We start from the raw sequence: 70,595 nt of genomic DNA, 5'->3' as shown, positions 1-70,595 counted from the left end.
TAGAGAAAAATATTTATGAATGAGGGAAGTTTGTTTCTGATTGCCTGTATACTCTCAATGAAATGGGAAGCAAGGTCATCAAGTGAGAGCGAAGGTGGTCCATGATCAGCAAGTACCCCCTCAACTTTCCCGGATCATCTTGTGATATTCTTCTTTCTTTTAAATTTTTATTTATTTATTTATTTATTTGGCTGCGCTGGGACTCTCTTGCTGCGCGCGGGCCTTCTCTAGTCGCGGTTAGCAAGACCTACTGTTCGTTGTGGTGCGCGGGCTTCTCATTGCAGTGGCTTCTCTTGTTGTGGAGCATGGGCTCTAGGCACGCAGGCTTCATCAGTTGTGGCGCGTAGGCTCTAGAGCACAGGCTCCAGTAGCTGTGCCGCACAGGCTTAGTTGCTCCGTGGCATATGGGATCTTCTGGGACCAGGGATCGAACCCGTGTCCCCTACATTGGCAGGCAGGTTCTTAACCACTGTGCAACCAGGAAAGTCCCGTGATCTTCTTGTATGGTACTTTTCACAATAAAGTGCTGTGAAAAATTATAAAGAAGTGCTTTTCTTCATTAAAAGGTACGATAAAAAGAGTGAAGGCAAGCTAAAAACTAGAAGATATTTACATAACAGGAAATCATGAGAGAATTAAAGTATAGAATACCTAAAGAAATTCCACAAATAAATATGCAAACAACCCAAGGGGAAAATGGGCAAAAGACACTAAATGAACACCTCATAGACAAGAAAATCCCCAAGGCCAAGCATATGAAAAGCTGCTCAATATTATTACTAATCAAGAAATTGCAAATTAAATCTACAATGAGACACCATTTCACTATCACAAGATTGACAACAATTTTGTACTTTGTAAATATCAAATGTTGATGAGGATGTGGAACACTTAAACACTGTTGATAGGAGTAGAAATTAGCATGACCGCATTGTAAGAAATCTGGCATGATCTAGTAATGTTGGAAATCTTCTTTCCCTATGAGATGACAAGTTCAGTCCTAAGTATGAGCACTGGAACACAGCTTCCCAGCCATTTTATTCTATGGCTCACACAGAAAATGATGATTGTATGGCATACAGGAGTCAGATGACAAAGTTTTTCAGGGCCAGAACCAAGCGGTCCAGGGGCTGCTGTCTGGCTGTCTCTGGAGATGAAGGCCTCAAAGTCCCAAGTCCAAAAGTTGGAAAGCTCTGCCCTGGAAGGCTCTTGTACGTGGGCACCAGGAAACATGTGCCAGAATGTTTATAATAGCACTATGAATAATATCTGCCCAAATGGAAACAACCCAAATTACCCATTGACAGTAGAATGGATACATAGGTTGAGATACAGTTGATTCTTCTTATTTGTAGATTCCATACTTGCAAATTCCCCTATTAGCTAAAATTCATTTTTAACCACAAATCAGTACCAGAGTGCTTTCCTCCTCATTCGAGAGAGCTGTGAGAAATTTGAGTTGGTGGAATATGTTCCCAGCTGAGGTCAAACAAGGTGACGCTCTGCCTTCTGGTTTCAGTCTCAGACTGCAAGCAAGTGTCCTTTTCATGATTTATTTGGGGCCACATAGTTTGCATTTTTGTGCTTCTTTGTTGGTGATTTCATAATTAAAGATGGCCTCCAAGCTTAGTGCTGAAGTATCGTCTAGTGTTCTTGAGTGCAAAATGACTATGACGTACACTCAAGAAAATATGTGTGTTACATAAACCTTGCTCAGGCATGATTTAGAATGCTGTTGGCTGTGAGGTCAATGTGAATGAATCAATAATATTTGTATTAAACAGAGTGCCATTAAACAGAAACACACATGAAACGATTACACAGCGATCAGTCGATGAAAATGTTGTGACCAGCAGATGGTAGGAACTTGAAATTATATTTCCCTTAGGAGCAATGTTTCAGGATTGCCTAATTCAGTGTTCATGGCAACTTTATAGACTGCAAATAACTATCATGATAATGAGAGTCTACTGTATATTCATTTGGTGGAAGAGTGTACAGCAATGAAAATGAACAATTGCCTGCCACATGTGACAAAAGGGATGAATCTCAGTTACACAGTATCACAGGGGAGAAGTCAGAAACAACACAGATGATTCCATTTACATAAAGAACAAAGGATGCAGCAAAACCAACGTTGTTAGGAATATGAACCTATGTAGAAAATAACTAAAGAAAAGGAAGGGAATGATGAAGACAAAGGATAGAGGTTACTTCTGAGGAGGGTGAAGGGAAAGGAATTGGAGCTTGCATGCAAGGAACTTCTAAGGTTATGGTGACATTTGAAAAAACACTGCTATAAAAGTTTACTGAGGGAATGAATGACTCCCAAATCTGTATCTCTCTCTAGCTTTGACCCCTCACTGGTGTTCCAGAACCAAATTTCTAAGTGCATTCCCCCTGCATGTCCTATAAGAAACACAAACTTAATGTATCCAAAATCCCATCATTTCCCTCCCAATCTTTCTTTACTTCCTGTGTCCTTATGCTCCCCACCACAAAGTCACTCAAAACGGAAATGTTAGTCATCTTGGACTTCTGCTTCCTCGTGGTAGCCATAGAAACATATCCCTCCGATCCACTGCAGGGAACATAGTAGATTGGCAAGTGCCAGCTGCCACTTCTCTGGCACCACCATTGTTTGTGCCAAGATCCCACATCTTCTGGGGAGCTCCCAGCCAGTGACTGAGCATGGCAGGGGCATACTGCTGCAGGACAGGGACTCCTCTAAATGGCAGCTGTAGGTTGGGGACTCCACATGAGCCTGAACAAACCAAACTAAACTGAACGAAAGTTTAGTGTTAGAACGAAACTGCATCAGAGATTCTTCTTATCTGACCCTCCTTTCCCCCACGTCTCTCTTACAGACGTCAGACCCGCATCGCACCCTGAAGAAGAAGACTCATTCCTGCTCCTTCTCCTTTATCCTTCACATGCCATTCTCCCATCATGTTCGTCCATGTCCAATCATGCCTCGGTGTCCGTATTTTTGGAGGACCCAAACTAACAAAAGTGGTACCAGGAGTGGTCTGAGAAGTTAGCTATAAGACGGGGTTTATGGACCAGCTCACTCACTGCCCAAATGACAAAGAGCGTACCATTTTGAGTGTTATGTGGGGCATGGATAATCTCTAGCACAAGGTTACCTCCTGATTCCTTAAGGTTTTATCCATACGTACCTTGAAAAATATCCCAGTGGAGGGTCTTACTTGTGGCCAGTGAGATGATTCAGGCCTTTGAAGGGTAGGGAGGGCACTATGTCTATAGGGAGGGCAGAGGCGGCTGTTCATCACTGTTATACTGGCGCCCTGCAAAGACATAATGAGAAACTAAGGGACATTACCAAACAGTTAAGGGCCAAGTGTAAGATTCATGGGGTTTTCTTGGTGGCTTACAAAATGCCCTTGCCTCCTGCAGAGACAGCTGAGTAGCTCACACATTATGTGATAACAATAAGTGCAGAACTCCAGAGATGTATACATCCTTGACAAACACAGGCCTGTTATGGGAAGGTCAGGGCCCTTTATGGAGAAACTTCAGACTCTGAAATGTAGGCCGGGTATATTGGCATGGATGTCTCCAAACGTTGGCTTATCAGATCCAAACGTCCTGAGGCCTCAAAGCTTGCAGGGTGGCCCTTCCTTCCCCAGCAACAGCTAACACATGCCCTGTGCTGGTAGATGCTACAGAGTTCGCTCCCCCACAAAGTGACAGACGCCTCTCCCAGGGAAACCCTCATCTCTTCTCCATAAACTCACTGGGATATGCCGAGCCTGATAAGGGGAAAAAGAAATTATACACCAAGAAATAACAAGCCGTACTGGCAGGAGCAGGGCAGTATCCCTGGGATTGGATTTTGAGGGTGCTGGATCAAGTGGACAGGAATATACGAGAGGATAAGCAAGTTTTACTGAGCGGAGGCGCTTTCTCATGCCATGGGATTTAACACACGGGCAAGGACTCCCGGAGATGGAGGAAATTCACTGCCAGACTGGCCCTTTGAAACTTTGAGAAAGTGATGGCCCATAAGCAGAGAAGTGGAAATGCCTGCCTTGGATTGGCAGATGGTAGAGGAAGGAACAAAAAGTTTGAGTGATGCTAGAACGGACAGAAAAGGTGAGGCCAGTCACATGGCCTCATGGTTATGTCCCACTGTAGGGCTGAGAGGACACATCCCACTGTAGGACACATGTCCCACTGTAGGGCTGACAGGACACCAAAGCCATCAGGAGTGTTCTGGTGAGAGGGGCCCCAGTATCACTAGAAATTTGGTGGTTAGTCCCCTCTGGAGGCCAATGCCAATGATGGAAGGAAAGTGGTCCCGACCTGGGCTCATTACCACCCATGGGAGCCAACGAATTCTGACATAATAGAGGGCAGAGGGCAGCTCTTAACCAAGAGATGCCAGCAGACCACATTTCCAGTAACGACCAGCAAGGTCAGAGGGGCAGTCAAGAGTGCCTGCTTGACTGGCAGAAAGCTGAGAAGATGGCTCAGACAGCATGGCTCCCTAGGGGCAACTACAGCCAGCAAAAGGCAAGAATGCAAGAGAAGGAGGGCCATCATCCCGCTACAAAGCCACAGTCTCCTGCTCAGTTCCCGGTCCTGAGCCAATTCAGAGACCGGCCCCACTGAAGAGGTGGATGAGTCCTGAGGAGGAAGGATCCAGAAACAAGGCAGTGGGTTATGACCGTCCCTAAAGAGAATGACTGCCATTTCTCAGGTGACTGTACCCTGAGGCTAGAAAAGGACCCAGACACTTCTACTACTACTGGACACAGGATCTGAGCTGACATTGATCCAGGAGGCCCAAAGTGTCATGATGGGGCCCCATTAGAATGGGGCTTATGAGGCCCTGATATTAAAAGGAGTTGGGAATGGAGACCAGTTCACAGTGACCTGAATGGGTCCCTGAACCAAAATAGTGGTCATTTCTCCAGTCCCCAAGCTGATAATGATAAGTGATACACTTGGCAGTTGGATCAATGACTTCCACATTGGGTCACTGCTCTGTGGGATAAGAGCTATCCCGGTGGGGAAAGCCAAGAGGAACCTCTGACACTGGCTCCCACCCCAGGCCAAGAGAGTAAGTCAAAACCAGTATTGGTTCCTGGTGAGCATAGGGGGCTAAAGCAGAGATTAGTGACATCATTGGAGACGTATGGGATGCAGGGGAAGAGGAGGTAGGAGAGCCACAGGGACGAAGAGAGTGGAGAAGGTGAGAAGTTCCGGGAGTCTCTCTCTGGGGGAGGGAGGAAGGGAATGGAAATGGTGAGAGGGAAGACGGAGGCTTCCACTGAATCCACTGGTAATGTTTCCTAGGGTGCTGGTGGATGCAGGAGATTTTGCTATATCCTTCCTTATCCATTTTAACATATTTGAAATAGCACACCATGACTTAAAATGTCACTGGGAGAAGTGGAAGAGGGCGGTATCCACAAACGGGCAAGCACCATCGCGGGCCGGCTCGAGGAGGAGGATTGCAGATTTACGGTGCACCCAATCTCCCCTGCTCTGAAACTTCTCCAGCATGGCCAGCTTCTCAGGTGCAGACCCAGAAAACTGGGCCTTTGAGTTCCGCAGGCAAGAGGGGTGCAGACACCCCAGGACTCTCCAGGGCATCAGTCAGAGCAGGATGCAGGAGAGAGAGGTGACTGAAAACAGAGGAGTATGAACAGGAAGGAGCAGAAGGAAGGTATGGGAGGAATGGAGCGGTGTCAGAGTAGGAGTTGGGTGGCAAACAAGGGAAATTCTAACACCCATGGGCGGTATAGAAACCAAGGGAGGCACCACTCCCCAGACATCAGTACTGCTCAGCTCAGGGAAGCTGAGAACTGACAGTTCCAAGAAAAATTGAGAGACACCTGGCTATCCACACCCACCGCCATCACAACTGGTAGGCCTTGGTTGTGCATCCTTCAAAACTTTAAAACATACTTGTACATATACTTAAATGAATTCTCATATATTACATAGGATTGACTGGTGTGTGTGCGTGTGCCCACGCAAGTGATTTAACTTACAAATGTGAATCCAAAGCCATCGTTCTGCAACTTGCAGTTTGAAGTCAGGCAGATGCTTTCGAAAGCTGTGAGAATGGCCTGATGCATTCCGTTGGACTGCCACGCTTTATGCTACTGGATGCTAAGCCACGTTGCATTCATCCATCCATTTCCTTACTGACGGGAATTTGGAGTGTTCCCAGTAGTTCCCATTACCAACACCCTTGTGCATGTGTTCTTGTACACTACAGGTACCAGCGTGTCTCCGGAAGAAGTACCAGGCAGCAGACTTGCAGGAGTATAGAGGAAATAGATTCTTTTTATCTTCCTTTTAAAGATCTTGGGCTAAAAGCAAGGACTCTGGAGTCAGATTGATTGGTTTCAATCCTGCCGCTGATCCCCACGAGCCGAATGACCTTGGGCCAGTGGCCGAACCTCTCACTGCCTGTTTCCTCACCGGTAAGAGGCCAGTAATAGTTGGTACTATAGGTAAAGGCGTGTCACGCGGATGCATTATTATTTATGCCCAGCGCTTAGAAGAGTGCCAGGCACAGAGTCCGGGCCGGCACTAAGTTGCTTTCGATGGATTCTCCCAAATTACCTCCCAAATGGGTCTTTTGCTCCACCGCCACAGGGGTTTGCTCCTAACGTCTCCCACCCTCGGAATGGTTAAGCTCTTTGAAGGTTGTCAACCTAGTGTGTGAAACCCGATTCGTGGTTTTAGTTCACATCTCCAGGATCAGCGGTGGGGAGCACCTTTTGGGGTGTAACTGGCCACTGCGATTTCCTCTTCTTTGAATTTGCCTCAGAGAGGGCGAAGGGCTGATGGAGCGAGGCCAACCCCAAGTCTATGCGCCAAACCCGCCTGGCAATAACGTCTGCTGAGCCACATTTGATGGAGCAGTTGAGACAGAGACCTTACAGAACGAAAATACGATCCCTTTGCTCTCTGGCCGACCCCTGATCACTGACTGCGGGACTCCTGTGCCCATTCTCCTGTTGGGTCGTAAGGCTTGCGGTGGAAGGGAGGCTGGCAAATGCTTTCGGCGCGTGCTAGGCATCCAGCGCCTCCATCTTGACGTTTCACCCTCACCACCCCTGGAGCCCGGCGCCCTCACTCCCCGACGCCCTCGACCCCCTCTACAGATGGGAAACGGAGGCACACAGCTGTGACTCTAACCGGAAAGGGGAGGCGGGACAGGAGGAGGCGGGCCCAGAAGCTTGAGAGAGGGAGGCACTCCCACCATCCTCTTCACCAGCCAACTGCCCCGACCGCCCACGGGCTTGCGAGCAAACCAGAGGCCCTCGACCCCATTGGTTAGGCCTCAAGGGGGCGGGCGAACAAGGCACCCACTGGTTGGCGGGGGCCGGACCAATGAGGAGGCTGCTGCGCGGGCGTGGGGGGCGCGCTGAAAGTGGCACGTCCTTTCTTTTGAGGCGAGCTCGTGCGGCGCGTCAGGTGGATGACGCTGCCCTCTGAGCGCCTCCCCCCTAGCCCGCCCTGACCGCGACTGCGACTCGGGCCATCGACCGTCGCCCCGGTTCCGGGGCCGCCCAGGTCGCGACATGAGCTCCCCGGATGAGGTGTCTGTGTGGAGAAGGCGTGTCCGCCCAAAGGTCAGGGAGCGGGCCAGCGTCCGCGTGGCCGGCCCCGCAATCCCTCGGGGACCCGACCCAGGCCCCGAGCCTGGGGAGGCGCGGAGCGGCGAGGGCGGAGGCAGCTTCCCGGACCCCGAGGGCTTCCAGTCGAAGCGGGAGATGCTGGAAGCGCGAGGGCCTGTGCTGTGGGGCGGCGAAGGCGGACCTGGCTCCCCAGATGACCACACGAGGGACCTCCTGGACCTGATCGAGGAGTCTGAGGAGGCCGAGGAGGCCAACCTGCAGCAGCTGACCGACCAGCACGTGCTGGGCGTCCGCAGACACCCGGACCCCGAGGGCTTCCAGTCTGAGCGGGAGATGCTGGAAGCGGGAGGGCCGGTGCTGTGGGGCCGCGAAGGCGGACCTGGCTCCCCAGATTACCACACGAGGGACCTCCTGGACCTGATCGAGGAGTCTGAGGAGGCCAACCTGCAGCAGCTGACCGACCAGGACGTGCTGGGCATCCGAAGATACCCGGACCCCGAGGGCTTCCAGTCTGAGTGGGAGATGCTGGAAGTGGGAGGGCCGGTGCTGTGGGGCCGCGAAAGCGGACCTGGCTCCCCAGATGACCACACGAGGGACCTCCTGGACCTGATCGAGGAGTCTGAGGAGGCCAACCTGCAGCAGCTGACCAACCAGGACGTGCTGGGCGTCCACAGATACCCGGATCCCGAGGGCTTCCAGTCTGAGCGGGAGATGCTGGAAGCGGGAGGGCCGGTGCTGTGTGGCCGCGAAGGCGGACCTGGCTCCCCAGATGACCACACGAGGGACCTCCTGGACCTGATCGAGGAGTCTGAGGATGCCGAGGAGGCCAACCTGCAGCAGCTGACCGACCAGGACGTGCTGGGCGCCCGCAGATACCCGTCCCCGGAGAGCTCCACTGCCTTCAAAGAGTCCACCGTGTGGATAATGCGCCTCATGGCAGGTCCCGTCAGTCGAGGAGCGCCCGGCCGGAGCTGTGGGCAGGCGCCGACGGCTCCAGCCGGCCCTCTCCACCTCGGTAGGCCTGAAGCGGGCCGGGCCTTGGGGAACCCTAAGAGAGGCACTAAGCGTAGGTTGAACGTGGCTGCGGATCGCCAGCGGCGCTCCGCAGAAGGCCTGGCCTGGCTGCTGTCCGACTCCGAGTCCTCAGATGAATTCAGTGCGACACAGCTGATGACGGTGAGCACTTACCCCAGAGGAGGAGGCCAGGCCAAGCCCAGCAGACCCGAGGATCCCGGGAACACTCCCAGACACTCAAAGTTCCAAGCAAGGGAGAACTTCCTTCACGTGACAGGCTCTGCCCTGTCCTCGGCTCCGCGAGGACTCTCTTCGGTTGTGGAAAGGCAGGGCGTGGGAGAGCAGGGCATCTCTTCCCCTAAGAAAACGCAGAGCGTGCTGTGGGGGAAGGGGGGCAGCAAGCCCAGCTACCCGGAAGCTGCTGCTGCTGCTGCTGCTGCTTCTGCTTCTGCTTCTGCTGCTGCTGCAGGTGGCCTGCCGCGGGTCACTCCTAGGAAGAACGGAGCCCAGGAGAAGAAATCCGTCGGGAGAGCATGCAAACTTGCCCTGGGGGGAACCTTCCGTTCCCGGGGGCAGCGAATCTCGGCAACTCCCGTGGAACCGGCCACCTTCCCCCCAATCTCTGGTATTCCGCAGCCTGGGAGACCCAAGAGTTATACCTTACTCCTTTCGGGAACCAAACAGTCCAAGCACAGCGGCGCTGGGAAGAAATCCGTGGTCAGTTGGGCAAGGGAGTCTGAGGCGGTGGCGGGAGAAGATAAGGACCCAAATAGAGACCCAGCCCCAAAGGGCCAGGTGAGTAGGCCATGCTCCTCCTCTCTCCCCACTCTTCCCCCCCCCCACACAGCTTCCAGGGCACACGTCTTCATCCATGCTGCCTCTGTCCACCCCTCAGAGGTCAGCATTGGGTGCCCCTCGGTCACTGGGTCATTACGATGCCAGATCGGGCTCCTGCGCTTTCTCAGTGTCCCACTGTTGTCCCTAGATCAGCTCTGCCTGCTGGCCTGGGGCTGACAGAGGGAGAAAGTGCTAACGAGATCAGCCTTTCAATTCCCTTCCCAATTCCCTGCCTCACCCTGGCCTGAATCACACAACTCTCTCTCTCTCTCTCCCTGCCTCTCTCTCGCTCTCTCTGTCTCTCTCTGTCTCTGCCTCTCTCTCTGTATCTCTCTGTCTCTGTCTCTCTCTCTCTCTTACACACTCACACACAAACACACACACACACACACTTCCTTAGTCCAAATCGGTAAGAAATTTTTGTTTCAGCTGCTAACTCACAGGCCAGGGATATCTTGTCTGCGCATGCATCGTAGAAAAGCCAGCAGTGGCGACGTCAACACCCGAAGCCCCCAAGATCCAGGAAACTCAGAACCCTTGGCCCTGAACCGGGGAGAAGTCATGCCCAGGGGGCCTGCCCCCTCAGGTGAGTGTCGTGGGTTTGATAGGAGGGGAGGGAAGAGGGGTTGAGGACAGAAACCTCTGCCTCTGTCTCGGCTGGGGGCACAGACTTGCACCCAGGCAGCTTCTCCCACAGGAGACGGGGTGCTGGCAGGGCTGGCCTTGAGCCACATCATCCTCTGTGTGGGGTTTGTGCGGCCGGGGTGATCGGTGGCAGTGCCCCAAACAGCTGTTCCGGGTGTAGACTTGCAGGGGAACAGCCTTTTCTGTTAAGTCCTGTTCGGCCACATTGCTCTCCCACGTGCTGGCTGTGGCTGCATCTCTGGGAGGGTCGAATCCAGAGCCGCATTGTTTGGGGACCACAATGGCGAAATGGCTGCCCCCAGGGAACAGGGGAGGCAGGCCCAGAGACAAGGTTCCAGCCGCTGGGCAGAGCAGGGGCGGCTGGTTGCCAGCAGAGGATGGTGCTGCCTCACCTCACTTTAGAGCCCGCTTGGCCCTTTCCACCTCACTGGGAGCCTGGGAAGCTGGATTGTGTGTCCTTTCCCTCTCAGGTGACCGGGAGCCACTGGACCATCCCCCAAGAACGGAAACGCAGCAGCAGCCACTGGGAATGCCCTGCTGTCCTTGGGTAATGCTTCCTCTGCATCCTGGAAATGCAGGCCCAAACTCGAGGGTGGGATCTGGGTCCAAGTTCAGCTGACATGTGTGGGCTCCCCCTCCCCTGCTCCCATCACGTACCCCACGGAGGGAGCCCACCTCCTTTCTGCTGAGACCAGTTCAACCACCCGGCTTTGGGGTGGAGGGCCCGGGGGAGAGGAGAAAGGGAGGAGAGAGGAGGCCAGCATATACTAATCATTTCTCTTCCTCCTCTGTCTCCTGGCCTAGTGTCTCGAGCTAAAGAGAGAAGTAGACGAACTTAAGGAGCAACTTGGTATGAGGAACCAGGGCCGGAGAGTGGTGTCTTAGTGCAGAAGCCGGGTGGGCACCTGGGGTGCGGGTGGGCAGCAGGGGCAGTGGGCCTGGCAAGGACCAACATCCCTGTGGGGAGGAAAACCTCTCAGGCCTGGCCCTGGAGCCGGTTCTGCATGTACAACTGGGCGTGTGTACAAATAGCAAAGTACTTTCTGGACTGCATGCACACTTTGACAACCAGACCAGTCCTAGGGAATGTCCTTCTGATAGGACTTTTAGAGATGCCTCATTGATTTTTCCCTTGAACTGCTGCTTGGTGTGGCTTCTAAGGTTCTTGTTGGATTGTTTGTTTGTGTGTGTGACAAGTTCTGAGTGGTTGTGGCACGGCCCACAGCATGAGAGCTGCTGGCACACATTGTTTCCCTTTAGGAACCGGTTCCACATTCAATTTGGGTGGTGGGGAGTGATCAGGCCCAGAGCTCTTTGCATGGGGTCTGGAGGGGTTTCAGGTTTCAGGGCTAGGCGGTTCCTCACGGGGATGGGGGACAGGCTTCTGTATCCCTCTGTCTGGAGCGCCTGCTAATGCCTGTCCCTGTTGCAGCCGCCATGCAGTACCTGGCTGACAAGTTGCAGACCCTTTGAAGTGAGTGTTACACACACCGCACCCCTTCCCACAGTCCTGGCTGTTGAGCAGGGCTGGGGCCTGGCCCTGGCTTGAGGCTCTTCCCTGATTCTGCTGTTTCACAGGTTGAGCCCAGCGTCTTCCTGCAAGAGGAGCAGCTAGTACCTTTGGGGCCCTGCAGCTGTGGCCAAGCTCGTTCCCTCCTGTTCTGCCTCAGCTAGGGCTTCCTCTACCCCTGTTTTGTCCCTGCCCTGCCCCAGTTTCACAGCAGTTTCCAATTAAAGTACCTCTCACATTCTGTGTTCTGCCTTCTCTCTGGAGGGGTCGGGGTCAGGGTCGGGGTAGGGGGCCGGGGCGGGTCGCTGCTCCCCGTCAGAGCCTTTTCCAGAACGGTATCTCTGACATCCTGTGGTGGGGACTCTGGGACAGCCTCTACTACCATCCCTGCAGACAAGCCAGCGGAGTGCCAAAGATCTGGGTCCTCTGTGTACTCTGCCTGGCCACATTGCCACGTCCTCTGTTTCCCCCGAAGGCCCTCTTCTAGTTCGCTCCAAACCCCCCTCCTCCTCTGGGGTCTGGCGGTTCCCATTCATCTCTGCCATTCACCCTCCCCATCAGCAGGAACTCATGACCCCCTTCCAGAGCTCCAATCTGGAAGCATTCACATCCTGCCTGCCGTAGCCAGCTGACCACCCTCCTCCAGCCGGGTCGTCTCTACACCCTTGAGTGGAAATTGGCCCGTCAGGTTCTATGGCAAGTGTGGTTAGTCGGTGTGTGTTGTTGCATGGTCCCCGTCAAATACTCTTCCACAAGCCCCATGACACAGATTTTCCTGGAAATGATATTTCCGTGCCCCAGATCAATCTCCCAGACTGTCTCTTTAGGACACACGAGATTGAGTCTGAACTCCATGTTCGATTTCCCCCTCACTCGAGGTTGGGGAGCACTTCCTTCAGCCAGGACCCAGGGCTGTACCAGCCTGAGACTCAGAGGGACAGATTTGTGTTTGAGTGAGGCAAGGGTGGTTCTGCCTGACACCCTTCCCGAAAGACCGGTGTTTTACTACACAAAAGGGGGTATGATGGTAGATTGGCCATTCAAGGTTGGTGACTGTGTGTCCCTGTGTGTGAATAAATGTAATCAGGGGTAATCTCCCTTGAGGGAGAAAGATGTGATTCAGGGAGTAAAGGGAGTAGAGGCTGGTCCAGGTTCTGGAAGGCATCGAATGAACAAAAGCAAGGGTCGGATCTGTTTTGTTCAAGGCTTGTTGTTAAATTCCCAAAACATGGGAGGGGGATGATGCAGAAGTCAGCAAACCCCACGACAGGGTGTCGGGATGCTCGAAATGTTGGATTCGCTGGAGGTGGCTCTCGATCCTACTCTGTGATCCTATGATGTCTGACAACTCCTGTGGGTGTGGATGGAATGAGATTGGGAAGGGTGGATCCTCAGAGTAGCTCATCTTAGAATCAGGGGACCCATATATGAGGCCACCCAACATGAGCTACCCGGGACAGGGGCAGGATGGGCGCAGTGACGATGGGAAGTAAGGAGTGACTGCACCTGGACAATGAGGAGCACTTGGGTCCACCCTTCCCCCATATTCTCACCCTGGCTCACTTCCAGAGTCCATGGCATGAGCTCAGGTGGACAGACCACAGGTGGGATGGGACAGTCACAGACCTCAGGGTCAGAAAAGAACGTTCGTGGGACTTAATCCTTCCCCTCAAACCCCTCCCTGGAGAAGGTGGGCTTGATTGCTGCCCAGGCCTCTGGCTCGATTCCTAGAATGTACCCAGTGCCCCACCCAGCCTGTAGCAGGCTTATGTTCTAGCCCCTCTTGCTCCGGCACTGCTCCCCCCTGAGCTGAGGCCATTACCAATGAGTGTGTGTGCACTTCGAGGAAACAGAGCTAGCTTAGACCTTGGACCTGCCTCTGACCAGTAGAGACAGTCATTCCAGGTCATGTGTCCCTGCAGACACTCTGGGGAGAGTGAAGCTAACTACAGGCTGGAGACAGCCACCACAGGAACTCGCTTCCCAGTGCACACTATGGATGTGAATAGAATGTTAACATGATTGTTAATAGAATGTTAATAGAAACCTTATTCAAAGTCACCCCAAACTGAAAGCAATCAAGATGTTATTCAACAGATGAACGAATAAAACCATACATCTATAAATGAAACATTTTTTAACAATACAAAGGAAGGAACTCTTCATACATGCAACAACTTGATTGAATCGTGAACGCATTAGGCTAAATGAAAGAAGCCAGTCTCAAAATGTTACATACTGTGTCATTGTGTTTGTATAATAGTTGGAAAAGGTAAAACTATAGGCATGGGAAACAGATCACCAGTTATCAGAGGTTAGGGATGGGGGAGATGGTTTGACTACAAAGCAGCAGAATGAGGGAGATTTGAGGGCTGATGGAACTCTTTTGTATCCTGATTGTGGTGATAGTTACACAACTCTGTCCATGTGTTAAAACTCATGGTACTGAAAACAAAAAAGTTTATTTTACTATGTAATAAATCAAAATATATATAACTAAAAAAATTAAATGTGTCATACATAAAGGCTTGGGAATCATAATGGCATGCAAAATAGTACCAGCATTCTCAAAAGTGACATTGAAAGTCAGAAACCTTTTCAGCCTGAAATTATATATCAGCTATCAAATAAGCATGAAATTAAAGGTAATATTAAAGGTAATATTTGTTCATGCAAAGTCTTAAAAGAAATTATCACCCATGGTACCCGGAGAATGAGTCCCATCAAAACACTGTGGTAAACCAAGAACAATGAAGACATTAATTCTAGGAAGCAGAAGATCCCACTTAGGGGTTTGGTAAAGGAGTGTTCTAGGAGCAACACTCTAGGCAACCAATAAAGATTGAACCTGTGTCCAGGAAAATGATTTCCAACAACAAAGGAATGGACATAGTTGAAGATTGAGAAAATATTGCCAATAGGCCTATGACAGAAATGTAAGCTCTTGAGGGAAGGAACGTCATCAGTTTTTCTCAGTGATGTAGCACCATGTGTTAGAACAGCACCATGTGTTAGAACAGTACCTTGTAAGCCCTCAATAGAGAATTGTTAAATGGAAAGGAGAGAAAGAGTGAATGCGAAGAGAGGAATTTGAGACAGCAAGTATACATCGACTCTTAAGGAGTTTTTATGTGAAGGTGAGCAGAGAAAAATGGTGTAGCTTGAAGGGAAATTGGAATCAAAAGAAGGTTTTCTTTAATTGGGAGAAACGACAACATACTTGTATGCTGATAGGAATGATCCAAAATAGAGAAAAATATTTATGAATGAGGGAAGTTTGTTTCTGATTGCCTGTATACTCTCAATGAAATGGGAAGCAAGGTCATCAGGTGAGAGCGAAGATGGTCCATGATCAGCAAGTACCCCCTCAACTTCCCCGGATCATCTTGTGATCTTCTTCTTTCTTTTAAAGTTTTATTTATTTATTTACTTATTTGGCTGCGCTGGGACTCTGTTGCTGTGCGCGGGCTTTCTCTAGTTGCGGTTAGCAGGGGCTACGCTTCGTTGCAGTGCGTGGGCTTCTCATTGCAGTGGCTTCTCTTGTTGTGGAGCATGGGCTCTAGGCACGCAAGCTTCAGCAGTTGTGGCACGCAGGCTCTAGAGCACAGGCTCCAGTAGCTGTGCCGCACAGGCTTAGTTGCTCCGTGGCATATGGGATCTTCTGGGACCAGGGATCGAACTCGTGTCGCCTACATTGGCAGGCAGATTCTTAACCACTGTGCCACCAGGGAAGTCCCGTGATCTTCTTGTATGGAACTTTTCATAATAAAGTGCTGTGAGAAATTAAAAAGTAGTGCTTTTGTTCATTAAAAGGTATGATAAAAAGAGTGAAGGCAAGCTAAATACTAGAAGATATTTACATAACATGAAATCATCAAAGAATTAAAGTATAGAATACCTAAATAACTTCCACAAATAAAAATGTAAACAACCCAAGGGGAAAATGGGCAAAAGACACTAAATGAACACCTCATAGACAAGAAAATCCCCAAGGCCAAGCATATGATAAGCTGCTCAATATTATTACTAATCAAGAAATTGCAAATTAAATCTACAATGAGACACCATTTCACTATCACAAGATTGACAACAATTTTGTACTTTGTTAATATCAAATGTTGATGAGGATGTGGAACACTTAAACACTGTTGATAGGAGTAGAAATTAGCATGACCGCATTGTAAAAAATCTGGCATGATCTAGTAACGTTGGAAATCTTCTTTCCCTATGAGATGACAAGTTCAGTCCTAAGTATGAGCACTGGAACACAGCTTCCCAGCCATTTTATTCTATGGCTCACACAGAAAATGATGATTGTATGGCATACAGGAGTCAGATGACAAAGTTGTTCAGGGCCAGAACCAAGCGGTCCAGGGGCTGCTGTCTGGCTGTCTCTGGAGATGAAGGCCTCAAAGTCCCAGGTCCAAAAGTTGGAAAGCTCTGCCCTGGAAGGCTCTTGTACGTGGGCACCAGGAAACATGCGCCAGAGTGTTTATACTAGCACTATGAATAGTATGTGCCCAAATGGAAACAACCCAAATTACCCATTGACAGTAGAATGGATACATAGGTTGAGATACAGTTGATTCTTGTTATTTGTAGATTCTGTACATGGAAATTCCCCTATTTGCTGAAATTCACTTTTAACCACAAATCAGTACCAGAGTGCTTTCCTCCTCCTTTGAGAGAGCTGTGAAAAATTTGAGTTGGTGGAATATGCTCCAACTGAGGTCAAACAAGGTGACGCTCTGCCTTCTGGTTTCAGTCTCAGACTGCAAGCAAGTGTCCTTTTCATGATTTATTTGGGGCCACATAGTTTGCATTTTTGTGCTTCTTTGTTGGTGATTTCATAATTAAAGATGGCCTCCAAGCTTAGTGCTGAAGTATCGTCTAGTGTTCTTGAGTGCAAAATGACTATGACGTGCACTCAAGAAAATATGTGTGTTACATAAACCTTGCTCAGGCATGATTTAGAATGCTGTTGGCTGTGAGGTCAATGTGAATGAATCAATAATATTTGTATTAAATAGAGTGCCTTTACACAGAAACACACATGAAACATGATTACACAGCGATCAGTCGATGAAAATGTTGTGACCAGCGGATGGTAGGAACTTGAAATTATATTTCCCTTAGGAGCAATGTTTCAGTATTGCCTAATTCAGTGTTCATGGCAACTTTATAGACTGCAAATAACTATCATGATAATGAGAGTCTACTGTATATTCATTTGGTGGAAGAGTGTACAGCAATGAAAATGAACAATTGCCTGCCACATGCGAGAACAGGGATGAATCTCAGTTACACAGTATCACACGGGAGAAGTCAGAAACAACACAAATGATTCCATTTACATAAAGACCATAAAGGATGCAGGAAAACCAACGTTGCTAGGAATATGAACCTATGCAGAAAATAACTAAAGAAAAGGAAGGGAATGAAGAAGACAAAGGATAGAGGTTACTTCTGAGGAGGGTGAAGGGAAAGGAATTGGAGCTTCCATGCAAGGAACTTCTAAGGTTATGGTGACGTTTGAAAAAACACTGCTATAAAAGTTTACTGAGGGAATGAATGACTCCCAAATCTGTATCTCTCTCTAGCTTTGACCCCTCACTGGTGTTCCAGAACCAAATTTCTAAGTGCATTCCACCTGCATGTCCTATAAGAAACACAACCTTAATGTATCCAAAGTCCCAACATTTGCCTCCCAATCTTTCTTTACTTCCTGTGTCCTTATGCTCCCCACCACAAAGTCACTCAAAACGGAAATGTTAGTCATCTTGGACTTCTGCTTCCTCGTGGTGGCCATAGAAACATGCCCCTCCGATCCACTGCAGGGAACATAGTAGATTGGCAAGTGCCAGATGCCACTTCTCTGGCACCACCATTGTTTGTGCCAAGATCCCACATCATCTGGGTAGCTCCCAGCCAGTGACTGAGCATGGCAGGGGCATACTGCTGCAGGACAGGGACTCCTCTAAATGGCAGCTGTAGGTTGGGGACTCCACATGAGCCTGAACAAACCAAACTAAACTGAACGAAAGTTTAGTGTTAGAACGAAACTGCATCAGAGATTCTTCTTATCTGACCCTCCTTTCCCCCACGTCTCTCTTACAGACGTCAGACCCGCATCGCACCCTGAAGAAGAAGACTCATTCCTGCTCCTTCTCCTTTATCCTTCACATGCCATTCTCCCATCATGTTCGTTCATGTCCAATCGTGCCTCGGTGTCCGTATTTTTGGAGGACCCAAACTAACAAAAGTGGTACCAGGAGTGGTCTGAGAAGTTAGCTATAAGACGGGGTTTATGGACCAGCTCACTCACTGCCCAAATGACAAAGAGTGTACCATTTTGAGTGTTATGTGGGGCATGGATAATCTCTAGCACAAGGTTACCTCCTGATTCCTTAAGGTTGTATCCATACGTACCTTGAAAAATATCCCAGTGGAGGGTCTTACTTGTGGCCAGTGAGATGATTCAGGCCTTTGAAGGGTAGGGAGGGCACTATGTCTATAGGGAGGGCAGAGGCGGCTGTTCATCACTGTTATACTGGCGCCCTGCAAAGACATAATGAGAAACTAAGGGACATTACCAAACAGTTAAGGGCCAAGTGTAAGATTCATGGGGTTTTCTTGGTGGCTTACAAAATGCCCTTGCCTCCTGCAGAGACAGCTGAGTAGCTCACACATTATGCGATAACAATAAGTGCAGAACTCCAGAGATGTATACATCCTTGACAAACACAGGCCTGTTATGGGAAGGTCAGGGCCCTTTTTGGAAAAACTTCAGACTCTGAAATGTAGGCCGGGTATATTGGCATGGATGTCTCCAAACGTTGGCTTATCAGATCCAAACGTCCTGAGGCCTCAAAGCTTGCAGGGTGGCCCTTCCTTCCCCAGCAACAGCTAACACATGCCCTGTGCTGGTAGATGCTACAGAGTCCGCTCCCCCACAAAGTGACAGACGCCTCTCCCAGGGAAACCCTCATCTCTTCTCCATATACTCACTGGGATATGCCGAGCCTGATAAGGGGAAAAAGAAATTATACACCAAGAAATAACAAGCCTGTACTGGCAGGAGCAGGGCAGTATCCCTGGGATTGGATTTTGAGGGTGCTAGATCAAGTGGACAAGAATATAAGAGAGGATAAGCAAGTTTTACAGAGCGGAGGCACTTTCTCATGCCATGGGATTTAACACACGGGCAAGGACTCCCGGAGATGGAGGAAATTCACTGCCAGACTGGCCCTTTGAAACTTTGAGAAAGTGATGGCCCATAAGCAGAGAAGTGGAAATGCCTGCCTTGGATTGGCAGATGGCAGAGGAAGGAACAAAAAGTTTGAGTGATGCAAACATGCTAGTACGGACAGAAAAGGTGAGGCCAGTCACATGGCCTCATGGTTATGTCCCACTGTAGGGCTGAGAGGACACATCCCACTGTAGGACACATGTCCCACTGTAGGGCTGAGAGGACACCAAAGCCATCAGGAGTGTTCTGGTGAGAGGGGCCCCAGTATCACTAGAAATTTGGTGGTTAGTCCCCTCTGGAGGCCAATGCCAATGATGGAAGGAAAGTGGTCCCGACCTGGGCTCATTACCACCCATGGGAGCCAACGAATTCTGACATAATAGAGGGCAGAGGGCAGCTCTTAACCAAGAGATGCCAGCAGACCACATTTCCAGTAACGACCAGCAAGGTCAGAAGGGCAGTCAAGAGTGCCTGCTTGACCGGCAGAAAGCTGAGAAGATGGCTCAGACAGCATGGCTCCCTAGGGGCAACTACAGCCAGCAAAAGGCAAGAATGCAAGAGAAGGAGGGCCATCATCCCGCTACAAAGCCACAGTCTCCTGCTCAGTTCCCGGTCCTGAGCCAATTCAGAGACTGGCCCCACTGAAGAGGTGGATGAGTCCTGAGGAGGAAGGATCCAGAAAAAAGGCAGTGGGTTATGACCGTCCCTAAAGAGAATGACTGCCATTTCTCAGGTGACTGTACCCCGAGGCTAGAAAAAGACCCAGACACTTCTACTACTACTGGACACAGGATCTGAGCTGACATTGATCCAGGAGGCCCAAAGTGTCGTGATGGGGCCTCATTAGAATGGGGCTTATGAGGCCCTGATATTAAAAGGAGTTGGGAATGGAGACCGGTTCACAGTGAGCTGAATGGGTCCCTGGACCAAAATAACGGTCATTTCTCCAGTCCCCAAGGTGTTAATGATAAGTGATACACTTCGCAGCTGGAGCAACGACTTCCACATTGGGTCACTGCTCTGTGGGATAAGAGCTATCACGGTGGGGAAAGCCAAGAGGAACCTCTGACACTGGCTCCCACCCCAGGCCAAGAAAGTAGGTCAAAACCAGTATTGGATTCTGGTGAACGTAGGGGGCTAAAGCAGAGATTAGTGACATCATTGGAGACGTATGGGATGCAGGGGAAGAGGAGGTTGGAGAGCCACAAGGACGAAGAGAGTGGAGAAGGTGAGAAGTTGTTCTGGGGGTCTCTCTCTGGGGGAGGGAGGAAGGGAATGGAAATGGTGAGAGGGGAGACGGAGGCTTCCACTGAATCCACTGGTAATGTTTCCTAGGGTGATGGTGCATGCAGGAGATTTTGCTATATCCTTCCTTATCCATTTTAACATATTTGAAATAGCACACCATGACTTAAAATGTCACTGGGAGAAGTGGAAGAGGGCGGTATCCACAAACGGGCAGGCACCATCGCGGGCCGGCTCGAGGAGGAGGATTGCAGATTTACAGTGCACCCAATCTCCCCTGCTCTGAAACTTCTCCAGCATGGCCAGCTTCTCAGGTGCAGACCCAGAAAACTGGGCCTTTGAGTTCCACAGGCAACAGGGGTTCAGACACCCCAGGACTCTCCAGGGCGTCAGCCAGAGCAGGATGCAGGAGAGAGAGGTGACTGAAGACAGAGGAATATGAATGGGAAGGAGCAGAAGGAAGGTATGGGAGGAATGGAGCGGTGTCAGAGTAGGAGTTGGGTGGCAGACAAGGGAAATTCTAACACCTATGGGCAGTATAGAAACCAAGGGAGGCACCACTCCCCAGACATCAGTACTGCTCAGCTCAGGGAAGCTGAGAACTGACAGTTCCAAGAAAAATTGAGAGTCACCTGGCTATCCACACCCACCGCCATCACAACTGGTAGGCCTTGGTTGTGCGTCCTTCAAAACTTTAAAACATACTTGTACATATACTTAAATGAATTCTCATATATTACATAGGATTGACTGGTGTGTGTGCGTGTGCCCACGCACGCAAGTGATTTAACCTACAAATGTGAATCCAAAGCCATCGTTCTGCAACTTGCAGTTTGAAGTCAGGCGGATGCTTTCGAAAGCTGTGAGAATGGCCTGATGCATTCCGTTGGACTGCCACGCTTCATGCTACTGGATGCTAAGCCACGTTGCATTCATCCATTTCCTTACTGACGGGAATTTGGAGTGTTCCCACTTTTTCCCGTCACCAACACCCTTGTGCATGTGTTCTTGTACACTACAGGTACCAGCGTGTCTCCGGAAGAAGTACCAGGCAGCGGACTTGCAGGAGCATAGCGGAAATAGATTCTTTTTATCTTCCTTTTAAAGATCTTGGGCTAAAAGCAAGGACTCTGGAGTCAGATTGATTGGTTTCAATCCTGCCGCTGATCCCCACGAGCCGAATGACCTTGGGCCAGTGGCCGAACCTCTCACTGCCTGTTTCCTCACCGGTAAGAGGCCAGTAATAGTTGGTACTATAGGTAAAGGCGTGTCACGCGGATGCATTATTATTTATGCCCAGCGCTTAGAAGAGTGCCAGGCACAGAGTCCGGGCCGGCACTAAGTTGCTTTCGATGGATTCTCCCAAATTACCTCCCAAATGGGTCTTTTGCTCCACCGCCACAGGGGTTTGCTCCTAACCTCTCCCACCCTTAGAATGGTTAAGCTCTTTGAAGGTTGTCAACCTAGTGTGTGAAACCCGATTCCTGGTTTTAGTTCACATCTCCAGGATCAGCGGTGGGGAGCATCTTTTGGGATGTAACTGGCCACTGCAATTTCCTCTTCTTTGAATTTGCCTCAGAGAGGGCGAAGGGCTGATGGAGCGAGGCCAACCGCAAGTCTATGTGCCAAACCCGCCTGCCAGTAACGTCTGCTGAGCCACATTTGATGGAGCAGCTGAGACAGAGACCTTACAGAACGAAAATACGATCCCTTTGCTCTCTGGCCGACCCCTGATCACTGACTACGGGACTCCTGTGCCCATTCTACTGTTGGGTCGTAAGGCTTGCGGTGGAAGGGAGGCTGGCAAATGCTTTCGGCGCGTGCTAGGCATCCAGCGCCTCCATCTTGACGTTTCATCCTCACCACCCCTGGAGCCCGGCGCCCTCACTCCCCGACGTCCTCGACCCCCTCTACAGATGGGAAACGGAGGCTCACAGCTGTGGCTCTAACCGGAAAGGGGAGGCGGGACAGGAGGAGACGGGGCCAGAGGCTTGAGAGAGGGAGGCACTCCCACCATCCTCTTCACCAGCCAACTGCCCGGGACGCCCACGGGCTTGCAAGCAAACCAGAGGCCCTCGACCCCATTGGTTAGGCCTCAAGGGGACGGGCGAACAAGACGCCCGCTGGTTGGCGGGGGCCGGACCAATGAGGAGGCTGCTGCGCGGGCGTGGGAGGTGCGCTGAAAGTGGCACGACCTTTCTTTTGAGGCGAGCTCGTGCGGCGCGTGAGGTGGCTGACGCTGCCTTCTGAGCGCCGCACGCCTAGCCCACCCTGACCGCGACTGCGACTCGGGCCATCGACCGTCGCCCCGGTTCCGGGGCCGCCCAGGTCGTGACATGAGCTCCCCGGATGAGGTGTCTGTGTGGAGAAGGCGTGTTCGCCCAAAGGTCAGGGAGCGGGCCAGCGTCCGCGTGGCCAGCCCCGAAATCCCGCGGGGACCCGACCCAGGGCCCGAGCCTGGGGAGCCACGGAGCGGCGAGGGCGGAGGCAGCTTCCCGGACCCCGAGGGCTTCCAGTCGAAGCAGGAGATGCTGGAAGCGCGAGGGCCTGTGCTGTGGGGCGGCGAAGGCGGACCTGGCTGCCCAGATGACCACAGGAGGGACCTCCTGGACCTGATCGAGGAGTCTGAGGAGGCCGAGGAGGCCAACCTGCAGCAGCTGACCGACCAGGACATGCCGGGCGTCCGCAGGTACCCGTTCCCGTGGAGCTCCACTGCCTTCAAAGTGTCCACCGTGTGGACACTGCACCTCGAGGAGGTTCCCGACGGTCGAGGAGTGCCCGACCAGAGCTATGGGAAGGCACCAACGGCTCTAGCCAGCACTTTTTACCTCGGTGGGCCAGAAGCGGGCCGGGACTTGGGGAACCCTAAGAGAGGCACTAAGCGTAGGTTAAACGTGGATGCGGATCGCCAGCAGCGCTCCGCAGAAGGCCTGGCCTGGCTGCTATCCGACTCCGAGTCCTCAGATGAATTCAGTGAGACACAGCTGATGACGGTGAGCACTTACCCCAGAGGAGGAGGCCAGGCGAAGCCTTGCAGACCCGAGGATCCCAGGGACACTCCCAGACACTCGAAGTTCCAAGCCAGGGAGAACTTCCTTCACGGGACAGGCTCTTCCCTGTCGTCGGCTCCGCGAGGACTCTCTTCGGTTGTGGAAAGGCAGGGCGTGGGAGAGCAGGGCATCTCTTCCCCTAAGAAAATGCAGAGCGTGCTGTGGGGGAAGGGGGGCAGCAAGCCCAGCTACCCGGGAGCTGCTGCTGCTGCTGCTTCTGCTTCTGCTTCTGCTGCTGCTGCAGGTGGCCTGCCGTGGGTCACTCCTAGGAAGAACGGAGCCCAGGAGAAGAAATCCGTCGGGGGAGCATCCAAAGTTGCCCTGGGGGGAACCTTCCGTTCCCGGGGGCAGCGAATCTGTGCAACTCCCGTGGAACCGGCCACCTTCCCCCCAATCTCTGGTATTCCGCAGCCTGGGAGACCCACGAGTTATACCTTAGTCCTTTCGGGAACCAAACAGTCCAAGCACAGCGGCGCTGGGAAGAAATCCGTGGTCAGGTGGACAAGGGAGTCTGAGGCGGTGGCGGGAGACGATAAGGACCCAAATAGAGACCCAGCCCCAAAGGGCCAGGTGAGTAGGCCATGCTCCTCCTCTCTCCCCACTCTTCCTCCCCCCACAGCACCCAGGGCAGACGTCTTCACCCATGCTGCCTCTGTCCACTCCTCAGAGGTCAGCATTGGGTGCCCCTCGGTCACTGGGTCATTACGATGCCACATCGGGCTCCTTTTCCTAGGGACAAACATTAAGGTAGCACTTCGGGTGTCCTGGGCCCGGTTCTCCACCCTTGGCCTCTTTCCAGCCTCCTCTGAGAGACTTGGGCTGGGATGGAAGGGAGGGCTGGTAGCTGAATTGGGTCGGGGGATCCCTTAAAAGCTTCCCCGGAAAGCCTCAGTATTTAGACTCACCAGCTTCCCGAATCCTACTTCCTAGCTGTTCCGCAGACCTTCCTTGCACGGGGCCTGGGCTTTCTCAGTGTCCCACTGTTGTGCCTAGATCAGCTCTGCCTGCTGGCCTGGGTCTGACAGAGGGAGAAAGTGCTAATGAGATCAGCCTTTCAATTCCCTTCCCAATTCCCTGCCTCACCCTTGCCCGAATCACACAATTCTCTGTCTCTCTCTCTCTGTCTCTCTCTGTCTGTCTCTCTCTCTCCATCTCTCTCCCTCTCTCTCTCTCTCTCTCTCTCTCTCTCTCACACACACACACACACACACACACACACACACACACTTCCTTAGTCCAAATCGGTGAGAAATTTTTGTTTCAGCTGCTAACTCACAGGCCAGGGACATCTTGTCTGCGCATTCATCGTAAAAAAGCCAGCAGTGGCGACGTCAACACCCGAAACCCCCAAGATCCAGGAAACTCAGAACCCTTGGCCCTGAACCGGGAAGAAGTCATGCCCAGGGGGCCTGCCCCCTCAGGTGACTGTCGTGGGTTTGATATGAGGGGAGGGAAGAGGGGTTGAGGACAGAAACCTCTGCCTCTGTCTCGGCTGGGGGCACAGCCTTGCTCCCAGGCAGCTTCCCCCACAGGAGACGGGGTGCTGGCAGGGCTGGCCTTGAGCCACATCATCCTCTGTGTGGGGTTTGTGTGACCAGGGTGATCGGTGGCAGTGCCCCAAACAGCTGTTCTGGTTGTAGACTTGCAGGGGAACAGCGTTTTCTGTTAAGTCCTCTTCGGCCACATTGCTCTCCCACGTGCTGGCTGTGGCTTCATCTCTGGGAGGGTCGAATCCAGAGCCACATTGTTTGGGGACCACAATGGCGAAATGGCTGCCCCAGGGGAACAGGGGAGGCAGGCCCAGAGACAAGGTTCCAGCCGCTGGGCAGAGCAGGGGCGGCTGGTTGCCAGCAGAGGGTGGTGCTGCCTCACCTCACTTTAGAGCCCGCTTGGCCCTTTCCACCTCACTGGGAGCCTGGGAAGCTGGAGTGTGTGTCCTTTCCCTCTCAGGTGACCGGGAGCCACTTGACCATCCCCCAAGAACGGAAACGCAGCAGCAGCCACTGGGAATGCCCTGCTGTCCTTGGGTAATGCTTCCTCTGCATCCTGGAAATGCAGGCCCAAACTCGAGGGTGGGATCTGGGTCCAAGTTCAGCTGACATGTGTGGGCTCCGCCTCCCCTGCCCCCATCACGTACCCCACGGAGGGAGCCCACCTCCTTTCTGCTGAGGCCAGTCTAACCACCCGGCTTTGGGGTGGAGTGCCCGGGGCAGAGGAGAAGGTGGAGGAGAGAGGAGGCCAGAGTATACTTATCATTTCTCTTCCTCCTCTGTCTGCTGGCCTAGTGTCTCGAGCTAAAGAGAGAAGTAGACGAACTTAAGGAGCAACTTGGTATGAGGAACCAGGCCCGGAGAGTGGTGTCTTAGTGCAGAAACCGGGTGGGCACCTGCTGTGGGGGTGGGCTGCAGGTGCAGTGGGCCTGGCAGGGACGATCATCCCTGTGCGGAGGAGAACCTCTCAGGCCTGGCCCTGGAGCCGGCTCTGCAGGTACAACTGGGCGTGTGTACAAGTAGCAAGGTACTCTCTGGACTGCATGCACACTTTGACAACCAGACCAGTCCTAAGAAATGTCCTTCTGATAGGACTTTTAGAGATGCCTCGTTGATATTTCCCTTGAACTGCTGCTTGGTGTGGCTTCTAAGGTTCTTGTTGGATTGTTTGTGTGTGTGACAAGTTCTCAGTGGTTGTGGCACGGCCCACAGCATGAGGGCTGCTGGCACATTTTGTTTCCCTTTAGGAACCGGTTCCACATTCAGTTTGGGTGGTGGGGAGTGATCAGGCCCAGAGCTCTTTGCATGGAGTCTGGAGGGGTTTCAGGTTTCAGGGCTAAGCAGTTCCTCAGGGGGATAGGCGGTTGGGCTTCTGTATCCCTCTGTCTGGAGCGCCTGCTAATGCCTGTCCCTGTTGCAGCCGCCATGCAGTACCTGGCTGACAAGTCGCAGACCCTTTGAAGTGAGTGTTACACACACCGTACCCCTTCCCACAGTCCTGGCTGTTCAGCAGGGCTGCGGGCTGGCCCTGGCTTGAGGCTCTTCCCTGACTCTGCTGTTTCACAGGTTGAGCCCAGCGTCTTCCTGCAAGAGGAGCAGCTGGTACCTTTGGGGCCCTGGAGCTGTGGCCAAGCTCGTTCCCTCCTGTTCTGCCTCAGCTAGGGCTTCCTCTCCGCCTTGTTTTGCCCCCTCCGCCCCCTAGTTTCACAGCTGTTTACAATTAAAGTACCTCTCACATTCTGTGTTCTCCCTTCTCTCTGGAGTGGTCGCGGTCGGGGTCGGGGTCGGGGTAGGGGTCTGGGGCGGGGCGCTGCTCCAGGTCAGATCCTTTTCCAGAGTGGTATCTCTGACATCCTGTGGTGGGGACTCTGGGCCAGCCTCTGCTACCATCCCTGCAGACAAGCCAGCGGAGTGCCACAGGTCTGGGTCCTGTGTGTGCTCTGCCTGGCCACATTGGCACGTCCTCCGTTTCCCCCGAAGGCCCTCTTCTAGTTCTCTCCAAACACCCCTCCTCCTCTGGGGTCTGGCGGTTCCCATTCATCTCTGCCATTCACCCTCCCCATCAGCAGGAACTCATGACCCCCTTCCGGAGCTCCAATCTGGAAGCATTCACATCCTGCCTGCCGTAGCCAGCTGACCACCCTCCTCCAGCCGGGTCGTCTGTACACCCTTGAGTGGAAATTGGCCCGTCAGGTTCTATGGCAAGTGTGGTTAGTCGGTGTGTGTTGTTGCATGGTCCCCGTCAAATACTCTTCCACAAGCCCCATGACACAGATTTTCCTGGGAATGATATTTCCGTGTCCCAGCTCAATCTCCCAGACCGCCTCTTTAGGACACACGAGATTGAGTCTGAACTCCATGTTCGATTTCCCCCTCACTCGAGGTTGGGGAGCACTTCCTTCCCTCAGCCAGGACCCAGGGCGGTACCAGCCTGAGACTCAGAGGGACAGATTTGTGTTTGAGTGAGGCAAGGGTGGTTCTGCCTGACACCCTTCCCGAAAGACCGGTGTTTTACTACACAAAAGGGGGTATGATGGTAGATTGGCCATTCAAGGTTGGTGACTGTGTGTCCCTGTGTGTGAATAAATGTAATCAGGGGTAATCTCCCTTGAGGGAGAAAGATGTGATTCAGGGAGTAAAGGGAGTAGAGGCTGGTCCAGGTTCTGGAAGGCATTGAATGAGCAAAAGCAAGGGTCGGATCTGTTTTGTTCAAGGCTTGTCGTTAAATTCCCAAAACATGGGAGGGGGATGATGCAGAAGTCAGCAAACCCCACGACAGGGTGTCGGGATGCTCGAAATGCTGGATTCGCTGGAGGTGGCTCTCGATCCTACTCTGTGATCCTATGATGTCTGACAACTCCTGTGGGTGTGGATGGAATGAGATTGGGAAGGGTGGCTCCTCAGAGTAGCTCATCTTAGAATCAGGGGACCCATATATGAGGCCACCCAACATGAGCTACCCGGGACAGGGGCAGGATGGGCGCAGTGACGATGGGAAGTAAGGAGTGACTGCACCTGGACAATGGGGAGCACTTGGGTCCACCCTTCCCCCATATTCTCACCCTGGCTCCCTTCCAGAGTCCATGGCATGAGCTCAGGTCGACATGTGGGATGGGACAGTCACAGACCGCAGGGTCAGAAAAGAACGTCCTGTGACTCTATCCTTCCACTCACACCCCTCCCTGGAGAAGGTGGGCTTGACTGCTTAGTTTACAGCTTTGAGCCTGAACCTGATCCAGTGGTTATTGCTTGGTGGTGTAGGACATCTCGCTGCTGTCTGAGTGACAAAGTTTGGCAGAGACATTCCAGCTGAGGTTTCTGCCCACCGAGATGTGCAGGCAACTTGTGCCCCGGGAGAAGTCCAGCACCAGCACCAGCGCCACCTGTCAGCAGAGGGTGTCACGGGGATGTGGTCACCAGGGTGAGGAAATAGAGAAGCTTGTTGAAAGGGAGGTGCCATGGGAGGGCGTGACCTCAACCCTTGGTTTTCCCTGCCTCCCTTCCCTCCACTGAGCACACAATCTCCCTGTTCCGTGTTCTGACCAACTACCGCAGAAAAATGTTGCTGGAAACATGTATATCACAGGCTGTGGCTTGGCCCTGAGCTTTCCAGTTCCAGAGGGAATAGTGGCAGGTCATACATCTGGGCCCCCGTGGGTAGGAGGAGGTCAGAACCCCGCCCTCATTTAGTTCACCCCATTTGCCTTTCCCCTTAAGCCCCTTCTCCAGCCTGGGAGACAGTGGCAGCTGACCTGGAGAGCCCTAGGCCCCATCCTGCCTGATTCTGCTCCCTGCCCAATTACTGGGAAGATGCCCCCTCCCCACCCCACCCACTCCGCACCAGCGCCATCCCAACCAGAGTCCCACTGCTCTCTCTGGACTCTTGGGGGAAACTGACACAAACAAAGAAGGTAGGTGGGGGCTTCCCTGGTGGCGCAGTGGTTGAGAGTCCACCTGCCGATGCAGGGGACACGGGTTCGTGCCCCAGTCCGGGAAGATCCCACATGCCGCGGAGCGGCTGGGCCTGTGAGCCATGGCTGCTGAGCCTGCGTGTCCGGAGCCTGTGCTCTGCAACAGGAGAGGCCACGACAGTGAGAGGCCCACGTACTGCAAGAAAAACCCAAACAAAACAACAAAAGAAACCAAAGAAGGTAGGTGTAGGTGTGCCCTGGGGAAGGAGCTGGGTGTGGTGGGCAGAGTAATCATGCCCAAAGGTGTCCAAATCCTAATTTCTGCTGTTGGCTTATATGTTACCTTGCATGGCAACAGGGGGTAAAGGCTGATACTCAGCTGAATTAAGGTGGGAAGACTCTCACCTGCATTGGCTGGGTCCGGCCAGGCACATTGGGGCTGCCTGGGTTGCCATGTGGGCTGTCCCTGCATGATTCCAGTGTGCGGCATTCAAATGACTGCAGTGTGCTTGGTGCCTCCTGTGCTTGTGCAGTGTTGAAGTCCTGGTAAGTACCGCTCAGATGCAGATGGAGGACAGACCAGTAGTTTTGGACCTCCCTTTGGTTCAAAGCCAATCACTTCCCCCTCCCTAGTCCTCTTGAGGTATCTGCCACCCTGACTTTTACGACGATCATTCACTTTCTGTTAAAGGATTTCCATTTGCTATTTAATAAAATAACCCTTCCAAAGATAAAAGACACTATACATATACACATCATAGAGAGCATAGGCTGTCAATCTGACAAGTAATTATGAACGGAACAACCCATGTAATTATACCCAGGTGATAGAAAATTACATTGCACATCCAGAAGTCCCCTATATGTCTTTTTCTGTGTAGGAATCCAAATGGATAAGTCCACATACTGCCTGATCCCATTTACTTCACATTCTTGAGAAGGCCAAACTACAGGGACAGAAAACAGATTGGTGGTTGCCTGGGTCTGGGGGTTTAGACAAGGGGTTAAACTACCAAAGAGCATGAAGCAATTCTGAGGCTGGTGAAAATGTTTTTTATTTTGGTTGTATTGGTGGTTCCATGGTTAAGTTTATTTTTAGGTATTTTATGCTTTCTGATGCGATTGTAAATGGGATTGTTTTCTTGCTTTCTCTCTCTGATAGTTCATTATTATGTATAGAAAAGCAGCAGATTTCTGTATATTAATCTTGTATCCTGTAACTTTACTGAATTCATTTATCACTTCTAATAGTTTTTTTTCCCTTTGGTGCAGACTTTAGGGTATTCCATATATAGTATTATGTCACCTGCAAATAGTGACAGTTTTACTTCTTCCCTTCAAAATTTGATGCCATTAATTTATTTTTCTTGTTGATTGCTGTGTCTAGGACAATACTATATTAAATAGAAATTTGAGAGTGGGCATCATTGTATTGTTCCTGACTTTAGAGGAAAAGCTTTCAGTTTTTCTCCATTGTATACAATGCCATTTGTGGGCTTGTCATAAATGGCCCTTATTGTGCTGAGATATGTTCCATCTATACCAACTTTGTTGAGAGTTTTTATCACGAATGGGTGTTGAATTTTGTCAAATGTTTTTTTCTGCATCTATTGAGGTGATGTGACTTTATCTTTCATTTTGTTAATGTGGTATACTACACTGATTGATTTGTGAGTATTGAACCATCCTTGCATTCCTGGAATAAATTGTACTTGATCATATAGTGTATGATCCTTTTTATATATTGTGAATTCAGTTTGCTAATATTTTGTTGAGGATTTTGGCATCTGTATTCATCATATTGGCCTAAAATTTTCTTTTCTTGTAGAGTCCTTGTCTAGTTTTCATGTCAGGGTAATCTTGGTCTTGTAGAATGAATTTGGGAGTGTTCCCTCCTTTCAGTTATTTGGAGTAGTTGGAGAAGGATAGTTATTAACTCTTTTTTTAAATAGACTTTTATTGGAGTATAACTAGTTCACAATACTGCACTAGCCTTTGTCACACAACAGAGTGAATCAGCCACATGCACACATACATCCCCATATCTGCTCCCTCTTAAGCATCCCTCCAATCATCCTTATCCCACCCCTCTAGGTGGTCACAAAGCACCAAGCTGATCTCACTGTGCTATGACACTGCTTCCCACTAGCTAAGTATCTTATATTTGGTAGTGTATATATGTTGATGCTACTCTCACTTTGCCCCAGATTCTCCCTCCCGCTGTGTCCTCAAGTCCATTCTCTATGTCTACGTCTTTATTCCTGCCCTGTCACTAGGTTCATCAGTACTATATATATATATATATATATATATATATATATATATATATATATATATATATATATATATATATATTTAGATTCCATATACATGTGTTAGCATACGGTATTTATTTTTCTCTTTCTGACTTACTTCACTCTGTATGACAGACTCTAGGTCTATCTACCTCACTACAAAAAACTCAATTTCGTTTCCTTTTATGGCTGAGTAATATTGCATTGTATATATGTGCCACATCTTCTTTATCCATTCATCTGTCAATGGACATTTAGGATGCTTCTATGTCCTGGCTATTGTAAATAGTGCTGCAATGAACATTGTGGTATGTGTCTCTTTTTGAACTATGGTTTTCTCAGGGTGTATGCCCAATAGTGGGATGGCTGGGTCATACAGTAGTTCTATTTTTAGTTTCTTAAGGAACCTCCATACTGTTCTCCATAGTGGCTGTATTAATTTACATTCCCACCAACAGTGCAGGAGGGTTCCCTTTTTGTACGCTTGGTAAAATTTCCCTGTGCAGCCGTCTGGTCCTCGAATTTTGTTTGCTGGGTGCTTTTTGATTACTGATTCAATTTCAGTAGTAGTAATCAGTTTGTTCAGATTATCTATTTTTTCCCGATTAAGTCTTGGAAGATTGTATGTTTCTAGGAATTTATCCATTTCTTCTAGGTTGTCCAATTTCGTGGCATATAAGTTTTCATACTGTTCTCTTATGATCATTTGTATTTCTCTGATGTTGGTTGCAATTTCTCCTATTTCATTTCTTATTTTCTTTATTTGGGTCCTCTCTCTTTTTTTCTTAAGGAGTCTGGCTAAAGTCCTATCAATTTTGTTTATCTTAAAAAAAGACCCCAACTCTTGGTTTCATTGATTGTTTCTTTTTTTTTTTTGGTATCTATTTTATTTATTTCTGCTCTGAAATTTATTATTTCATTCCTTCTGCTGGGCTTTGTTTGTTCTTTTTCTAATTCCTTTAGATGGAAGTTAGGTTGTTTATTTGAGATTTTTCTTGTTTCTTGAGGCATGTATGTATCTCTATAAACTTCCCTCTTAGAACTGCTTTTGCTGCATCCCGTGGATTTTGGAAAGGTGTTTTTAATTTTCATTTTTCTCAAGGTATTTTCTGATTTCCTCTTTGAGTTTTTCATTGACCAATTGGTTTTTTTTAGCAGTATGTTGTTTAGTCTCTATGTGTTTGTGTTTTTCCAATTTTTCTTCCTGTAACTGATTTCTAGTTTTATACCATTGTGATCAGAAAAAGTGCTAGATGTAATTTCTATCTTCTTAAATTTGTTGAGACTTCTTTTGTGGCCTAGTATGTGCTCTATCCTGGAGAATAATCCATGTGCACTTGAAAGGAATGTGTATTCTGCTGTTTTTGGATGCGATGTCCTATAGATATTTATTAAGTTCACTGATCAAATGTGTCATTTAAGGCCACTGTTTCTTTAATGATTTTCTATGTGGATGATCTGTCCACTGATGTTTACGTGTGTTGTTTACGTCCGCTGTTATTATTGTATTATTGTCAATTTCTCCCTTTATTTCTGTTAATATTTGCTTTATATATATGTGTATATATATATATATATATTTTTTTTTTTTTTTTTTTCCGGTACGTGGGCCTCTCACTGCTGTGGCCCCTCCCGTTGCGGAGCACAGGCTCCGGACGCGCAGGCTCAGCCGCCATGGCTCATGGACCCAGCCGCTCTGCGGCATGTGGGATCCTCCCGGACCGGGGCACAAACCCGTGTCCCCTGCATCGGCAGGTGGACTGTCAACCACTGCGCCACCAGGGAAGGCCTGCTTTATATATTTATGTGCTCTTATATTAGGTGCATATGTGTTTATGAATGTTGTAACCTCTTCTTCTATTGACACCTTTATCATTATATGATGCCTTTCTTTGTCTTTTATTATAGACATTGTTTTAAAGTCTACTTTGATATGTGTATTTCTACCACAGCTTTCTTGTTGTGGCCATTTGCATGGAATATTTTTTTCGATCCCCTCACATTTAGTCTGTGTGTGTCTCTCATTCTGAGTTGAGTCTCTTATAGGCAGCATAAAGATGGGTCTTGTTTCTATTTACTTATTTTTAAAATCCAATCCAACCTGATGTCTTTTGATTGGAGGATTTTGTCCACTGACATTTTTTTGTGGTTTTCACTGCTTCTTTATTTTTTCTTTCTTATTTTTTTATTGGGGTATAGTTGTTTTACAATGTTGTGTTAGTTTCTACTGTACAGTGAAGTGGAGTTCCCTGTGCTATACAGCAGGTTCTTGTTAGGTATCTATTTTATACATATTAGTGTATATATGTCAATCCCAATCTCCCAATTCATCCCATCCCCCACCCCCACCCCCACTTTCCCCCCTTGCTGTCCATACATTTGTTCCCTACATCTCTGTGTCTATTTCTGCCTTGTAAACTGGTTCATCTATACCATTTTTCTAGATTCCACATATATGCCTTAATATATAATATCTTTTTTCTCTTTCTGACTTACTCCACTCTGTGTGACAGTCTCTATGGCCATCTAACTCTACAAATGACCCAATTCATTCCTTTTTATGGTTGAGTAATATTCCATTGTATATATGTACCACAACTTCTTTATCCATTCATCTGTCGATGGACATTTAGGTTGTTTCCATTACCTGGCTATTGTAAATAGTGCTGCAATGAACATTGGGGTGCATGTGTCTTTTTGAATTATGGTTTTCTTTGGGTATATGCCCAGTGGTGGGATTGCTGGGTCATATGGTAATTCTATTTTTAGTTTTTTAAGGAACCTCCATACTGTTCTCCATAGTGGTTGTATCAATTTATATTCCCACCAACAGTGCAAGAGGGTTCTCTTTTCCCACACCCTCTCCAGAATTTATTGTTTGTAGATTTTCTGATGATGCCCATTCTAACCACTGTGAGGTGATATCTCATTGTAGTTTTGATTTGCATTTCCCTAATAATTAGTGATGTTGAGCAGCTTTTTTTTTTTTTTTTTTTTTGTGGTACGCGGGCCTCTCACTGTTGTGGCCTCTCCCACCATGGAGCACAGGCTCTGGATGCACAGGCCCAGTGGCCATGGCCCACAGGCCCAGCTACTCCATGGCACATGGGATCTTCCCAGACCAGGGCACGAACCCGTGTCCCCTGCATCGGCAGGCGGAGCCTCAGCCACTGCGCCACCAGGGAAGCCCCTGAGCAGCTTTTATGTGCTTCTTGGCCATCTGTATGTCTTCTTTGGAGAAATGTCTATTTGGGTCTTCTGCCCATTTTTTGACTGGATTTTATTTTTTATATTGAGCTGCATGAGCTGTTTATATTTTGGAGATTAATCGTTTGTCTGTTGATTCCTTTGCAAATATTTTCTCCCATTCTGAGGGTTGTCTTTTGGTCTTGTTTATAGTTCCTTTGCTGTGCAAAAGGCTTTACGTTTCATTAGGTCCCATTTGTTTATTTATTTATTTATTATTATTATTATTTTGTGGTACATGGGCCTCTCACTGTTGTGGCCTCTCCCATTGCAGAGCACAGGCTCTGGACACGCAGGCCCAGCAGTCATGGCTCACGGGCCCAGCCCCTCAGCAGAATGTGGGATCTTCCCGGACCGAGGCATAAACCTGTGTCCCCTGCATTGGCAGGTGGACTCTCAACCACTGCGCCACCAGGAAAGCCCCCATTTGTTTATTTTTGTTTTTCTTTCCATTACTGTAGGAAGTGGGTCAAAAAAGATCTTGCTGTGACTTATGTCAAAGAGTGTTCTTCCTATATTTTCCTCTAAGAGTTTTATAAAGCCCAGTCTTACATTTAGGTCTTTAATCCATTTTGAGTTTATTTCTGTGTATGGTGTTAAGGAGTATTCTAATTTCATTCTCTTACATGTGGCTGTCCAGTTTTCCCAGCACCACTTATTGAAGAGAATGTCTTTTCTCCATTGTATATCCTTGCCTCCTTTGTGATAGATTAGTTGACCATAGGTGCGTGGATTTATCTCTGGGCTTTCTATCCTGTTCCATTCATCTATATTTCTGTTTTTGTGCCAGTACCATATTGTCTTGATTACTGTAGCTTTGCAATATAGTCTGAAGTCAGGGAGTCCGATTCCTCCAGCTACTTTTTTGTTTTTTTCCCTGAAGATTGCTTTGGCTATTTGCGATTTTTTTTTGTCTCCATACAAACTTTAAAGTTTTTGGTTCTAGTTCTGTAAAAAATTGTCACTGGTAATTTGACAGGGATTGCATTGAATCTGTAGATTGCTTTGATTAGAATAGTCGTTTTCACAATATTGATTCTTCCAATCCAGGAACATGGTATGTCACTCCATCTGTTTGTGTCATCTGTGATTTCTTTCAACAGTGTCTTATAGTTTTCTGAGTATATGTCTTGTTTGTTTTGTTAAATAAATTTATTTATTTATTCATTTATTTAATTTTTGGCTGCATTTGGTCTTCGGTGCTGCATGTGGGTTTTCTTTAGTTGCTGAGAGCGGGGCTTCTCTTCTTGTGGATCATGGGTTGTAGGTGCGCGGGCTTCAGTAGTGTGGCATGCAGGCTCAAGAGTGCAGGCTCAGTAGTTGTGGTGCACAGGCTTAGTTGCTCCGTGACATGTGGGATCTTCCCGTATCAGGGCTCGAACCCATGTCCCCTGCATTAGCAGGTGGATTCTTAACCACTGCGCCACCAGGGATGCCCTGAGTATATGTCTTATACCTCCTAAGGTAGGTTTATTCCTCGGTATTTTGTTCTTTTTGTTGCAGTGATGAATGGGATTGTTTCATTCATTTCTCTTTCTGACCTATTATTGTTAGTGTATAGGAATGCAAAAGATTTCTGTGCATTAATTTTATATCCTGCAACTTTACCAAATTCATTGATTAGCTCTAGTAGTTTTCTGGTGGCATCTTTAGGATTTCCTATGTATAGTATTATGTCATCTGCAAACAGTGACAGTTTTACCTCTTCGTTTCCAATTTGGATTCCTTTTATTTCTTTTTCTTCTCTGATTGCTGTGGCTAAGACTTCCAAAACTATGTTGAATAATAGTGGTGAGAGTGGACATCCTTGTCTTCACCCTGATCTTAGAAGAAATGCTTTCATTTTTATTTCCCACCATTTAGATTGATGTTTGCTGTGGGTTTGTCATATATGGCCTTTATTTTGTTGAGGTAGGTTCCCTCGATGCCCACTTTCTGGAGAGTTTTTACCATAAATTGGTGTTGAAATTTGTCAAAAGCTTTTTCTGCATCTATTGAGATGATCATATGGCTTTTATTCTTCAATTTGTTAATATGGTGTATCACATTGATTTGTGTATATTGAGGAAGCCTTGCAACCCTGGGATAAATCCCACTTGATCACGGTGTATGATCCTTTTTTTTTTTTCTTTTTTTTTTTTTTTTAAACATCTTTATTGGGGTATAATTGCTTTACAATGGTGTGTTAGTTTCTGCTTTATAACAAAGTGAATCAGCTATACATATACATATGTTCCCATATGTCTTCCCTCTTGCGTCTCCCTCCCTACCACTCTCCCCATCCCACCCTTCCAGGCTGTCACAAAGCACCGAGCTAATATCCCTGTGCCTTGCGGCTGCTTCCCCCCAGCTATCTACCTTACTACGTTTGTTAGTGTGTATATGTCCATGACTCTCTCTAGCCCTGTCAAAACTCACCCTTCCCCCCCCCATATCCTCAAGTCCGTTCTCCAGTAGGTCTGCGTCTTTATTCCTATCTTACCCCTAGGTTCTTCATGACATTTTTTTCCCTTAAATTCCATATATATGTGTTAGCATACGGTATTTGTCTTTTTCTTTCTGACTTACTTCACTCTGTATGACAGACTCTAGGTCTATCCATCTCATTACAAATAGCTCAATTTCATTTCTTTTTAAGGCTGAGTAATATTCCATTGTGTATATGTGCCACATCTTCTTTATCCATTCATCCGATGATGGGCGCTTAGGTTGTTTCCATGTCCTGGCTATTGTAAATAGAGCTGCAATGAACATTTTGGTACATGACTCTTTTTGAATTTTGGTTTTCTCAGGGTATATGCCAAGTAGTGGGATTGCTGGGTCATATGGTAATTCTATTTGTAGTTTTTTAAGGAACCTCCATACTGTTCTCCACAGTGGCTGAACCAATTCACATTCCCACCAGCAGTGCAAGAGTGTCCCCTTTTCTCCACACCCTCTCCAGCATTTATTGTTTCTAGATTTTTTGATGATGGCCATTCTGACTGGTGTGAGATGATATCTCATTGTAGTTTTGATTTGCATTTCTCTAATGATTAATGATGTTGAACATTCTTTCATGTGTTTGTTGGCATTCTGTATATCTTCTTTGGAGAAATGTCTATTTAGGTCTTCTGCCCATTTTTGGATGGGGTTGTTTGTTTTTTTGTTATTGAGCTGCATGAGCTGCTTGTAAATTTTGGAGATTAATCTTTTGTCAGTTGCTTCATTTGCAAATGTTTTCTCCCATTCTGAGGGTTGTCTTTTGGTCTTGGTTATGGTTTCCTTTGCTGTGCAAAAGCTTTGAAGTTTCATTAGGTCCCATTTGTTTATTTTTGTTTTTATTTCCATTACTCTAGGAGGTGGGTCAGAAAGGATCTTGCTGTGATTTATGTCATAGAGTGTTCTTCCTATGTTTTCTTCTAAGAGTTTGATAGTTTCTGGCCTTACATTTAGGTCTTTAATCCATTTTGAGCTTATTTTTGTGTATGGTGTTAGGGAGTGATCTAATCTCATACTTTTACATGTACCTGTCCAGTTTTCCCAGCACCATTTATTGAAGAGGCTGTCCTTTCTCCACTGTACATTCCTGCCTCCTTTATCAAAGATAAGGTGTCCATATGTGCGTGGGTTTATCTCTGGGCTTTCTATCCTGTTCCACTGATCTATCTTTCTGTTTTTGTGCCAGTACCATACTGTCTTGATTACTGTTGCTTTGTAATATAGTCTAAAGTCAGGGAGCCTTATTCCTCCAGCTCCTTTTTTCGTTCTCAAGATTGCTTTGGCTATTCGGGGTCTTTTGTGTTTCCATACAAATTGCGAAATTTTTTGTTCTAGTTCTGTGAAAAATGCCAGTGGTAGTTTGATAGGGATTGCATTGAATCTGTAGATTGCTTTGGGTAGTAGAGTCATTTTCACAATGTTGATTCTTCCCATCCAAGAACATGGTATATCTCTCCATCTATTTGTATCATCTTTAATTTCTTTTATCAGTGTCTTATAATTTTCTGCATACAGGTCTTTCATATCCTTAGGTAGGTTTATTCCTAGATATTTTATTCTTTTTGTTGCAATGGTAAATGGGAGTGTTTTCTTGATTTCACTTTCAGATTTTTCATCATTAGTATATAGGAATGCCAGAGATTTCTGTGCATTAATTTTGTATCCTGCTACTTTACCAAATTCATTGATTAGCTCTAGTAGTTTTCTGGTAGCATCTTTAGGATTCTCTATGTATAGTATCATGTCATCTGCAAACAGTGACAGCTTTACTTCTTCTTTTCCGATTTGGATTCCTTTTATTTCCTTTTCTTCTCTGACTGCTGTGGCTAAAACTTCCAAAACTATGTTGAATAAGAGTGGTGAGAGTGGGCAACCTTGTCTTGTTCCTGATCTTAGTGGAAATGCTTTCAGTTTTTCACCATTGAGGATGATGTTTGCTGTGGGCTTGTCATATATGGCTTTTATTATGTTTAGGAAAGTTCCCTCTATGCCTACTTTCTGGAGGGTTTTTATCATAAATGGGTGTTGAATTTTGTCGAAAGCTTTCTCTGCATCTATTGAGATGATCATATGGTTTTTCTCCTTCAATTTGTTAATATGGTTTATCACATTGATAGATTTGCGTATATTGAAGAATCCTTGCATTCCTGGAATAAACCCCACTTGATCATGGTGTATGATCCTTTTAATGTGCTGTTGAATTCTGTTTGCTAGTGTGTTGTTGAGGATTTTTGCATCTATATTCATCAGTGATATTGGTCTGTATTTTTCTTTTTCTGTAGTATCTTTGTCTGGTTTTGGTATCAGGGTGATGGTGGCCTCATAGAATGAGTTTGGGAGTTTTCCTTCCTCTGCAATTTTTTGGAAGAGTTTGAGAAGGCTGGGTGTTAGCTCATCTTTAAATGTTTGATAGAATTTACCTGTGAAGCCATCTGGTCCTGGACTTTTGTTTGTTGGAAGATTTTTAATCACTCTTTCCATTTCATTACTTGTGATTTGTCTGTTCATATTTTCTATTTCTTCCTGATTCAGTCTTGGCAGGTTATACCTTTCTAAGAATTTGTCCATTTCTTCCAGGTTGTCCATTTTATTGGCATATAGTTGCTTGTAGTACTCTCTTATGATCCCTTGTATTTCTGCAATGTATGGTGTAACTTCTTTTTCATTTCTGATTTTATTTATGTGATTGCTCTCCCTGTTTTTCTTGATGAGTCTGGCTAAAAGTTTATCAATTTTGTTTATCTTCTCAAAGAACCAGTTTTAGTTTTATTGATCATTACTACTGTTTTCTTTGTTTCTATTTCATTTATTTCTGCTCTGATCTTTATGATTTCTTTCCTTCTACTAACTTTGGGGTTTTTTTTTTTCTTCTGTTCTTCTTCTTTCTCTAGTTCCTTTAGGTGTAAGGTTAGATTGTTTATTTGAAACTTTTCTTGTTTCTTGAGGTAGGATTGTATTGCTATAAACTTCCCCCTTAGAACTGCTTTTGCTGCATCCCATAGGTTTGGGGTCGTCGTGTTTTCATTGACATTTATCTCTAGGTATTTTCTGATTTCCTCTTTGATTTCTTCAGTGATCGCTCGGCTATTTAGTAACATATTGTTTAACCTCCATGTGTTTGTGTTTTTTACGTTTTATTCACTGTAGTTTATTTCTAATCTCACAGTGTTTTCGTCAGGGAGATGTTTGATATGATTTCAATTTTCCTAAATTTACCAAGGCTTGATTTGTGACACAAGATGTGATCTGTCCTGGAGAATATTCTGTGTGCACTTGAGAAGAAAGTGTAATCTGCTGTTTTCAGATGGAATGTCCTATAAATACCAATTAAATCTATCTGGTCTACTGTGTCATTTAAAGCTTGTCTTTCCTTATTAATTTTCTGTCTGGATGATCTGTCCATTGGTATAAGCGAGTTGTTAAAGTCCCCCACTATTATTGTGTTACTGTCGATTTCTTCTTTTATAGCTGTTAACATTTGCCTTATGTACTGAGTTACTCCTATGTGAAGTGCATATATATATATATATATATTTAACATCTTTATTGGAGTATAATTGCTTTACAATGGTGTGTTAGATTCTGCTTTATAATAAAGTGAAACAGCTATACATATACATATATCCCCATATCTCCTCCCTCTTGCGTCTCCCTCCCACCCTCCCTATCCCACCCCTCTAAGTGGTCACAAAGCACTGAGCTGATGTCCCTGTGCTATGCAGCTGCTTCCCAGTAGCTGTCTATTTTACATTTCGTAGTATATATAGGTCCATGCTACTCTCCCATTTCGTCCCAGCTTACCCTTCTCCTTCCCCCATCCTCAAGTCCATTCTCTACATCTGCATCTTTATTCCTCTCCTGCCCCTAGGGTTCTTCAGAACCTTTTTTTTTTAAGATTCCATATATATGTGTTAGCATACGGTATTTATTTTTCTCTTTCTGACTTACTTCACTCTGTATGACAGTCTCTAGGTCCATCCTCCTTACTACAAATAATTCAATTTCGTTTCTTTTTATGGCTGAGTAATATTCCATTGTATACATATGCCACATCTTCTTTATCCATTCACCTGGTGATGGACACTTAGGTTGCTTCCATGTTCTGGCTATTGTAAATAGAGCTGCAATGAACATTTTGGTACATGACTTTTTTTGAATTATGGTCTTCTCAGGGTATATGCCCAGTAGTGGGATTGCTGGGTCACACGGTAGTTCTATTTTCAGTTTTTTAAGGAGCCTCCATACTGTTCTCCATAGTGGCTGTATCAATTTGCATTCTCACCAAGAGTGCAGAGTGTACCCTTTTCTCCACACCCTTTCCAGCATTTATTGTTTCCAGATTTTTTTTTTTTTTTTTTTTTGCAGTACGTGGGCCTCTCACTGTTGTGGCCTCTCCGATTGCGGAGCACAGGCTCCGGACGCGCAGGCTCAACGGCCATGGCTCACGGGCCCAGCCGCTCTGCGGCATGTGGGATCTTCCCGGACCGGGGCACGAACCCGTGTCCCCTGCATCGGCAGGCAGACTCTCAACCACTGCGCCACCAGGGAAGCCCTGTTTCCAGATTTTTAAAACATCTTTATTGAAGTATAATTGCTTTACAATGGTCTGTTAGTTTCTCCTTTATAACAAAGTGAATCAGTTATACATATATATATATGTTCCCATATCTCTTCCCTCTAGTGTCTCTCTCCCTACCACCCTCCCTATCCCACCCCTCTACGTGGTCACAAACCACCTAGCTGATCTCCCTGTGCTATGAGGCTGCTTCCCAGTAGCTACCTATTTTATGTTTGGTAGTGTATATATGTCCATGCCACTCTCTCACTTTGTCACAGCTTACCCTTCCTCCTTTCCATATCCTCAGATCCATGCTCTAGTAGGTCTGTGTCTTTATTCCCGTTTTACCCCTAGCTACTTCATGACCTTTTTTTTTTCTTGGATTCCATATATATGTGTGAGCATACAGTATTTGTTTTTCTCTGACTTACTTCACTCTGTATGACAGACTCTAGGTCCATCCACCTCACTACAAATAACTGAATTTCGTTTCTTTTTATGGCTGAGTAATATTCCACTGTATATATGTGCCACATCTTCTTTACCCATCATCTGTTGATGGACACTTAGGTGGCTTGCATGTCCTGGCTATTGTAAATAGAGCTGCAATGAACATTTTGGTACATGACTCTTTTTGAATTATGTTTTTCTCAGGGTATATGCCCAGTATTGGGATTTCTGGGTCTTATGGTAGTTCTATTTGTAGTTTTTTAGGGAACCTCCGTACTGTTCTCCATAGTGGCAGTATCAATTTACATTTGCACCAACATTGCAAGAGTGTTCCCTTTTCTCCACACCCTCCCCAGCATTTATTGTTTCTAGATTTTTTGATGATGGCCATTCTGACCGGTGTGAGATGATATCTAATTGTAGTTTTGATTTGCATTTCTCTAATGATTAATGATGTTGAGCATTGTTTCATGTGTTTGTTGGCAATCTGTATATCTCCTTTGGAGAAATGTCTATTTAGGTCTTCTGCCCATTTTTGGATTGGGTTGTTTGTTTTTTTGTTATTGATCTGCTGTAAATTTTGGAAATTAATCCTTTGTCAGTTGCTTCATTTGCAAATATTTTCTCCCATTCTGAGGTTTGTCTTTTGGTTTATGGTTTCCTTCACTGTGCAAAAGCTTTTAAGTATCCCATTTGTTTATTTTTGTTTTTATTTCCATTTCTCTAGGAGGTGGGTCAAAAAGGATCTTGCTGTGATTTATGTCATAGAGTGCTCTGCCTAAGTTTTCCTCTAAGAGTTTGATAGGGTCTGGCCTTACATTTAGGTCTTTAATCCATTTTGACTTTATTTTTGTGTATAGTGTTAGGGAGTGTTCTAATTTCATACTTTTACATGTACCTGTCCAGTTTTCCCAACACCACTTATTGAAGCGGCTGTCTTTTCTCCACTGTATATTCTTGCCTCCTTTATCAAAGATAAGGTGACCATATGTGTGTGGGTTTATCTCTGGGCTTTCTATCCTGTTCCATTGATCTATATTTCTGTTTTTGTGCCAGTACCATACTGTCTTGATTACAGTAGCTTTGTAGTATTGTCTGAAGTCACTGAGCCTGATTCCTCCAGCTCCGTTTTTCTTTTTCCTGATTGCTTTGGGTATTCGGGGTCTTTTGTGTTTCCATACAAATTGTGAATTTTTTTTTCTATTCCTGTGAAAAATGCCAGTGGTAGTTTGATAGGGATTGCATTGAATCTGTAGATTGCTTTGGGTAGTAGAGTCATTTTCACAATGTTGATTCTTCCAATCCAAGAATATGGTATATCTCTCCATCTATTTGTATCATCTTTAATTTCTTTCATCAGTGTTGTAGAGTTTTCTGCATGCAGGTCTTTTGTCTCCTTAGGTAGGTTTATTCCTAGATATTTTATTCTTTTTGTTGTAATGGTAAATGGGAGTGTTTTCTTAATTTCACTTTCAGATTTTTCATCATTAGTGTATGGGAATGCAAGAGATTTCTGTGCATTAATTTTGTATCCTGCTACTTTACCAAATTCATTGATTAGCTCTAGTAGTTTTCTGGTAGCATCTTTAGGATTCTCTATGTATAGTATCATGTCATCTGCAAACAGTGACAGCTTTAATTCTTGTTGTTCTATTTGGATTCTTTTTATTTCTTTTTCTTCTCTGATTGCTGTGGCTAAAACTTCCAAAACTATGTTGAATAATAGTGGTGAGAGTGGGCAACGTTGTCTTGCTCCTGATCTTAGTGAAAATGATTTCAGTTTTTCACCATTGAGGATGATGTTGGCTGTGGGTTTGTCATATATGGCCTTTATTATGTTGTGAAAAGTTCCCTCTATGCCTACGTTCTGGAGGGTTTTTATCATAAAGGGGTGTTGAATTTTGTCGATAGCTTTCTCTGCATCTATTGAGATGATCATATGGTTTTTCTCCTTCAGTTTCTTAGTATGGTGTATCACGTTGATTGATTTGTGTATGTTGAAGAATCCTTGCATTCCTGGAATAAAGCCCACTTGATCATGGTGTATGATCCTTTTAACGTGCTGTTGGATTCTGTTTGCTAGCATTTTGTTGAGGATTTTTGCATCTATGTTCATCAGTGATATTGGCCTGTAGTTTTCTTTCTTTGTGACATCCTTGTCTGGTTTCGGTGTCAGGGTGATGGTGGCCTCCTAGAATGAGTTTGGGAGTGTTCCTCCGTCTGCTATAGTTTGGAAGAGTTTGAGAAGGACAGGTGTTAGCTCTTCTCTAAATGTTTGAGGGAATTCGCCTGTGAAGCCATCTGGTCCTGGGCTTTTGTTTGTTGGAAGATTTTAAATCACAGTTTCAATTTCAGTGCTTGCAATTGGTCTGTTCATATATTCTGTTTCTTCCTGGTTCAGTCTCAGCAGGTTGTGCATTTCTAAGAATTTGTCCATTTCTTCCAGGCTGTCCATTTTATTGGCATATAGTTGCTTGTGGTAATCTCTCATGATCCTTTGTATTTCTTCGTTGTTTGTTGTAACTTCTTTTTCATTTCTAATTTTATTGATTTGAGTCCTCTCCCTCTTTTTCTTGATGAGTCTGGCTAATGGTTTATCAATTTTGTTTATCTTCACCAAGAACCAGCTTTTAATTTTATTGATCTTTGCTATCATTTCCTTCATTTCTTTTTCATTTATCTCTGATCTGATGTGTATGATTTCTTTCCTTCTGCTAACTTTGGGTTTTTTTGTTCTCCTTTCTCTAATTGCTTTAGGTGCAAGGTTAGGTTGTTTATTTGAGATGTTTCCTTTTCTTAAGGTAGGATTGTATTGCTATAAACTTCCCTCTTAGAACTTCTTTTGCTGCATCCCATAGGTTTTGGGTTGTCGTAAACCCACTGTCATTTTCTCTAGGTTTTTTTTGCTTTCCTCTTTGATTTTTTCAGTGATCACTTGGTTATTCAGTAGTGTATTGTTTAGCCTCCATGTGCTTGTATTGTATACAGATCTTTTCCTGTAATTGATATCTAGTCTCATAGCGCTGTCATCGGAAAAGATACTTGATACAATTTCAATTTTCTTACATTTACCAAGGCTTGATTTGTGACCCAAGATATGATCTATCCTGGAGAATGTTCCATGAGCACTTGAGAAGAATGTGTATTCTGTTGTCTTTGGATGGAATGTCTTATAAATATTAATTAAGTTCATCTTGTTTAATGTATCATTTAAAGCTTGTTTTTCCTTATTTATTTTTATTTTGGATGATCTGTCCATTGGTGAATGTGGGGTGTTAAAGTCCCCTACTATGATTGTGTTACTGTTAATTTTCCCTTTTATGGCTGTTAGTATTTGCCTTATGTATTGAGGTGCTCCTATGTTGGGTGCATAAATATTTACAATTGTTATATCTTCTTCCTTTGTCGATCCCTTGATCATTATGTAGTGCCCTTCTTTGTCTCTTGTAATAGTCTTTATTTTAAAGGCTATTTTGTCTGATATGAGAATTTCTACTGCAGCTTTCTTTTGATTTCCATTTGCATCGAATATCTTTTTCATCCCCTTACTTTCAGTCTGTATGTGTTTGTAGTTCTGAAGTGGTCTCTTGTAGACAGTATATATACACATCTTGTTTTTGTATGCATTCAGCATACAAAACAATGTATGGTTGGAGCATTTAATCCATTTACATTTTAGGTAATTATCGATATGTATGTTCCTATTACCATTTTTTAAATATTGTTTTGGGTTTGTTATTGTAGGTCTTTACCTTCTCTTGTGTTTCCTGTCTAGAGAAGTTCCTTTAACATTTCTTGTAAAGCCGGTTTGGTTGTGCTGAATTCTCTTAAGTTTTCCTCATCTGTAGATGCTTTAATTTCTCTGTTGAATCTGAATGAGATCCTTCCTGGGTAGAGCAATCTTGGTTGTAGTTTTCTCCCTTTTATCACTTTAAATATGTCTTGCCACTCCCTTCAGGCCTGCAGAGTTTTTGGTGAAAAATCAGCTGTTAACCTTATGGGGATTTGCTTGTATGTTATTTGTTGTTTTTCCCTTGCTGCCTTTAATATTTTGTCTTGATTTTCAATTTTTGATAGTTTGATTAATATGTGTCTTGGTGTGTTTCTCCTTGGATTTATCCTATATGGGACTCCCTGTGTTTCCTGGACTTGATTGACGATTTCTTTTTCCATATTAGGGAAATTTTCAACTATAATCTCTTCAAATATTTTCTCAGTCCCTTTCTTTATCTCTTGTTCTTCTGGGACCCCTGTAGTTCGAATGTCGATGCGTTTAATGTTGTCCCAGAGGTCTCTAGGACTGTCCTTAGTTCTTTTCATTCTTTTTTCTTTATTCTGCTCTGCAGTACTTATTTCCACTATGTTATCTTCCAGATCACTTATCTGTTCTTCTGCCTCAGTTATTCTGCTATTAATTACTTCTAGAGAATTTTTCATTTCATTTATTGTGTTGTTCATCATTTGTTTGCTCTTTAGTTCTTCTAGGTCCTTGTTAAACTTTTCTGCATTTTCTCCATTCTATTTCCAAGATTTTCAATCATCTTTACTATCATTACTCTGAATTCTTTTTCAGGTACACTGCCTATTTACTCTTCATTTGTTTGGTCTGTTGTGTTTTTCCTTTCACCTTCATCTGTTGTCTGTTTCTCTGTCTTCTCATTTTGCTTATCTTACTGTGTTTGGGGTCTCCTTTTCTCAGGCTAAAGGATCGTAGTTCCCACTGTTTTTGGTGTCTGCTCCCAGTGGCTAAGTTTGGTTCAGTGGGTTGTGTAGGCTTCCTGGTGGCAGGGACTATTGCCTATGTTCTGGTGTATAAGGCTGGATCTTGTCTTTCTGGTGGGCAGGACCTCGTCCAGTGGTATGTTTTGGGGGTGTCTGTGACCTTATTATGATTTTAGGTAGCTGTTCTGCTGATGGGTGGGCTTGTGTTCCTGTCTTACTAGTTTTTTGGCATAGAGTGTCCAGCACTGTAGCTTGCTCATTGTTGAGTGGAGCTGGGTCTTAGCATTGAGGTGGATATCTCTGGGAGAGAGTCCCCATTTGATATTACATGGAGCTGGGAGGTCTCTGGTGGACCAATGTCCTGAACTCGGCTCTCCTACCTCAGAGGCACAGGCCTGATACCCGACCGGAGCACCAAGATCCTGTCAGCCACACGATAATTACTCTTTCCTGTGGTGGGCCAACAGTGGGGCAGGGAGAGTGGTTTGTCCAAGCTAAAATCCAGCTGGAGGAGGTCATGGAGAGGACATAACGGCTGGTTGAACGGAGAGGTGGACCAAGACAATTCCGCGACTTGACTATCAGTTTAGCGTATGCGCCTTCCCCATATTTATAATTGCTATATCTTCTTCTTGGATTGATCTCTTGATCATTATGCAGTGCCCTTCCTCTTCTCTTTTAAAATTCTTTATTTTAAAGTCTATTTTATCTAATATGAGTATTGCGACTCCACCTTTCTTTTGATTTTCATTTGCATGGAATCTTCTTTTCCATCCCGTCACTTTCAGTCTGTATGTGTCCCTGTGTCTGAAGTGGGTCTCTTGTAGACAGCCTATAGATGGGTCTTGTTTTTATATCCATTCAGCGAGCCTGTGTCTTTTGTTTGCAGCATTTAATCCATTCACATTTAAGGTAATTATCAATATGTATGTTCGTATTACCATTTTCTTAATTGTTCTGTGTTAGTTTTTGTGTGTCTTGTTTTTTCTTGTGTTTCCCGCTTAGAGAATTTCCTTTAGCATTTGTTGTAGAACTGGTTTGGTGGTGCTGAACTCTCTTAGCTTTTGCTTGTTTGTAAAGCTTTTGATTTCTCCATCAAATCTGAATGAGATCCTTACTGGGTAGAGTGTTCTTTGCTGTAGGTTCTTCCTTTTCATCACTGTAAATATATCGTACCACTCTCTTCTGGCTTGCAGATTTTCTGCTGAGAAATCAGCTGTAAACCTTATGGGAGTTCCCTTGTATGTTATTTGTCGTTTTTCCCTTGCTGCTTTTAATAATTTTTCTGTCTTTAATTTTTGTCAATTTGATTACTATGTGTCTCGGCGTGTTTCTCCTTGGGTTTATCCTGCCTGGGACTCTGTGTGCTTTCTGGACTTGGGTGGCTATTTCCTTTCCCATGTTTGGGAAGTTTTTGACTATAATCTCTTCAAATATTCTCTTGGGTCCTTTCTCTCTCTCTTTTCCTTCTGGGACCCTTATAATGCGAATGCTTGTGCGTTTAACATTGTCCCCGAGGTCTCTTAAGCTGTCTTCATTTCTTTTCATTCTTTTTTCTTTATTCTGTTCCGCGGCAGTGATTTCCACTGTTCTGTCTTCCAGATCACGTACTCGGCCTTCTGCCTCAGTTATTCTGCTATTGATTCCTTCTAGTGTAGTTCTCATTTCAGTTATTGTATTGTTCGTCTCTGTTTGTTTCTTTAATTCTTGTAGGTCTTTGTTAAACATTTCTTGCATTTTCTCAATCCTTGACTCCACTCTTTTTCCAAGGTCCTGGATCATCTTCACTATCATTTTTTTGAATTCTTTTTCTGGAAAGTTGCCTATCTCCACTTCATTTAGTTGTTTTTCTGGCGTTTTATTTTGTTCCTTCATCTGGGACATAGTCCTCTGCCTTTTCATTTTGTCTGTCTTTCTGTGATTATGGTTTTTATTCCATGGGCTGCACGGTTGTTTTTCTTGCTTCTGCTGTCTGCCCTCTGGTGGATGAGACTACCTAAGAGGCTTGTGCAACCTTCCTGATGGGAAGGAGTGGTGGTGGGTAGAGCTGCATGTTGCTCTGGTGGGTAGAGCTCAGTAAAATTTTAATCCAGTTGTCTGCTGATGGGTGGGGCCGTGTTCCCTCCTTGTTGGTTGTTTGGGTCAGGCCACCCAGCACTGGAGCCTACAGGCTCTTTGATGGGGCTAATGGTGGACTCTGGGAGGGCTTATGCCAATGAGTACTTCCCAGAACTTCTGCTGCTAGTGTCCTTATCCCCGCGTTGAGACACAGCCACCCCCACCTCTGTAGACGTCCCTTGGACACTAGCAGGTAGGACTGGTTCAGTCTCCTATGGGGTCACTGCTCCTTCCCCCTGGGTCCTGATGCACAGACTACTTTGTGTGTGCCCTCCAAGCGTGGAGTCTCTGTTTCCCCCAGTCCTGTTGAAGTACTGCAATCAACTCCCGCTGGCCTTCAAAGTCTGGTTCTCTGGGGATTCCTCCTCCCGTTGCTGGACCCCCGGGTTGGGAAGCCTGATGTGGGGCTCAGAACCTTCACTGCAGTGGACAGACTTCTTCTTTAAAAAAATAATTAAATTAATTAATTTAGTTTTGGCTGTGTTGGGTCTTTGTTGCTGCGTGTGGGCTTTCTCTAGTTGCGGCGAGCAGGGGCTACTCTTCATTGCCGTGTGTGGGTTTCTCAGTGTGGTAGTTTCTCTTGTTGCAGAGCAGGGGCTCTAGGTGCACAGGCTTCAGTAGTTGTGGCTTTCAGGCCCTAGAGTGCAGGCTCAGTAGTTGTGGCACACAGGCTCAGCTGCTCCACAGCATGTGGGATCTTCCCGGACCAGTGCTTGAACCCGTGTCCCCTGCATTGGCAGGCAGATTCTTTTTTTTTTTTTTCTTGGCAGGCAGATTCTTAACCGCTGTGCCACCAGGGAAGCCCTGCAGTGGGCAGACTTCTGTGGTATAGTTGTTCTCCAGTTTGTGAGTTGCCCACCCAGCAGTTATGTGATTTGATTTTATCGTGATTGCGCCCCTCTTACTGTCTCATTGCGGCTTCTCCTTTGTCTTTGGATGTGGGATATCTTTTTTGGTGAGTTCCAGTGTCTTTTTGTCGATGATTGTTCAGCAGTTAGTTGTGATTCCGGTGCTCTCACAGGAGGGAGGAGCACACGTCCTTCTACTCCACCGTCTTGAACCAATCTCCTCCATTGACATTTAAAGTGGTTTTTTGTAGGTATGTACTTATTGCTATTTTGTTATTTGTTTTCTGGTTGTTTTTGTAGTTCTTCTCCATTGCTTTCTTCTTTCAGTGTCTCTCTTGTGATTTGATGATTTTCTTCAGTGTTAGGTTTGTGTTACTTTCTCTCTAGTTTTGGTATATCTATAGTAGGTCTTTGATTTGTGGTTACCATGGAGTTCACTTATGTTGATCTATATCTATTTGATTTAAACCGATAGTCATTTAAGTTCAAACACATTCTGAAAGCTCTACATTTTTTACTCACCTCCCAACATTTTGTGTTTTTGATGTCATATTTCACATCTTCATGTCTATCATTTAACTATTTATTGTAGTTACAGTTGATTTTACAATTTTTGTCTTTTAACCTTTGTACTAGCTTATTTAACTGGTAAATACCCAGCCTTTATGATATAATTGCTTCACCAGTATATTTTCCCCATCCTTTAATTTCTTATTTCCTGTTGTAGCCATTTTTTTTTTTTACTTCAAGAAGACTTTTTAAGCCTTCTTGTAAGGTTGGTTTAGTATTGATGAACTCTTTTAATGTTGGCTTTTCTGAGAAGCCTTTATCTCTCCTTCAATTCTGAATGATAGCCTTGCTGGGTAAACTATCCTAGGTTGTAGGGTTTTCCCTCTCATCACTTTAAATCTTATCATGCCACTGTCTTCTGACCTGCAAAGTTTATGCAGAAAAATTACCTGATAGGCTTAAAGGACTTCCCTTGTATGTGACTCTTGGTTTTCTCTTGCTACCTTCAGAATTCTCTCTTTAACTTTTGCCCTTTTAATTATATGTCTTGATGTGGGTGTGTATGGGTTCATTTTGTTTGGGACTCACTGTGCTTCCTCTGTGTTTCTTTCTTCAGATTAGGGAAGTTTTCAGCCATAATTTCATCAAATACATTTTCAACCCCTTTCTCTCTCTCTTCTCCTCTGGGACCCCTATAATGCAAATGTGAGTATGCTTGATGTTGTCCCACAGGTCCCTTAAACTATTCTCATGTAAAAAAATTTTTTTGCACTTATGACTGAGTGATTTCCATTATTCTACTTTCCAGACTGCTTATGTGTTCTTCTCTGTCACCTAATCTGCTGTTAATTCCCTTTAGTGTATTTGTAATTTCAGTTATTATATTCGGCTCTAACTGGTCCTTTTTATATTTTCTAGTTCTTTGTTAAAAATTCTCACTGTGTTCGTGTATTCTTTTCCCCAGTTCAGTTAGCATTCATATTACTACTGCTTTGAACTCTTCATCAATTAAATTATTTATCAGGTTCCTTTGTGTTTTCTTCAGCATTTTTTCTTGTCCTTAATTTGAAACATATTCCCCTGTCTACTCATTTTTTAAAAACTTTCTCTGTGTCTATGAAATTAGGTGAGACAGTTATGTATCCCAGTCTTGAGGGTGTGTTCTTGGGTGAGACTATCCCTGTTCAGTCTGCATGTGCCCAGTGACTCTGGAGGGAGAGCTAGATATGAAGTGAGCATGGGCTGCATCTTCCCTTAGGGTGTGGTGGCAGTCACTGCCCGGGTGGGAAACAGGTCCGGAGTTGAAGGGGCTAGAGCCAGAACAAGGTGTGAGCTGGGGCTTCTTCTATGATCAATGGCCCTCACTGCCCTTTCAGGTGTGGGTTTGGGTCCTGAGGGGCTAGAGTAAGAGCCCTGAGGAAGTTGGGTTTCTCGTGGTTGTGATGGCACTCTCCCCATTGCTCTAGGATATAGCTGGGCCCTGAGGGCTTGGGGCAGTATTTCTGTGCTGGTTTCACTTTTTCCCCAGTCTGCACATAGTAGTTAGAGGCTGGGGGAATGGGCTCTGACACAGAGGGGTTCAGGCCGGAGGGGTTGTTGCCATACAACTGAGCTGGTCCCACACCCAACATAGAGTGCACTGGGAAGGGAGTTCCTGTGATGGCAGTCTCCAGCCTGTAGTTAGCTTCACTCTCTCCAGAGTGTCTGCAGGGACACATGACCTGGAATGACTGTCTCTACTGGTCAGAGGCAGGTCCAAGGCCTAAGATACTCTGTTTCCTCGAAGTGCACACACACTCATTGGTAATAGCCTCAGCTCTGTGGGGAGCAGTGCCAGAGCAAGAGGGGCTAGAACATAAGCCTGCTACAGGCTGGGTGGGGCACTGGGTACATTCTAGGAATCGAGCCAGAGGCCTGGGCAGCAATCAAGCCCACCTTCTCCAGGGAGGGGTTTGAGGGGAAGGATTAAGTCCCACGAACGTTCTTTTCTGACCCTGAGATCTGTGACTGTCCCATCCCACCTGTGGTCTGTCCACCTGAGCTCATGCCATGAACTCTGGAAGGGAGCCAGGGTGAGAATATGGGGGAAGGGTGGACCCAAGTGCTCCCCATTGTCCAGGTGCAGTCACTCCTTACTTCCCATCGTCACTGTGCCCATCCTGCCCCTGTCCTGGGTAGCTCATGTTGGGTGGCCTCATATATGGGTCCCCTGATTCTAAGATGAGCTACTCTGAGGAGCCACCCTTCCCATTCTCATTCCATCCACACCCACAGTAGTTGTCAGACATCATAGGATCACAGAGTAGGATCGAGAGCCACCTCCAGCGAATCCAACATTCCGAGTATCCCGAAACCCTGTCGTGGGGTTTGGTGACTTATGCATCATCACCCTCCCATGTTTTGGGAATTTAAAGACAAGCCTTGAACAAAACAGATCCGACCCTTGCTTTTGTTCATTCGATGCCTTCCAGAACCTGGACCGGCCTCTACTCCCTTTACTCCCTGAATCACATCTTTCTCCCTCAAGGGAGATTACTCCTGATTACATTTATTCACACACAGGGACACACAGTCACCAACCTTGAATGGCCAATCTACCATCATACCCGCTTTTGTGTAGTAAAACACTGGTCTTTCGGGAAGGGTGTCAGGCAGAACCACCCTCACCTCACTAAAACACGTCTGTCGCTCTGAGTCTCAGGATGGTACAGCCCTGGGTCCTGGCTGAGGGAAAGAAGTGCTCCCCAACTTCGAGTGAGGGGGAAATTGAACATGGAGTTCAGACTCAATCTCGTGTGTCCTAACGAGGCAGTCTGGGAGATTGAGCTTGGACACGGAAATATCATTTCCAGGAAAATCTGTGTCATGGGGCTGGTGGAAGAGTATTTGACGGGGACCATGCAACAACACAGACCGACTAACCACACTTGCCATAGAACCTGACGGGCCAATTTCCACTCAAGGGTGTACAGACGACCCGGCTGGAGGACGGTGGTCAGCTGGCTACGGCAGGCAGGATGTGAATGCTTCCAGATTGGAGCTCTGGAAGGCGGTCATGAGTTCCTGCTGATGGGAAGGGTGAATGGCAGAGATGAATGGGAACCGCCAGACCCCAGAGGAGGAGGGGGGTTTGGAGAGAACTAGAAGAGGGCCTTCGGGGAAAGGGAGGAGGTGCCAATGTGGCCAGGCAGAGCACACACAGGACCCAGACCGGGGACACTCCGCTGGCTTGTCTGCAGGGATGGTAGCAGAGACTGGCCTAGAGTCCCCACCACAGGCTACCAGAGATACCATTCTGGAAAAGGCTGTGAGGTGGAACAGCGCCCCGCCCCGGCCCCCTACCCCGACCCCTACCCCTCCACAGAGAAGGCAGAACACAGAATATGAGAGGTACTTTAATTGGAAACTGCTGTGTAACTGGGGCGGGGCAGGGGCAAAACAAGGGGGAGAGGAAGCCCTAGGTGAGGAAGAACAGGAGGGAACGAGCTTGGCCACAGCTCCAGGGCCCCAAAGGTACCAGCTGCTCCTCTTGCAGGAAGACGCTGGGCTCAACCTGTGAAACAGCAGAGTCAGGGAAGAGCCTCAAGCCAGGGCCAGCCCGCAGCCCTGCTGAACAGCCAGGACTGTGGGAAGGGGTACGGTGTGTGTAACACTCACTTCAAAGGGTCTGCGACTTGTCAGCCAGGTACTGCATGGCGGCTGCAACAGGGACAGGCATTACCAGGCGCTCCAGACACAGGGATATAGAAGCCTGTCCCCCATCCCCCTGAGGAACCGCCTAGCCCTGAAGCCTGAAACCCCTCCAGACCTGATGCAAAGAGCTCTGGGCCTGATCACTCCCTACCACCCAAATTGAATGTGGAACCGGTTCCTAAAGGGAAACAAAGTGTGCCAGCAGCTCTCATGCTGTGGGCCGTGCCACAACCACTCAGAACTTGTCACACACACAAACAAACAATCCAACAAGAACCTTAGAAGCCACACCAAGCAGCAGTTCAAAGGAAAAATCAACGAGGCATCTCTAAAAGTCCTATCAGAAGGACATTCCCTAGGACTGGTCTGGTTGTCAAAGTGTGCATGCAGTCCAGACAGTACTTTGCTATTTGTACACACGCCCAGCTGTACATGCACAACCAGCTCCAGGGGGAGGCCTGAGAGGTTCTCCTCCCCACAGGGATGATCGTCCCTGCCAGGCCCACCGCACCTGCAGCCCACCCCCACCCCAGGTGCCCACCCGGTTCTGCACTAAGACACCGCTCTCCGGCCCTGGTTCCTCATACCAAGTTGCTCCTTAAGTTCGTCTACTTCTCTCTCTAGCTCGAGACACTAGGCCAGCAGACAGAGGAGGAAGAGAAATGATTAGTATACTCTGGCCTCCTCTCTCCTCCACCTTCTCCTCTCCCCTGGGCCCTCCACCCCAAAGCCAGGGGGCCTGACTGGCAAGGGCTCCTCAGTGGAAAGGAGGTGGGCTCCCTCCGTGGGGTACGTGATGGGGGCAGGGGAGGGGTCGCCCACACATGTCAGCTGAACTTGGACCCAGATCCCACCCTCGAGTTTGGGCCTGCATTTCCAGGATGCAGAGGAAGCATTACCCAAGGACAGCAGGGCGTTCCCAGTGGCTGCTGCTGCGTTTCCGGTCTTGGGGGATGGTCAAGTGGCTCCCGGTCACCTGAGAGGGAAAGGACACACAATCCAGCTTCCCAGGCTCCCAGTGAGGTGGAAAGGGCCAAGGGGGCTCTAAAGTGAGGTGAGGCAGCACCACCCTCTGCTGGCAACCAGCCGCCCCTGCTCTCCCCAGCGGCTGGAACCTTGTCTCTGGGCCTGCCTCCCCTGTTCCCCGGGCGCAGCCATTTCGCCATTGTGGTCCCCAAACAATGTGGCCCTGGATTCGACCCTCCCAGAGCTGCACCCACAGCCAGCACGTGGGAGAGCAATGTGGCCGAACAGCACTTAACAGAAAAGGCTGTTCCCCTGCAAGTCTACACCCGGAGCAGCTGTTTGGGGCACTGCCACCGATCACCCCGGTCGCACAAACCCCACACAGGATGATGTGGCTCAAGGCCAGCCCTGCCAGCACCCCGTCTCCTGTGGGAGAAGCTGCCTGGGAGCAAGGCTGTGCCCCCAGCCGAGACAGAGGCAGAGGTTTCTGTCCTCAACCCCTCTTCCCTCCCCTCCAATCAAACCCACGACAGTCACCTGAGGGGGCAGGCCCCCTGGGCATGACTACTCCCCGGTTCAGGGCCAAGGGTTCTGAGTGTCCTGGATCTTGGGGGCTTCGGGTGTTGACGTCGCCACTGCTGGCTTTTCTACGATGCATGCGCAGATAAGATGCCGCTGGCCTGTGAGTTAGCAGCTGAAACAAAAATTTCTCACCGATTTGGATTAAGGAAGTGTGTGTGTGTGTGTGTGTGTGTGTGTGTGTGTGAGAGAGAGAGAGAGAGGGAGAGAGAGTGAGAGAGAGAGAGATGTGTGATTCCTGCCAGGGTGAGGCAGGGAACTGGGAAGGGAATTGAAAGGCTGATCTCATTAGTACTTTCACCCTCTGTCATCCCCAGGCCAGCAGGCAGAGCTGATCTAGGGACAACAGTGGGACACTGAGAGACCAGGCCCCCTGCAAGGAAGGTCTGGGGAACAGCTAGGAAGGAGGATTTAGGAAGCTGGTGAGTCTAAATACTGAGGCTTTCCGGGGAAGCTTTTAAGGGATCCCCCTACCCAATTCAGCTACCAGCCCTCCCTTCCATCCCAGCCCAAGTCTCTCAGAGGAGGCTGGAAAGAGGCCAAGGGTGGAGAACCGGGCCCAGGACACCCGAAGTGCTACCTTAATGTTTGTCCCTAGGAAAAGGAGCCCGATCTGGCATCGTAATGACCCAGTGACCGAGGGGCACCCAATGCTGACCTCTGAGGAGTGGACAGAGGCAGCATGGGTGAAGACGTATGCCCTGGGTGCTGTGGGGGGGGGGTAAAAGTGGGGAGAGAGGAGGAGCATGGCCTACTCACCTGGCCCTTTGGGGCTGGGTCTCTATTTGGGTCCTTATCTTCTCCCGCCACCGCCTCAGATTCCGTTGCCCATCTGACCACGGATTTCTTCCCAGCACCGCTGTGCTCGGACTGTTTGGTTCCCAAAAGGACCAAGGTATAACTCTTGGGTCTCCCAGGCTGCGGAATACCAGAGATTGGGGGGAAGGTGGCCGGTTCCACGGGAGTTGCCGAGATTCGCTGACCCCGGGAACGGAAGGTTTCCCCCAGGGCAACTTTGGATGCTCCCCCGACGGATTTCTTCTCCTGGGCTCCGTTCTTCCTAGGAGTGACCCGCGGCAGGCCACCTGCAGCAGGAGCAGAAGCAGAAGCAGAAGCAGCAGCAGCAGCAGCAGCAGCAGCTCCTGGGTAGCTGGGCTTGCTGCCCCCCTTCCCCCACAGCACGCTCTGCATTTTCTTAGGGGAAGAGATGCCCTGCTCTCCCACGCCCTGCCTTTCCACAACCGAAGAGAGTCCTCGCGGAGCCGACGACAGGGAAGAGCCTGTCACGTGAAGGAAATTCTCCCTGGCTTGGAACTTCGAGTGTCTGGGAGTGTCCCCGGGATCCTCGGGTCTGCTGGGCCTGGCCTGGCCTCCTCCTCTGGGGTAAGTGCTCACCGTCATCAGCTGTGTCTCACTGAATTCATCTGAGGACTCGGAGTCAGACAGCAGCCAGGTCAGGCCTTCCGCGGATCGCCGCTGGCGATCCGCAGCCACGTTCAATCTACGCTTAGTGCCTCTCTTAGGGTTCCCCAAGGCCCGGCCCGCTTCAGGCCCACCGAGGTGGAGAGGGTCGGCTGGAGCCGTCGGCGCCTCCCCACAGCTCTGGCCGGGCTCTCCTCGACCGCCGGGACCCGCCTCGAGGCGCAGTGTCAACACGGTGGACTCTTTGAAGGCAGTGGAGCTCTCCGGGGACGGGTACCTGCGGACGCCCAGCACGTCCTGGTCGGTCAGCTGCTGCAGGTTGGCCTCCTCGGCCTCCTCAGACTGCTCGATCAGGTCCAGGAGGTCCCTCGCGTGGTCATCTGGGGAGCCAGGTCCACCTTCCCTGCCCCACAGCACTGGCCATCGCGCTTCCAGCATCTCCCGCTCAGACTCGAAGCCCTCGGGGTCCGGTTATCTGCGGAAGCCCAGCACGTCCTGGTCGGTCAGTTGCTGCAGGTTGGCCTCCTCAGACTCCTCGATCAGGTCCAGTAGGTCCCTCGCATGGTCATCTGGGGAGCCAGGTCCGCCTTCGCGGCCCCACAGCACCGGCCCTCGCGCTTCCAGCATCTCCCGCTCAGACTCGAAGCCCTCGGGGTCCGGGTATCTGCGGACGCCCAGCACGTCCTGGTCAGTCAGCTGCTGCAGGTTGGCCTCCTCAGACTCCTCGATCAGGTCCAGGAGGTCCCTCATGTGGTCATCTGGGGAGCCAGGTCCGCCTTTGCGGCCCCACAGCACCGGCCCTCGCGCTTCTAGCATCTCCCGCTTCAACTGGAAGCCCTCGGGGTCCGGGAAGCCGCCTCCGCCCTCGCCGCTCCGCGGCTCCTCAGGCTCAGGACCTGGGTCGGGTCCCCGCTGGACGCCGGCCCGCTCCTTGCCCTTTGGGCGGACACGCCTTCTCCACACAAACACCTCATCCGGGGAGCTCATGTCGCGACCCGGGCGGCCCCGGAACCGGGTCGACGGTCGATGGCCCGAGTCGCGGTCGCGGTCACGGTGGGCTAGGCGTGCGGCGCTCAGAATGCGGCGTCAGCCACCTCACGCGCCGCACGAGCTCGCCTCAAAAGAAAGGACGCGCCACTTTCAGCGCGCCTCCCACGCCCGCGCAGCAGCCTCCTCACTGGTCCGGCCGCCGCCAACCAGGGAGCGCCTTGTTCACCCGCCCCCTCGAAGCCTAACCAATGGGGTCGAGGGCCTTTGGTTTGCTCGCAAGCCGGTGGGTGGTCCGGGCAGTTGGCTGGTGAAGAGGATGGTGGGAGTGCTTCCCTCTGTCAAGCCTCTGGGCCCGCCTCCTCCTGTCCGGCCTCCACTTTCCGGTTAGACTCACAGCTCTGAGCCTCCGTTTCCCATCTATACAGGGGGTCAAGGGCGTTGGGGAGTGAGGGTGCCGGGCTCCAGGGGTGGTGAGGATGAAACGTCAAGATGGAGGCGCTGGATGCCTAGCACGCGCCGAAAGCATTTGCCAGCCTCCCTTCCACCGCAAGCCTTACGACCCAACAGTAGAATGGGCACAGGAGTCCCGCAGTCAGTGATCAGGGGTCGGCCAGAGAGCAAAGGGATCGTATTTTCATTCTGTAAGGTCTCTGTCTCAACTGCTCCATCAAATGTGGCTCAGCAGACATTATTGGCAGGCGGGTTTGCCGGATAGGCTTGGGGTTGGCCTCGCTCCATCAGCCCTTCGCCCTCTCTGAGGCAAATTCGAAGAAGAGGAAATCGCAGTGGCCAGTTACGCCCGAAAAGGTGCTCCCCACCGCTGATCCTGGAGATGTGAACTAAAACCACGAATCGGGTTTCACACACTAGGTTGACAACCTTCAAAGAGCTTAACCATTCCGAGGGTGGGAGAGCTTAGGAGCAAACCCCTGTGGCGGTGGTGCAAGAGACGCATTTGGGAGGTAATTTGGCAGAATCCATTGCAAGCAACTTAGTGCTCGCACGGGCTCTGTGCCTGGCACTCTTCTAAGCGCTGGGCATAAATAATAATGCATCCGCGTGACACGCCTTTACCTATAGTACCAACTATTACTGGCCTCTTACCGGTGAGGAAACAGGCACTGAGAGGTTCGGCCACTGGCCCAAGGTCATTTGGCTCGTGGGGATCAGCGGCAGGATTGAAACCAATCAATCTGACTCCAGAGTCCTTGCTTTTAGCCCAAGATCTTTAAAAGGAAGGAAAAAAGAATCTATTTCTTCTATGCTCCTGCAAGTCCGCTGCCTGGTACTTCTTCCGGAGACACGCTGGTACCTGTAGTTTACAAGAACACATGCACAAGGGTGTTGGTGACGGGAAAAACTGGGAACACTCCAAATTCCCGTCAGTAAGGAAATGGATGAATGCAACGTGGCTTAGCATCCAGTAGCATAAAGCGTGGCAGTCCAACGGAATGCATCAGGCCATTCTCACAGCTTTCGAAAGCATCTGCCTGACTTCAAACTGCAAGTTGCAGAACGATGGCTTTGGATTCACATTTGTAAGTTAAATCACTTGCGTGTGTGGGCACACGCACACACACCAGTCAATCCTATGTAATATATGAGAATTCATTTAAGTATATGTACAAGTATGTTTCAAAGTTTTGAAGGACGCACAGCCAAGGGCTACCAGTTGTGATGGCGGTGGGCGTGGATAGCCAGGTGTCTCTCAATTTTTCTTGGAACTGTCAGTTCTCAGCTCCCCTGAGCTGAGCAGTACTGATGTCTGGGGAGTGGTGCCTCCCTTGGTTTCTATACGGCCCATGGGTGTTAGAATTTCCCTTGTCTGCCACCCAACTCCTACTCTGACACCGCTCCATTCCTCCCATACCTTCCTTCTGCTCCTTCCCGTTCATACTCCTCTGTCTTCAGTCACCTCTCTCTCCTGCATCCTGCTCTGGCTGACGTCCTGGGGTGTCTGAAACCCTCTTGCCTGTGGAACTCAAAGGCCCAGTTTTCTGGGTCTGCACTTGAGAAGCTGGCCATGCTGGAGAAGTTTCAGAGCAGGGGAGATTGGGTGCACTGTAAATCTGCAATCCTCCTCCTCGAGCCTGCCCCCGATGGTGCCTGCCCGTTTGTGGATACCGCCCACTTCCACTTCTCCCAGTGACTTTTTAAGTCATGGTGTGCTCTTTCAGATATGTTAAAATGGATAAGGAAGGATATAGCAAAATCTCCTGCATCCACCAGCACCCTAGGAAACATTAGCAGTGGATTCAGTGGAAGCCTCCGTCTTCCCTCTCACCATTTCCATTCCCTTCCTCCCTCCCCCAGTGACAGACTTCCGGAACTTCTTCTCACATTCTCCACTCTCTTCGTCCCTGTGGCTCTCCTACCTCCTCTTCCCCTGCATCCCATACGTCTCCAATGATGTCACTAATCTCTGCTTTAGCCCCCTATGCTCACCAGGATCCAATACTGGTTTTGACTTACTCTCTTGGCCTGGGGTGGGAGCCAGTGTCAGAGGTTCCTCTTGGCTTTCCCCACCGTGATAGCTCTTACCCAACAGAGCAGTGACCCAATGTAGAAGTCATTGCTCCAACTGCCAAGTGTATCGCTTATCATTATCAGCTTGGGGACTGGAGAAATGACCGCTATTTTGGTCCAGGGACCCCTTCAGCTCACTGTGAACCGGTCTCCATTCCCAACTCCTTTTAATGTCAGGGCCTCATAAGCCCCATTCTAATGAGGCCCCATCATGACACTTTGGGCCTCCTGGATCAATGTCAGCTCAGATCCTGTGTCCAGTAGTAGTAGAAGTGTCTGGGTCTTTTTCTAGCCTCGGGATACAGTCACCTGAGAAATGGCAGTCATTCTCTTTAGGGATGGTCATAACCCACTGCCTTGTTTCTGGGTCGTTCCTCCTCAGGATTCATCCACCTCTTCAGTGGGGCCGGTCTCTGAATTGGCTCAGGACCGGGAACTGAGCAGGAGACTGTGGCTTTGTAGCGGGATGATGGCCCTCCTTCTCTTGCATTCTTGCCTTTTGCTGGCTGTAGTTGCCCCTAGGGAGCCATGCTGTCTGAGCCATCTTCTCAGCTTTCTGCCGGTCAAGCAGGCACTCTTGACTGCCCCTTTGACCTTGCTGGTCGTTACTGGAAATGTGGTCTGCTGGCATCTCTTGGTTAAGAGCTGCCCTCTGCCCTCTATTATGTCAGAATTCGTTGGCTCCCATGGGTGGTAATGAGCCCAGGTCGGGACCACTTTCCTTCCATCATTGGCATTGGCCTGCAGAGGGGAGCAACCAGCAAACTTCTAGTGATGCTGGGGCCCCTCTCACCAGAACACTCCTGATGGCTTTGGTGAGTGATGTGTCCTCTCAGCCCTACAGTGGGACATAACCATGAGGCCATGTGACTGGCCTCACCTTTTCTGTCCGTTCTAGCATCACTCAAACTTCCTGTTCCTTCCTCTGCCATCTGCCCATCCAATGCAGGCATTTCCACTTCTCTGCTTATGGGCCATCACTTTCTCAAAGTTTCAAAGGGCCAGTCTGGCAGTGAATTTCCTCCATCTCCGGGAGTCCTTGCCCGTGTGTTAAATCCCATGGCATGAGAAAGCGCCTCCGCTCAGTAAAACTTGCTTATCCTCTCTTATATTCCTGTCCACTTGATCCAGCACCCTCAAAATCCAATTCCAGGGATACTGCCCTCCTCCTGCCAGTACAGGCTTGTTATTTCTTGGTGTATAATTTCTTTTTCCCCTTATCAGGCTCGGCATATCCCAGTGAGTTTATGGAGAAGAGATGAGGGTTTCCCTGGGAGAGGCGTCTGTCACTTTGTGGGGGAGCGGACTCTGTAGCGTCTACCAGCACAGGGCATGTGTTAGCTGTTGCTGGGGAAGGAAGGGCCACCCTGCAAGCTATGAGGCCTCAGGACGTTTGGATCTGATAAGCCAACGTTTGGAGACATCCATGGCAATATACCCGGCCTACATTTCAGAGTCTGAAGTTTCTCCACAAAGGGCCCTGACCTTCCCATAACAGGCCTGTGTTTGTCAAGGATGTGTACATCTCTGGAGTTCTGCACTTATTGTTATCACATAATGTGTGAGCTACTCAGCTGTCTCTGCAGGAGTCAAGGGCATTTTGTAAGCCACCAAGAAAACCCCATGAATCTTACACTTGGCCCTTAACTGTTTGGTAATGTCCCTTAGTTTCTCATTATGTCTTTGCAGGGCGCCAGTATAACAGTGATGAACAGCCGCCTCTGCCCTCCCTATAGACATAGTGCCCTCCCTACCATTCAAAGGCCTGAATCATCTCACAGGCCACAAGTAAGACCCTCCACTGGGATATTTTTCAAGGTACGTATGGATACAACCTTAAGGAATCAGGAGGTAACCTTGTGCTAGAGATTATCCATGCCCCACATAACACTCAAAATGGTACACTCTTTGTCATTTGCGCAGTGAGTGAGCTGGTCCATAAACCCCATCTGATAGCTAACTTCTCAGACCACTACTGGTACCACTTTTGTTAGTTTGGGCTCTCCAAAAATACGGACACCAAGGCATGATTGGAGATGAACGAACATGATGGGGGAATGGCATGTGAAGTATAAAGGAGAAGGAGCAGGAATGAGTCTTCTTCTTCAGGGTGCGATGCGGGTCTGACGTCTGTAAGAGAGACGTGGGGGAAAGGAGGGTCAGATAAGAAGAATCTCTGATGCAGTTTCGTTCTAACACTAAACTTTCGTTCAGTTTAGTTTGGTTTGTTCAGGCTCATGTGGAGTCCCCAACCTACAGCTGCCATTTAGAGGAGTCCCTGTCCTGCAGCAGTATGCCCCTGCCATGCTCAGTCACTGGATGGGAGCTACCCAGAGGATGTGGGATCTTGGCACAAACAATGGTGGTGCCAGAGAAGTGGCAGCTGGCACTTGCCAATCTACTATGTATCCTGCAGTGGATCGGAGGGACATGTTTCTATGGCCACCACGAGGAAGAAGAAGTCAAAGATGACTAACATTTCCGTTTTGAGTGACTTTGTGGTGGGGAGCATAAGGACACAGGAAGTAAAGAAAGATTGGGAGGGAAATGATGGGATTTTGGATACATTAAGGTTGTGTTTCTTATAGGACATGCAGGTGGAATTAGCCAGAATGCACTTAGAAATTTGGTTCTGGAACACCAGTGAGGGATCAAAGCTGGAGAGGGATACAGATATGGGAGTCATTCATTGCCTCAGTAAACTTTTATAGCAGTGTTTTTTCAAATGTCACCATAACCTTAGAAGTTCCTTGCATGCAAGCTCCAATTCCTTTCCCTTCACCCTCCTCAGAAGTAACCTCTATCCTTTGTCTTCATCATTCCCTTCCTTTTCTTTAGTTATTTTCTACATAGGTTCATATTCCTAACAACGTTGGTTTTGCTGCATCCTTTGGTCTTTATGTAAATGGAATCATTTGTTTTGTTTCTGACTTCTCCCGTGTGATACTGTGTAACTGAGATTCATCCCTGTTGTTGCATGTGGCAGGCAATTGTTCATTTTCATTGCTGTACACTGTTCCACCAAATGAATATACAGTAGACTCTCATTATCATGATAGTTATTTGCAGTCTATAAAGTTGCCATGAACACTGAATTAGGCAATCCTGAAACATTGCTCCTAAGGGAAATATAATTTCAAGTTCCTACCATCCGCTGGTCACAACATTTTCATCGACTGATCGCTGCGTAATCATGTTTCATGTGTGTTTCTGTCTAAAGGCACTCTATTTAATACAAATATTATTGATTCATTAACATTGACCTCACAGCCAACAGCTTGGAGGCCATCTTTAATTATGAAATCACCAACAAAGAAGCAGAAAAATGCAAACTATGTGGCACCAAATAAATCATGAAAAGGACACTTGCTTGCAGTCTGAGACTGAAACCAGAAGGCAGAGCGACACCTTGTTTGACCTCAGTTGGGAACATATTCCACCAACTCAAATTTGTCACAGCTCTCTCGAATGAGGAGGATAGCACTCTGGTACTGATTTGTGGTTAAAAATGAATTTTAGCAAATAGGGGAATTTGCAAGTATGGAATCTACAAATAAGAAGAATCAACTGTATCTCAACCTATGTATCCATTCTACTGTCAATGGGTAATTTGGGTTGTTTCCATTTGGGCAGATATTATTCATAGTGCTACTATAAACATTCTGGCGCATGTTTCCTGGTGCCCACGTACAAGAGCCTTCCAGGGCAGAGCTTTCCAACTTTTGGACCTGGGACTTTGAGGCCTTCATCTCCAGAGACAGCCAGACAGCAGCCCCTGGACCGCTTGGTTCTGGCCCTGAACAACTTTGTCATCTGACTGCTATATGCCATACAATCATCATTTTCTGTGTGAGCCATAGAATAAAATGGCTGGGAAGCTGTGTTCCAGTGCTCATACTTAGGACTGAACTTGTCATCTCATAGGGAAAGAAGATTTCCAACATTACTAGATCATGCCAGATTTTTTACAATGCGGTCATGCTAATTTCAACTCCTATCAACAGTGTTTAAGTGTTCCACATCCTCATCAACATTTGATATTTACAAAGTACAAAATTGTTGTCAATCTTGTGATAGTGAAATGGTGTCTCATTGTAGATTTAATTTGCAATTTCTTGATTAGTAATAATATTAGTAATAATATTGAGCAGCTTTTCATGTGCTTGGCCTTGGGGATTTTCTTGTCTATGAGGTGTTCATTTAGTGTCTTTTGCCCATTTTCCCCTTGGGTTGTTTGCATATTTATTTGTGGAAGTTCTTTATGTATTCTATACTTTAATTCTCTGATGATTTCATGTTACGTAAATATCTTCTAGTTTTTAGCTTGCCTTCACTCTTTTTATCATACCTTTTAATGAACAAAAGCACTTCTTTTTAATTTTTCACAGCACTTTATTATGAAAAATTCCATACAAGAAGATCACGGGACTTCCCTGGTGGCACAGTGGTTAAGAATCTGCCTGCCAATGGAGAGGACACGGGTTCGATCCCTGGTCCCAGAAGATCCCATATGCCACGGAGCAACTAAGCCTGTGCGGCACAGCTACTGGAGCCTGTGCTCTAGAGCCTGCGTGCCACAACTGCTGACGCCTGCGTGCCTAGAGCCCATGCTCCACAACAAGAGAAGCCACTGCAATTAGAAGCCCGCGCACCGCAACGAAGAGTAGCCCCTGCTAACCGCAACTAGAGAAAGCCCGCGCGCAGCAACAGAGTCCCAGCGCAGCCAAATAAATAAATAAATAAATAAAACTTTAAAAGAAAGAAGAAGATCACAAGATGATCCGGGGAAGTTGAGGGCGTACTTGCTGATCATGGACCACCTTCGCTCTCATCTGATGACCTTGCTTCCCATTTCATTGAGAGTATACAGGCAATCAGAAACAAACTTCCCTCATTCATAAATATTTTTCTCTATTTTGGATCATTCCTATCAGCATACAAGTATCTTGTCGTTTCTCCCAATTAAAGAAAACATTCTTTTGATTCCAATTTCCCTTCAAGCTACACCATTTTTCTCTGCTCACCTTCACATAAAACCTCCTAAAGAGTCGATGTATACTTGCTGTATCAAATTCCTCTCTTTGCATTCACTCTTTCTCTCCTTTCCATTTAACAATTCTCTATTGAGGGCTTACAAGGTACTGTTCTAACACTTGGTGCTGTTCTAACACATGGTGCTACATCACTGAGAAAAACTGATGACGTTCCTTCCCTCAAGAGCTTACATTTCTGTCATAGGCCTATTGGCAATATTTTCTCAATCTTCAACTATGTCCATTCCTTTGTTGTTGGAAATCATTTTCCTGGACACAGGTTCAATCTTTATTGGTTGCCTAGAGTGTTGCTCCTAGAACACTCCTTTACCAAACCCCTAAGTGGGATCTTCTGCTTCCTAGAATTAATGTCTTCATTGTTCTTGGTTTACCACAGTGTTTTGATGGGACTCATTCTCCAGGTACCATGGGTGATAATTTCTTTTAAGACTTTGCATGAACAAATATTACCTTTAATATTACCTTTAATTTCATGCTTATTTGATAGCTGATATATAATTTCAGGCTGAAAAGTTTTCTGACTTTCAATGTCACTTTTGAGAATGCTGGTACTATTTTGCATGCCATTATGATTCCCAAGCCTTTATGTATGACACATTTAATTTTTTTAGTTATATATATTTTGATTTATTACATAGTAAAATTAACTTTTTTGTTTTCAGTACCATGAGTTTTAACACATGGACAGAGTTGTGTAACTATCACCACAATCAGGATACAAAACAGTTCCATTAGCCCCCACATCTCCTTCATTCTGCTGCTTTGTAGTCAAACCATCTCCCCCATCCCAAACCTCTGATGACTGGTGATCTGTTTCCCATCCCTATAGTTTTACCTTTTCCAAATATTATACAAACACAATCACACAGTATGTAACATTTTGAGACTGGCTTCTTTCATTTAGCATAATGCATTCGCGATTCATCCAAGCTGTTGCATGTATGAAGAGTTCCTTCCTTTGTATTGTTAGAAAATGTTTCATTTAGGGCTTCCCTGGTGGCGCAGTGGTTAAGAATCCACCTGCCAGTGCAGGGGACGTGGGTTCGAGCCCCGCTCCGGGAAGATCCCACATGCCACGGAGCAGCTGAGCCGGTGAGCCACAACTACTGAGCCCATGTGCTGCAGCTGCTGGGCCCGTGCGCCTGGAGCCCGTGCTCCGCAACGGGAGAAGCCACCGCGATGAGAAGTCCGCGCACCACAAAAAAGAGTAGCCCCGGTAAATAAATAAATAAAATTAAAAAAAAAAAGTTTCATTTATAGATGTATGGTTTTTTTTTTTTTTTTTTTTTTTAAACATCTTTATTGGGGTATAATTGCTTTACAATGGTGTGTTAGTTTCTGCTTTACAACAAAGTGAATCAGCTATACATATACATATGTTCCCATAAGTCTTCCCTCTTGCGTCTCCCTCCCTCCCACTCTCCCCATCCCACACTTCCAGGCTGTCACAAAGCACCGAGCTAATATCCCTGTGCCTTGCGGCTGCTTCCCCCCAGCTATCTACCTTACTACGTTTGTTAGTGTGTATATGTCCATGACTCTCTCTCGCCCTGTCAAAACTCACCCTTCCCCTTCCCCATATCCTTAAGTCCGTTCTCCAGTAGGTCTGCGTCTTTATTCCTATCTTACCCCTAGGTTCTTCATGACATTTTTTTCCCTTAAATTCCATATATATGTGTTAGCATACGGTATTTATCTTATGGTTTTATTCGTTCATCTGTTGAATAGCATCTTGATTGCTTTCAGTTTGGGGTGACTTTGTATAAGGTTTCTATTAACATTCTATTAACAATCATGTTAACATTCTATTCACATCCATAGTGTGCACTGGGAAGCGAGTTCCTGTGATGGCTGTCTCCAGCCTGTAGTTAGCTTCACTCTCTCCAGAGTGTCTGCAGGGACACATGACCTGGAATGACTGTCTCTACTGGTCAGAGGCAGGTCCAAGGTCTAAGCTAGCTCTGTTTCCTCGAAGTGCACACACACTCATTGGTAATGGCCTCAGCTCAGTGGGGAGCAGTGCCAGAGCAAGAGGGGCTAGAACATAAGCCTGCTACAGGCTGGGTGGGGCACTGGGTACATTCTAGGAATCGAGCCAGAGGCCTGGGCAGCAATCAAGCCCACCTTCTCCAGGGAGGGGTTTGAGGGGAAGGATTAAGCCACACGAACGTTCTTTTCTGACCCTGAGGTCTGTGACTGTCCCATCCCACCTGTGGTCTGTCCACCTGAGCTCATGCCATGGACTCTGGAAGGGAGCCAGGGTGAGAATATGGGGGAAGGGTGGACCCAAGTGCTCCCCATTGTCCAGGTGCAGTCACTCCTTACTTCCCGTCCTCACTGTGCCCATCCTGCCCCTGTCCCGGGTAGCTCATGTTGGGTGGCCTCATATATGGGTCCCCTGATTCTAAGATGAGCTACTCTGAGGAGCCACCCTTCCCAATCTCATTCCATCCACACCCACAGTAGTTGTCAGACATCATAGGATCACAGAGTAGGATCGAGAGCCACCTCCAGCGAATCCAACATTTCGAGCATCCCGACACCCTGTCGTGGGGTTTGCTGACTTCTGCATCATCCCCCTCCCATGTTTTGGGAATTTAACGACAAGCCTTGAACAAAACAGATCCGACCCTGCTTTTGTTCATTCGATGCCTTCCAGAACCTGGACCAGCCTCTACTCCCTTTACTCCCTGAATCACATCTTTCTCCCTCAAGGGAGATTACCCCTGATTACATTTATTCACACACAGGGACACACAGTCACCAACCTTGAATGGCCAATCTACCATCATACCCGCTTTTGTGTAGTAAAACACCGGTCTTTCGGGAAGGGTGTCAGGCAGAACCACCCTTGCCTCACTCAAACACAAATCTGTCCCTCTGAGTCTCAGGCTGGTACCGCCCTGGGTCCTGGCTGAGGGAAGGAAGTGCTCCCCAACCTCGAGTGAGGGGGAAATCGAACATGGAGTTCAGACTCAATCTCGTGTGTCCTAAAGAGGCAGTCTGGGAGATTGAGCTGGGACACGGAAATATCATTTCCAGGAAAATCTCTGTCATGGGGCTGGTGGAAGAGTATTTGACGGGGACCATGCAACAACACACACCGACTAACCACACTTGCCATAGAACCTGACGGGCCAATTTCCACTCAAGGGTGTACAGACGACCCGGCTGGAGGACGGTGGTCAGCTGGCTACGGCAGGCAGGATGTGAATGCTTCCAGATTGGCGCTCTGGAAGGCGGTCATGAGTTCCTGCTGATGGGAAGGGTGAATGGCAGAGATGAATGGGAACCGCCAGACCCCAGAGGAGGAGGGGGGTTTGGAGAGAACTAGAAGAGGGCCTTCGGGGGAAACGGAGGACGTGCCAATGTGGCCAGGCAGAGCACACACAGGACCCAGACCTGTGGCACTCCGCTGGCTTGTCTGCAGGGATGGTAGCAGAGGCTGGCCCAGAGTCCCCACCACAGGATGCCAGAGATACCGTTCTGGAAAAGGCTCTGACGTGGAGCAGCGCCCCGCCCCAGGCCCCTACCCCGACCCCGACCCCTACCCCTCCAGAGAGAAGGGAGAACACAGAATATGAGAGGTACTTTAATCGGAAACTGCTGTGAAACTGGGGCGGGGCGGGGGCAAAACAAGGCGGAGAGGAAGCCCTAGGTGAGGCAGCACAGGAGCGAACGAGCTTGGCCACAGCTCCAGGGCCCCAAAGGTACCAGCTGCTCCTCTTGCAGGAAGACGCTGGGCTCAACCTGTGAAACAGCAGAGTCAGGGAAGAGCCTCAAGCCATGGCCAGCCCCCAGCCCTGCTCAACAGCCAGGACTGTGGGAAGGGGTACGGTGTGTGTAACACTCACTTCAAAGGGTCTGCGACTTGTCAGCCAGGTACTGCATGGCGGCTGCAACAGGAACAGGCATTAGCAGGTGCTCCAGACACAGGGATATAGAAGTCTGTCCCCCATCCCCGTGAGGAACCGCCTAGCCCTGAAACCTGAAACCCCTCCGGACCCCATGCAAAGAGCTCTGGGCCTGATCACTCCCCACCACCCAAATTGAATGTGGAACCTGTTCCTAAAGCAAAACAAAATGTGCCAGCAGCTCTCATGCTGTGGGCCGTGCCACAACCACTCAGAACTTGTCACACACACAAACAAACAATCCAACAAGAACCTTAGAAGCCACACCAAGCAGCAGTTCAAGGGAAAAATCAACGAGGCATCTCTAAAAGTCCTATCAGAAGGACATTCCCTAGGACTGGTCTGGTTGTCAAAGTGTGCATGCAGTCCAGACAGTACTTTGCTATTTGTACACACGCCCAGCCGTACATGCACAGCCAGCTCCAGGGGGAGGCCTGAGAGGTTCTCCTCCCCACAGGGATGATCGTCCCTGCCAGGCCCACCGCACCTGCAGCCCATCCCCACCCCAGGTGCCCACCCGGTTCTGCACTAAGACACCGCTCTCCGGGCCTGGTTCCTCATACCAAGTTGCTCCTTAAGTTCGTCTACTTCTCTCTTTAGCTCGAGACACTAGGCCAGCAGACAGAGGAGGAAGAGAAATGATTAGTATACTCTGGCCTCCTCTCTCCTCCACCTTCTCCACCCCCCCGGGCCCTCCACCCCAAAGCCGGGTGGTTAGACTGGCAAGGGCTCCTCAGTGGAAAGTAGGTGGGCTCCCTCCGTGGGGTACGTGATGGGGGCAGGGGAGGGGTTGCCCACACATGTCAGCTGAACTAGGACCCAGATCCCACCCTCGAGTTTGGGCCTGCATTTCCAGGATGCAGAGGAAGCATTACCCAAGGACAGCAGGGCGTTCCCAGTGGCTGCTGCTGCGTTTCCGGTCTTGGGGGATGGTCAAGTGGCTCCCGGTCACCTGAGAGGGAAAGGACACACAATCCAGCTTCCCAGGCTCCCAGTGAGGTGGAAAGGGCCAAGGGGGCTCTAAAGTGAGGTGAGGCAGCACCACCCTCTGCTGGCAACCAGCCGCCCCTGCTCTCCCCAGCGGCTGGAACCTTGTCTCTGGGCCTGCCTCCCCTGTTCCCCGGGGGCAGCCATTTCGCCATTGTGGTCCCCAAACAATGTGGCTCTGGATTCGACCCTCCCAGAGCTGCACCCACAGCCAGCACTTGGGAGAGCAATGTGGCCGAACAGGACTTAACAGAAAAGGCTGTTCCCCTGCAAGTCTACACCCGGAGCAGCTGTTTGGGGCACTGCCACCGATCACCCCGGTCGCACAAACCCCACACAGAGGATGATGTGGCTCAAGGCCAGCCCTGCCAGCACCCCGTCTCCTGTGGGAGAAGCTGCCTGGGAGCAAGGCTGTGCCCCCAGCCGAGACAGAGGCAGAGGTTTCTGTCCTCAACCCCTCTTCCCTCCCCTCATATCAAACCCACGACACTCACCTGAGGGGGCAGGCCCCCTGGGCATGACTACTCCCCGGTTCAGGGCCAAGGGTTCTGAGTGTCCTGGATCTTGGGGGCTTCGGGTGTTGACGTCGCCACTGCTGGCTTTTCTACGATGCATGCGCAGATAAGATGCCGCTGGCCTGTGAGTTAGCAGCTGAAACAAA

The 70,595-nt window shown here is 48.0% G+C and overlaps 2 protein-coding genes and 2 pseudogenes across 2 annotated transcripts; 3 read left to right on the top strand and 1 right to left on the bottom strand.

Annotated features, from left to right (window-relative positions):
• LOC116747104 overlaps window positions 1–7,227 on the top strand; it is a 10,396-nt pseudogene extending 3,169 nt beyond the window's left edge.
• Window positions 7,228–7,377: 150 nt separating this feature from the next.
• On the top strand, window positions 7,378–11,795 carry LOC116747103 (uncharacterized protein CXorf49 homolog). The gene is made up of 6 exons (XM_032618918.1): window positions 7,378–7,399; window positions 7,498–7,865; window positions 8,451–9,434; window positions 9,906–10,062; window positions 10,592–10,668; window positions 11,700–11,795. Exons 1-6 carry the CDS (start codon window positions 7,378–7,380, stop codon window positions 11,793–11,795), a joined length of 1,704 nt encoding a protein of 567 aa, XP_032474809.1.
• Window positions 11,796–20,056: 8,261 nt separating this feature from the next.
• LOC116747102 (uncharacterized protein CXorf49 homolog) lies at window positions 20,057–26,316 on the top strand. Its single transcript, XM_032618917.1, has 7 exons — window positions 20,057–20,108; window positions 22,391–23,745; window positions 24,440–24,596; window positions 25,126–25,202; window positions 25,461–25,506; window positions 26,086–26,127; window positions 26,232–26,316. The coding sequence occupies exons 1-6, from the start codon at window positions 20,057–20,059 to the stop codon at window positions 26,124–26,126; spliced, it is 1,728 nt and encodes a 575-aa protein (XP_032474808.1). The 3' UTR covers window position 26,127; window positions 26,232–26,316.
• Window positions 26,317–27,907: 1,591 nt separating this feature from the next.
• On the bottom strand, window positions 27,908–57,437 carry LOC116747101 (annotated as a pseudogene).
• Window positions 57,438–70,595: the final 13,158 nt, after the last annotated feature.

The sequence above is a fragment of the Phocoena sinus genome, chromosome X, assembly GCF_008692025.1.
Source record: "Phocoena sinus isolate mPhoSin1 chromosome X, mPhoSin1.pri, whole genome shotgun sequence".
Classification (NCBI taxonomy): domain Eukaryota; kingdom Metazoa; phylum Chordata; class Mammalia; order Artiodactyla; family Phocoenidae; genus Phocoena; species Phocoena sinus.
Note: the sequence above shows the minus strand (reverse complement) of the source record. Positions and strands in the feature narration are given on the sequence as shown.

Excerpts from the sequence above, each read along its gene's own strand:
- LOC116747102 (XM_032618917.1), top strand. The coding sequence starts at position 20,057 with ATGCAGGGGAAGAGGAGGTTGGAGAGCCACAAGGACGAAGAGAGTGGA. Across the intron at positions 20,109-22,390 it reads GGACGAAGAGAGTGGAGAAG|CCCACCCTGACCGCGACTGC; the intron begins GTGAGAAGTTGT and ends CCGCACGCCTAG. Across the intron at positions 25,203-25,460 it reads GAATGCCCTGCTGTCCTTGG|TGTCTCGAGCTAAAGAGAGA; the intron begins GTAATGCTTCCT and ends CTGCTGGCCTAG.
- LOC116747103 (XM_032618918.1), top strand. The coding sequence starts at position 7,378 with ATGAGGAGGCTGCTGCGCGGGC. Across the intron at positions 7,866-8,450 it reads TGATCGAGGAGTCTGAGGAG|GCCAACCTGCAGCAGCTGAC; the intron begins GCCGAGGAGGCC and ends GATGCCGAGGAG. Across the intron at positions 10,669-11,699 it reads GAATGCCCTGCTGTCCTTGG|GTTGAGCCCAGCGTCTTCCT; the intron begins GTAATGCTTCCT and ends GCTGTTTCACAG.